Source organism: Pelecanus crispus, chromosome 4 (assembly GCF_030463565.1).
Source record: "Pelecanus crispus isolate bPelCri1 chromosome 4, bPelCri1.pri, whole genome shotgun sequence".
In the NCBI taxonomy this organism is placed as follows: domain Eukaryota; kingdom Metazoa; phylum Chordata; class Aves; order Pelecaniformes; family Pelecanidae; genus Pelecanus; species Pelecanus crispus.
The window spans coordinates 13,678,106-13,750,194 of NC_134646.1; the positions used below are offsets into that span (position 1 = coordinate 13,678,106).

Consider the following 72,089-nt stretch of genomic DNA (forward strand, 5'->3'; position numbering starts at 1 on the left):
ACATTTTAAGACATTTTACTGTATAACCTTGAAATGGTAGATATTCTGAATATATACAACACATATACAATACACAGTCTCCCTTTACTGTAGTGGTCTGGCTACTAGTTGTGCTTTTCTCCCAATTTAGGAAGTTTAATGTTACTTAGTTCCATAAAAAATTTCATGAAACATATGACTTGCTGATAGCAAACAGCTCAAAAAATAGTGCATTCAATATTTAAGCATTATATTCTTAACAGAGTGATAACAAACCTTAATCTTAAGGTTGAGTAGTCTTCAACTAACAATATAAAACTGAATTTCTAAGCATTAAAAAATTTCCTTATCTACAACTATTTTTAAAAAAGGGGCAAAACTTCAGCTCATATTTGAGCCAGATCTTAGCTCAAACATCATTCTGAAGATGAATTTTGTTTGATTTTATCCATTTTGATGGCCTTTCTCCATTTCTGCTGAGATAAAACCAGGAAGATGACATTGGCAGAGCACCTGTTCCTTGGTGTTTCAAAGCCCAGTTATCTGGAGTGTGCTTGAATGAAAAGCCCACACATTGGGCACATATCCTACTCAAATCAACAAACCTGTTGTAGCTTGCCTTATACCTTATTCATAAAATGGTATTGCGTTTATTGCCATGTCTATACAGTATTCCCACCAGTGACTATTAGTCATTTCTGCCCACCAACGATGATATAAAACTTTAAAATCAGGTTTGCCTGACTGATAACTGCAGGTCCATATGCTTCCAGATAGAAAATATTCATACAGCAATGGAGGTCGCATTCAAATATTTTGACTCATTTGAAGGTGATTACTCATTTGCTGTATTTCCTATACATATGTACAAAAAAGAATTGGTAAAAACAGTAATCCCTTCCAGACTGATAGAAACTTTAACATGTATGAAATTATTGCCTCCAGGCTAAAATCTTCCTGCCCCACTGGCAGAAATATTACTTCCCAGAAGGTGTTCCTGTCGGCTACCATATAACAACTCTGGAATGAAGAAACCTTGAACTTGCCACCACAAAGGCATGGAAATAGCTGTGCTTCTGCATCAGTGTGCTGGTGCTCCCAGTGAGCCAAAAGAAGTCAAGTCAGGCTGCCAAACGGAGTGACGGGAAGAACATTAGTAAGTGAAACTCAGCAGCTTTCTCTCACCCTTTCTCTGGTAAGAGTTGGGTTCTTCAGGGACAGCAAGCAGGATACATTCTTCACAGTACACCTGACTATTACTTATACATCACTTAAACCTATTTTCAGTGACAATGCAACCAAAATCCTAGTTTGATGAACCTACGGTTTGTTAAAATATGACACTGTAACAAAAGAAATAGTGAAGACATGAGTTCCCTCATAGCACAAGTTCTTGCTTTCTACATATAAACCAACCACATTAAAAAAAAATTTGCAACATTGTAAAATACAGTTCTGGTAACTGACTTGCTCAGTATCCATCTCAGCTGTGACTTGTTCCTCCAGTTTGCAGAACATTAGGTAGGGGGAGAAATCTCCCTACTCTCTTCCTCAGGTTGAAATGAAACACCAAGCCCAAAGCCGTACGTGAAGATCAGGATTTCTGGTCTTCCTCTGATGGGATGACTTCCAAGAGGATTTGCAATGTTACAGTTACCTTGTCTGCAAAGATAAAACCATACACATGTGAAATTTTGGTGGGGATGGAGGAGGCAGAAGCAGCCAGGAAAATTATCTTAGCTGCTATACAGCCTACTTGCACATACGGTTCACAGCAGTCGCATATACCAGGTGTATATACCATTTAAATGTCTGATTCAATTTTTTTTTTCTTTTTAACTATGTTTTTTTTGTCTCTGATCCAAGGCTAAGCATATACAATAATAATGGAAGGGTATGGAAGTATAAACTTGTTCAATAAAGGTCTGCATGCATTTAAAGGCTGTCTTAAAGCATGACTACTTTGCACAACTGCTTAGTTTTAACAAATTGCAATGTTGAAAGTCTGAAAGAGTTCAAACAGGTTAATTCAGCCATGCTGAGAGCTGCCTAAGCAAAAAAGAAAAAAAAAAAAAAAAAGAAATAAAAGGAAACAATGATTACAAAGCTTCACAGGTCTAAGAATGTCACACATTCAAAGCAACTTCACGCTGTATTTTTGTCAGTCTGGACACTTATTTCCTTCTGGTGTTTTTAGTGGTTTTCTTTTTAGGGTAATGATTCATAAATGGCAGAGTTAATTTACATATAGAGTAGTAAAAGAGCATTCTCTTACCACTCCTTTCACTTGTCACTTGTTTTTAGTAACCCATTTTAAACAAGCAGGAGTTGTTTTAAGAGAAAGTTCCGATTTTCCTTGTCTAGCACGACATGTCGGCATTTATACCAGTGTAAAGCGAGGAGGGTAAAACAGTGCAACTCACAGAAGATATGAAGCAAAACTACTTTCCTGCCTTGCTGTCTAAGGCAGACTCTACCGTCTTTTGCTCTTCTCTCTGGAGGTCACCAGTTCAGTGCAAAGCCAGGTTGCCCTTAGACTATAAACTGATGGGGTCAGAGAGGCTGAGAGTCAACAGGGATTGCATTTTCCTCCCGCCTCCCTCCCCTACCTGCAGTAGGGACTTCAGAGCTGGGCTGAGCATGGCCGGGGTGAAGGGCAGGAGGAAAGCCAGCAGCAGGAAGCCAGCAGGGCTTCGCCCCTGCCTTCCCAGCCCTTCCAGGTTTGAGGCTGAGCAAAAGAAGAAGAAATAAAACAGACTTTCTGTCAAGCTGAGCTATGGTGTAACAGCTCTTGGAAAAGGGCACGGCAGCAGAGGGAAAGCCTGGGCATTTTGAGAGCTGGCTGTGATTTTAATATCTTGTTTGACAAACTGGGCAGAGCCACCTGCAGCAAGACCTTGCCCTCGCTGTGGTGCAAGGAGGCTGCCACTCTTCCATTTCCAAGGCACAGTTTTGCTCTCTGCTGGGATGAAGCCATGGAGGAGCAATCAGACAAGTTGGGGGGGCTGGGGTGCTTGCTTGGTTTTTTTGGTTGCAATATGCTCAGGATAAGACAGTGTAAGGAGTGTTTCCCCCCAAAAAATGTTCTAACCTGTCTCTGGTCAGTATCTCTATATTGCCTGCTTTGAGCAGTACCTGGAGTTACAGGACTAGCTTCACGTTTGTAACAAGACAACTTAACATATCATGACAGCAAAGATGACTTTCCCACCACCACCATTTTAAACCCTAATTTTCCCTTTCAAGAGAGAATTCACTGTAAATAGGTTCTAGGGGACAACCTTTATTAAAAACCCAGACCTGGTATCTATATAAGCATCATAAAAAGCTTGGGCAAGGAAAGCAAGCAGTAATTTACTGCAAATGTATAAGACTGGACATGAAATCTGTGACAGCAAAATGCTGAGATGATTTCATGCAGATCCCAACATCACAAACTCAACAAAGAGAAGCAAGCTGAGCATGTAACTCTATGTCCTGAGTGAGCAAGTGTTATCCTCTGGTGTTTGTAAATAACCCTGAAAGAGACATTTTGTTACATAAAGAGATCTCTTTTCCAGCATGGGCTCAGGCTATGAAGAAAGCAGCTTTTAAGCTCCTCACAATTCAATCCAGTGTAAAGAAATAGATGTTTTAAATATGAGTCTCAGGTTGGGTTTTCAACTGAGGAAGCCCAAATGGAAGTGTTCTGGTGCTGGTGCCGCATGCTTTTACACACTGATCTGCTTTGTAGGATTTGCTAGGCTTGACTTTTTTCATTTTCACATTAGTTCTACAAAAAGCAAGAAAGCGGAGGTCAAATGAAGCCTCTACTAGCTGAAAATTATTTGTCCCAGCACCACATCTGGTGCTACAGCAAAATTTCTTTGGAAGAGGAGAGAACAAAATGTTATTCTCACTGCAAAATACCACCCAGACCCTATTAACCCCACAAACTGTGGAGTTACCTTTTGTTCAATACAGTAATTTGGTAAGGAGAATGGGCAACGTAAATGTCATTAAGGACAGTCAAAACACGCAGAACAAAGATGTTCAGCCTTGGAGAGGATTTCTTGGGTAATCTATTCAAGGGCTCCGCTACTATAACCAGCCTAGGACCCCTTTCACAAATGTACTCGTCTTCAGGCTGGGTCTTTTATCCCACTACTCATTCTGGCTGTTCAACATCCCTCTCCTCTGATCCTTACAAAACCTATTCTGAATATGCAGTCTAATCTCACGTGGGGCTGGTCTGTACCCATGTGTTTTTGCACTAGTGCCATCCCTTACGTAAATAGCACATGTTCCACGTAGGGTTTATGAGCAGCAGTCTTCTCTCATCTCCGAAGCACGTCTGGGTAGCTGAACAAGTCAAGTTCCCCAACAAGTGACTTTGCAAATGGATAAAGAGAGCCCCACACCACCCTGTTTCATGCGCTGGGGTGCGCAGATGAAGCAGCCTAGGAATAGTCTTGTTAGCACGATGCTGTGTTCAGACTAACAGGCTCTGACTCTCCCTGTGGTACTACACGAAATGCTTGGTTGAAGGCTAAGTAGACTGGCTCTATCACATTCTCCTTTATCTAGAAATGAGTTATCTTGTCAAAGAAAGTTGCCCAGTTAATCTGGCAAAAATCTACCTCTTAAATGACAATCACATTTTTTTCATGTTGTCCATTTATCTCTTGTCTGGAATTACTCTTTCATGCCTTTGTACACCTAATGCATATTGTCTCAAGGTTAGAATATCAAGCTTGCAGCTGCCCAATGACTTTACTTTTCTACATCTCACAGAGGTACCTTAAGTGAATTTATCCTCATTCAATGCCTTTGAAAAATGCTCTCACACTATACAATGGAGCTCCCTTAACACTCACAAAATAATGCCAGTTTAGTGACTCCACACAGAAGGTTTATTGCTTCTTCTGAGGAAGAAAAAAAAACCCAAACCTTTTTATTTAATAAGTAAATCTCCACTCTGCTCTACCACAAAACTGTCAGCATCAGTTTTCCGTCATTACCCTTGTTATTTTGGGAATAATAATTACAAAGTAACCAAGCTGTTTCACCCACTGACTGATGTCTGCTGCTTTCCCCTCCGAGACAGTCCATCCACAGGTGTTACACAGGCACCAGACCTTCTTTCTAGCAGTAGAATTTTGTGTTATCTGAAAAGCTAGAAGATTCACCTTCATTGTCACAGCTGGCAGAAAAAGCTTCACATCTAGCCAGTCTACCTTAAAGAAAATATTTTTTCTCTCACCCAAGTAATGTAGTTCAACACTGGCATCCTGTGGCCAGAGATTCAAGTAACTGTATTCCAAAACCTCTGAGACTTCACAGAAAATGCCAAAAATCTCCTGGGTTTGATAAGGGAAAATTTCCTAGTCCCTAAATGTCAAGGCTGAGAAATAATAAACAGACAAAAACTCAACTATTTAATAGAATGTCCTTTTGCATACAGCTGTTTTCATTTGCACTGGAGCTTTTTACCCATTCCCAGGACACTGCAAGTAATTTACAACTTTATGGATATAAAATTAAGACGACTAGAGCGTGCTAGCCTTAAACTAACACCTTTTTCTGTAAATACTTTCTGGCCTATTGTCTATGGACTTCCCAGCATGAATTGAGAGGGAAATTCATAGATCCTACAACAGATAGGATGTAACTATATAACCTATATTTATAAAGGGAAAATACATATAAAAGGTTATACTATAGTAACATACATATAAAACCCCCATTATTTTATTGTGAGCAGCTTACTTTAAATCATCCCTTAAGACTGAAGCACAGAAGACATTGTGCATTTTTGATTCAGCACCTATACAAATAAACTATTTTCAGCTGAAAACTTTCATGGGTTGAGTTTTTCTTTTGCAGCAGAAGAGATTTTTCTTTCAGCTTTGTTTAATAAATTATCCATCATTCCTCAAATATTTTGCCTATATTCTTGTTTCATGTTTTGAAAATTACCTCCATTTTGGAAACTTCCTATTGTGCTCAGTAACAAAAGAGAGAAGAATGGGGAGCTGTAATAAATGATACTGACTTCTTTCTAATTGAAATTCTCCAACCAACCCTTCTCCAACCTATCAGAACTCCCACAAATGCTTTCAAAAACTTTCAGAAATGGTATAAAAAGATTCTCAGTGTATTTCAGGTGTGAAATACTACAGCCAAGCCACTCGGAAGCAATTTTTCATGAAGCACAGAAACAATTTCCACAGAGGTGTGTTAGGCACGGTATGTTTTGCTATCGCTTTGTTGGGAGCCACCACTGAGGACAATATCCCCACACCAAGCCTGACAGAACCTGTCCCATTCCAAATACTGCACAGATGCGTGGCCTCGGCAGGGAGCACTGAGCCCATCCTGTCATCACAACTGTGAAGTTTAAGTTTCCAAATGGATTCTCCTAGGAGTGAAATACTTTCTCTGTTAGCGTAGGCCAACAGCCAGGGGAGGGAGATGGACGATTTAAAAGGAATCAGATGTTTGTAGGGGAGGGAGGGGAGAAGGGGGCGGGGGAGAGGCATCCAGTCATTTAAAGTCAATCACTAGCTGAAGAACAGGCTTGCTGTAAACTTACCTGGTTAGTTAACAGACATTGCTTGTAACTGGCAGAGCAATGCTATAGCACCCACTGAAAAGAAACTTGCATTGTCATCCCCAGCTCAGAGCAGCTGAGAGGACTGATCAGAAGGATTTCACAGCAAGGGGAGCTCTGAGAAATTCCCAGAGTCAGCACAAAGGAGAGGAATCCCACCAGGACTTACCTAGGAGCTTTCTGAACCACTTTGGCTTCTTGTCCCATACAATAAAGAGGTAGTAGGCAGGAACTCCAGTCAGGGTTATTGCAAATCCAATCCCTGTATTCACTGGATCAGAGTAAAGTGACAGTGCAACCATGAAGAGGCAGGTGAAGGAAAACAACGCTGGAATGAATAGAGGTACCTGAAACATAACCACACAAAGAACCATTACTTTACATTGACCTTGTTATTGAATGACTATGGCATTTAATGTTCCATGAAACATAAATTGGATAAAACCCAGCAATACAGCACAGTTCTGGAGAAATACGGGTATCTACAACATGCACACAAAATGTCAGTGATTGCATGAACTAAGCTACACAGAGTGCTATGCAGTAAGTGCCATAGAAGTCTTTTAATTACACACTAAAACACTACAGTGTTTTAGGTCCCTTAAAACATGAGGGCTGTAAATAAGTTACATTGTGAAAGTCCTTTCTCTAATCCTCCAGTAGATAAGTAAGCAGCACTAACTGCAGTAAAGATTTCCTCTTTGATAATCACCTATTAGAAAACATTTTAAAACACAACAAGGAGCTCAAGTCACCTTTTAAAACTATTAAGAACATATTGATTTTCTTCCTAAGGTAAAAATTAAAATCTGGCAGGAAGAGAGCAAATTAAACACCAATTTGACTGGTGATAAAGATACTTGATAGCATTATGCAACTGATAGCTACTGAAAAAGCACTTTCTGACTGTATGACTGATAGCATTATCAGTGTCACTGTTGAAAGTACAAAAAAATAACGATATCAACTTAATTCCCTCAATTTTCAAGAACACCACTACAATCAGTATGTTAGCACATCTCTGAAGGAAATGCCTACAGGCATGGCTTGTGAGATGTTCGGTGTAACAGAGAATTGGAGAATTCCTTGGAGATTATTCTCCTCCTTTCATGCCTTGAAGCATTACTGTTCCATTTTTGCGTACTGTCAAAGCATTTTTTTTTTTTTTAATCAAAGCAAAATAGATTGTGCTGTTCACCTTCTTATTTACAGATATACCTACAAGAATGCAACAGCACACATTCTTAGTTCTTCACAAAATAGGCTTCTTGGCAATATATAAATAGGGATAGATTCCTCCATTTTTTTCATGGTGGACATTATCTTTCTGGATACACAATGGGACAACTTACTTTGTAAGATGTTACTTAAAATAAGCAAGAAGAGTGGCAGAACCAAGGCCAAAACAGCTATTGTTCGATGGGACAGACTATTAGCATTTTCTATCTGGGTTCACAATAACTGTGTCTGCAAATCCACTGCAAGTCCCAAATATCATAATAATAGCACTACTAACTTACTTGCACATCAAATTGGCATATTCGATATTGGATAGGTAATGAAATAGATGTTTAATACTAATGCTTATGCCTGACATGAATTCTGGTGTAAAATTACCCAGGCCTTTATCAAAGGAGACATTAAGTAGAGGACTGGCTGAAAATCAAGTTCGCACATGTATCCCCAATATTTGCAGTATGAACCCTATGTCACTACACGGCACTAGAGGTATTTTCACACAGCTTACATGACACTGCCTCAACGTGACGGACAGGCAAAACTGAGTAAACACCTTCACTTTGGCACAGCAGCTCCAGTCGCTGCCCCCCAAGCACCAGGGAATAGGCAAGAATTATCTTTCAGCAGGGAACGCAGCTGGGGTAGCGCTGGGGAGCTTGGAGGAAAACACTTGGAGACCCTTCAGTGCAAAAGATTATTTTCTATTAACTCTGTTTTTCTCAAAAAAGAGGTTAGCTTTCAACATCAGAAAATGCTCCTTTACTGTCTGGCTACACAGTAGATAGGAGGCAGAAGGATTAATGTAAAACAGTAGAGAGCGGAGGTTACCTTGAAAGGACGAGGCATATCAGGATGTTTATATCTGAGATAAATCAACCCAGCAACTACTAGTCCAATAAAAAGCCACCTGGCAAAACTGAGGAAATTCAGAAGGCTGTAGAGATCCCCGCTGAATAACATTATCATTGTGAGAGGATGCTGCAAAAGAAATTCAGAGCATAAGAGGGGTTTAGTGGATTGATCTCTATTATTTTACAGCAGCGATGTCAAATTTTTCCACAGGGACAAGCAGCACAGCCTTTTGCAGAGACACCTGAGGGCCACAGACTTTGGTTCTGCCTTTCTCATGCCAATCAGGTGTGTGATCGATACCTAGCTGTCCCCCGAGACCACGTTCGATCAATACATATCTGTCCCCTGTGACCCAGCCAAATCCACAGGCACACAACACACTGCATCACCAAAATGCTTGAGCGTCCTGGGCATCATTCTCACGGGACCTGACAAATATATTAGCCCACTGCAGTATTATTCACTCATCACTGACGCAAATAGTAAGAACAGTTAAATTCTGGTCACATCTGATCATATGGAAAGCGGAGGTTTCTAGGTGTCTCGCAGAAGGAAAAAGTCTTATAGTCCCCCAGGCTGCAGCAGGGGAACCCAGCAAAGAGGGCATGGTAAGGCATAGCTACACACCACAGGATGCCAGCTGGGCACACCAGGTTGCCACCGGCTTGTGCTTGCAGTATGCCGTTCAGGCTTGCAGGGTGCAGACTGACTGCACATCAGAAATGCAAATATTTCTAAGCAGAGAGAAGCATTTAGCTGTCACTCAGGTGGCTACTGAACAGCAAGAAGGAGAGGGGACAAATAAATTTCCTCATTAAAAAGCTGTTCTGAGATACAAGGCTTCTGTGAGGCAGGCAAAAGCTTGTGTATAAACTAGAGTGTTGTGCCTTGGGTTAGATGGTTAGTGTAGGCTGCAGGGATCTATTTCAGGAGAATCTGAACAAAAGCAGAATATCTGTAGCTTGGATCAACTCTGCAGGGTAGTCTGCGCTTCCTGCATGAGACACCTTATGCCTGCAATGACAGAGTCCTTGCATTTGGGGATGAAGGAATGGGTCAACTTCACTGTAGCCCTTACTGTTCAGCAAGCGGGAAGATCCTGGCAGCGGCAGCCTCTCTAGGTTTATAACGAGGCAACAGGTGAAATCAACTGCAGATGCAGTAAAACACTGGGCTAAATCTTTAAGTGATGAAAACTAACTTGCATTAGTTATCTAGACTCACAGCCTCTCCCCCTCTCTCTCTTTATTTATTTTTTTTTTAAAAAAAAAAAAAAAGCAGAGAAGACAGCATGGATTTGAACCAGAAGGATCAATATTTCAAATACGGGTCTCTGGCTTCCAACCTCTAATGACTTACAAAGTGCTTGGTTCTTTACACACAGATATTAAGCAAACTCCTTCTCTGTAAAGGTCAAAGAAAATTTTACCACTGAATAGTATTGGGCAAGACTTCTTCTATACAGACACAACCCCTAAAAGTTTAAAATCTCAGTTATAAGCATGATAACACAAGAAAGGGCCATGGGCAGTGAAGGAGAGCTATGAAGAAAAAAAAAAAATAAAGCAGGGTTACAATCAGATTGCATGATTTCTTGGAGGTGCTACACACACATCTATCTAATAGCAGGACATACATACATAAACATATTTCTTAATTCCTAAAAATGCCTCAAACACTACAACATGCTTGTTTTCTCAGTTTCTCCTCAAGAGCTCTTTCCTTTCTTACAGTGTGTAGACCTTGGCAGGAGAAATAAAATAGGAAAATGCTAAAATGCAAATTATTGATGCAGTATATATCCTGCAACTACTCTTGTTACAATAAGGTAAGAGAAACAATTACAATCTCTGAAGGAAAGCTGTCTTCATATGAGAATCTGACTTTTTCAAAGGAAATCAATGCACTGGTATAACAGGGCCAGATGCAATAGCAGGAAATGTCTTTTAGAAAAAAAAAGAAAAATTAGTACATTTTGTGCATTTCATTCCATAGAAAACAGTCAATACAATTTACCCAAAAGGTATGACTACTTCAGCCCAAAGAAATCAAATGCAAAGTAAATGCTTATGTAAAATGAATTCCATTACAACTTTTCACCTAATCACATTGGCTAATTTTCAAAATTTGGATGCCTACAGTTGTATGTGCACATATAAAATTCAACATTTCAGCTTGCTCTTCAGAAGTGACCTTATAGGTATCTATAGCAAAAACTGATTTAAATTCTAGTACAAGCATCTGATCTTACTAGCGTACACTCATAGATGCACACATGTCTCCTGCTGCGGCTAGAGCTCCCCACAGATGCAGAGGTCTGTCCAGATACATTACAGTCATTGGTCCCAAAAGAGGTGCTGAACACCCATGGTTATGAAGACTGCGAGTTAAGTGGAAATCTTCTTGGCACTTTGCAAACTGAGGTTTGAGGTCGGTGTTTTGACATTTTGTCCTAACATTTTACCATACAAATTAGTCTGCAATGCAAACACATGGTCAACATTCAGCTCTGCCGCTATTTTAGAAGTCAGTAATAGGATTTCCACTATAATACTGGCGTTTTTCCTTAGACAATTCACAGGCTATTGCCCAGGCACACGTTCTCTCATTTTTTAATCACCGCTACACTGCACGGCTGAGGGTTCCCCTTCCATTATCTTAGTGCATAATTGTTTGTGTTTTTCACTATAAGGTGGTATAATGAGCCTTTAGGGTGCTCCCAGATGCTGGTGTTTAGCTGCACTTTCAGTTAAATGAATCCCTTTTTTGTTTGTTTGTTTGTTTGACTGGAATTTGTTTCTCTGAAAGGGAACTAGCTCATCACTAGCAGGTCCTTAGAAATAAAGGGCGATAAGATATGAATTAGGTTGCAGCAATATGCAGTCAAGTGCTCCCTACAAGACAGCAAGGAGATGATAGAATAAGAACAACTCCCAAATCTCATTCCTCTCTTTACTGTCCTCGGCCCTGCCCAAAGCCCATGTACACATTAATAAATGAGACTCAAGCAGTGCCCAAATTCTGTTCGAATCCTCCAGAGCAAGCCTGTAATACGAATTCTTGTGCAGGAACATTTGTTTGTATGATTTACCAAAACAATGACAGCTGGCAGAGGAGTGTGCTTGCGGACATGAATCATGGAGAGAATTTCCGGAAGGTGACCCTCGCGGGATGCAACGAAGAACATCCTGGTGGGAAATAAATGTGGACAGACTTTAAATATGCTCATTACTGTGACTAGGCAAAGCAGCTCATGAAAGTCACAGAGCACAGCGGCACTTCTTAGGCTTGTTTGAGGTATTCTGAATGAAAAGACTAGCAGGAGAAGCCCATACGCAGAAATCAAAGTCATCTCTGAACGTGTCCCCTCCTTACCTTACACTATGATCGCTGTTTGGAATTAGTTAATATTTTCCCTCCAATTTCCCTCCTCACATGAAACAAAGCAGCCATTAATTAAGTGCGATGCTCAGAGGCATACATTTCCAAACCATTCAAAGGGTTTTAACAATAAGATAGTAAATTCAATGGGAACAAAGTGAGAAAAAGCCCCACACCTGGTAAATATTATAGCAATTTTTCACTTCCCGCTAAAGGAACAAACCCTACTCTCCTTTCCCCTTGCGTCCTCACTTTTAGTGTATAGCCCATGTGCTTCACCTCCAGTAATATTAGCAATGCTCACCTGGAGACTGCAAAAATGCCACCATTCATAGATCCAAAGCAGGAGAGAGCAACAAATACTGGTACAGCTAAAGAAAAGTTTCCCATTAGTCGTTCGGCAAAGGTCTGTTAGGGGAGAGAGAAACATACATTGATTTTTCCATAAAATATGAAAGTAATTTTACTCTATTAACAAATTATTACTAAGTGTGGTAAGTTTTATTTCTACCCCTTTTTCTGCATCCCTCACTGAAAGTTGTGCTGTGCATTTGTTACCTCTTATTTTGTGACACCAAGGCTACAGCAGATGAGGTCTCCCACCCTTACTCCTGACTGTGCATGGAAGATCACCAGTTGAGGCAATACTGTGGAGGTGGAATCAGGCCCTGATTGACGTTAGTTTAGACCATATGACTCCAGAAAAGAAGACCCAGTCTGAATGGATCAAGGTCTGATCTGCATACCTAACTTTTTTTTTTTTTTCTACAGCCTTCATTTTACTTAGCTGATACTACCCAATGGTATAGTCCATCCATTCACACTTTATTGTTCCAGGTTACCAGAAGAGCCTTAACTGGAGTTTTGGGCACCACAGGAGACAGGCACAATTTTCTTCAGGTTTGCAAAATGTTTTGTTTCTAAATCTCCCATGAGCTACAGAATTTGGTTATTTTTTAAATGCCACATCAATTGTAATAGCTACAGGCAGCGTCACTACTGGAAAGTAAATGGAAATTTTCATTTCCTTATTGCGAGTCAGATACCATAAATAGAAAAATCAGTGTCATCACCACAATTCAGCAAGAACAATCAAAGCAGTATTTCCAAGCCAGGTTGCCTTGTAACTCCTTCCCAAATGAACTCCAGTATTCACAGCAACGCCCTTCCTAAGTGCTCAGGACACATGTTGTGCAGAGACAGCATTACCGCTTCTTGCTACAAAAAATAGTTCAGAGATCCCACTTCCACAAATATCTGTGTTTCCTACTTCCCAGGAGTTCGGCCTACAATTTAGCAAAGAATTTTTCAAGCATGTACTTGGCTATAAAATTTAAGTCCTATTGACTTTGTTATATCAGGTCAATAAATACGGTCTAACATTGCATTACAAATGCTATCGATGGCCTTAAGTGCAATCCCACTCATCAGTCAAAAATCAGACTAAGTTCACCGGGATGCTAATATGTGGTGTAAAAGAGGAGCCATAGAAAAGCTTGACTGGATGTGTCCCCCCGATTCTTTCCCCTGGAAATAAGAAAATATCAACAAACACAACTGCAGCAGGGATATAGCTTTGTATTTTTCTTCTGTAACTTACCACTGCTACAGCTTTTGAAAGCAGCAATTCCCCAGCACTGATTGTAGTGAAATAAGCCACGTTTGTTAACACATAGCCAACTGTGACGATAATCATTGAAATGCATATTGCGAGGGGTATGTTTCTGAAATACACAAGGTAGCTCATTATTTTGCAATCTGGTTGCTATTCCCTGAACATGAAACAAATAACATGAGAAGAAGCCACTAATGATGGTGAATGCACATTTGGTGATCCTGAAATATCATAATTAGAAACTACCAGTAAAAAATAACACATCTAAACAAAACCATCTAGACAAAGGAAAGAGCTTTATAATGAAGAGGTGAGAAACCATTTGAGGGAGGAGTCCTTTGGGGATGCCAAGAAGTTGTGACCCCCATGCTTCCCATGTGAGAAGTGTGGGCCATTTGAGCTGCCTACCCATATTGACTTTAAAGCTGAGCCCAATAGGAAGGCGGCAGGTATGAGTGCTTGAACCAGCAATAAGGCAGGTGACAGATGCAGGTGATTCAACTCTCTGCCTGCCAGGAGAGCAATCACAGTGGCATCTCCAACATACCTACTGGCACTCAATGACTGCCCACCTGGAGGCGGTTCAACATCTTCCCCTGGATGCCAAAATGTCTACCATGGGAAATTCTGCCCTCTCCTCCTCTGTGCAATTCTTCCCTCGCACACCTTACTGTATCCCAATTATCTCACTCACTATTCAGGGATACACGAGGGCAGAATATGACACAGAAATAGGTCCAGCACAAATCTGTACTCTTAGCACAGCACAAATAGTTCTGAACAGTACAAAACCCCTGACATCTTAGCTAAAAGACAGAACAATAACACACAAATAAATAATAATGCCAAGCTTTTATACAGCATGTCCTCCCGGTCAGCAAAGCAGAAAGGCAGAATTATTTCTATTTTAAAGAACAGGAACAGCGAATTTGTCCGAAGCCACCCTGCAGGCAGATGTTCCAACTAGGAACAAAACCCAGATGCTTCAAGTGTTACTCTAGTCTCTTTCCACTTGATATCATTGCTTGATATCATTGATACCTGTTTCACACCAAAGAGACTCAGATCTGAAACCAATACTTGGTCCTTTAATTCCAAGGCCAAGAGTTGAAATTGGAAAGATGCAGTATGTACGCTCCCTCTGAGGAGAGCTGAGAGCTCCTATGTCATGGCCGCTTCCCTCCAGCTGTCTCTATTAAGATTACCATTGAAGAGACGCAAAGGTTGCCACCTTTAGAGAACTTTGTTGTGAAGGTGTCGTGGTTTCAGCTTGGATAGAGTTAATTTTCTTCCTAGTAGCTGGCATAGTTCTGTGTTTTGGATTTAGTATGAGAATAATGTTGATAACACACTGATGTTTTAGTTAAGTAGTGTTTATCCTAGTCAAGGACTTTTCAGCTTCCCATGCTCTGCCAGGTGCACAAGAAGCTGGGAGAGGGCACAGCCAGGCCAGCTGACCCCAACTGGCCAGAGGGCTATTCCATACCATATGATGTCATGCTCAGTATAGGAACTGGGGGAAGTTGGCCAGGGGACAGCGATCGCTGCTCGGGCACGGGCTGGGTATCAGTCAGCGGATGGTGAGCAATTGTGCATCACTTGTTTTGTATATTATTATTATTTTCCCTTCCTTTTCTGTCCTATTAAACTGTCTTTATCTCAAACCATGAATTTTACTACTTTTTTTTTTTTTTTCTGATTCTCTCCCCCATCCCACTGGGGAGGGGGAGAGTGAGCGAACAGCTGTGTGGTGTTTAGCTGCCTGCCGGGTTAAACCACAACAGAAGGTCACTCCTTCAGTTGGGAGAAAGGAGAGACAGAATGAGGAATCCTGGTGTCCCAGAAGAGACCACAAGTGTAGACCTAAAGGACTATTGCAATTACCTCAAAGGAAAAAGGTGTTTTGAAAATCAACACAAAGATTCATCATTTTCTGTGGTGTGGGTTTTTTTTTTTTTCTTTTCTCAAAGAAACACAGCTGGTTCAGAATTTAAGGATCCTCTTCATAACTGGTCCTTATTTCTCAAATAAATCCTTGATACTGCTATGCCTGTATAGAGCTGAAAAGAAGGTCTAAACTGAGACTAAATAAATAAATAAAGCGGGGGAGTATTGCTGTTGCACATCTTGCCCACCTTGGAAACCATGGTGTCAAATACTGTCACTAACCCAGAACAGAGGTAGCTAAGAGGATCATGCCGCATTGCAGCACCAAATCTGGGTAGACACAATGGCACTGCATTAACCCACTGCTACCTCACGCACACGGTCTTAGGTGAAGAAGCTGGACTGCATGTTGATAATATGTCTGTGCAAAAAATATTTTTGAGGTCAGTTGCCGGATATTTTGCAACCAGTTCGTTTAAGCTTCTTACCTGACCTGGGTGTAAATTGAATTCAATCCACTTAGCGTCTGATTCAAGGTAGGGATATATGGTTTCAAAGCCTCTCAGAGCAGAGATTTTAATTATATCTTCTGCATCACAGATGAATGCTTCAACCACCAAGCTATTGGATAAATCAGCACTTTATTCCAACCTTGAAGAAATGTTTCCAGCCAAAGACAGCAAATTTGTACTATTTTCCACAAATACCATTTGAATGACTGAAACCACATTGTTAAAATTAACAAATTATCTTTGTCTACTCTAACTCTTACCAAACACCCACTTACTGTATTCACTTCTAATTTACATCCCAGTCTAATTTCCTTTAAAAATGGCAGTTCAAAACTAAGGGGAAAAAAAAGTCATGCTTCCAAACACAACCGTTTTCTTAGCACTGTGGGTCCTGCCTTATTATGCTGAAGAGCACTAACCCCCTTGGATAGTAATACCAACAACAACAACAACAAAAACCTCAGGAGAAGAATAAAATGCAAAAAAACAAGCCAGAACTAGTCAGCAAGCACTATTCATTAAAAAGCCAGCAGATCATAACTCACGCCTGGAGCAGCACAAGGGATGATGTGACTTCTAAATTCCTGAGTCGTCATCATCTAAGCGAAGCGAGCGCTCAGGTTGCACCTCCTTTTGTCTCCCGGCAGGAGCAGGCCTTCAGAGGGCTGCCATACATTCACACACAGCCCCTCCGAGTGCTGCTTATTAGGCACTGCTTTCAGTGACAGATTTAGACAAAAATGAAAAGCCGGTTTCAAGATTTCAGGAATAAGTAATACAGTATGGTTCATTCTGACAGCTCAGTTCAGATTTATGCTTGGTCCTCAAATCACCTGAAAGCACAGACAGGTACGAACCACATGTAAAACCACTAAGTGAGAGCTTTAATCATGTCTTTTCTATCCATCCAATTTAAAAGGCAGTTCCCAATTTGCAACAGGATACCATTATCAAACTCTCTGCTATGAACTACAGTTGCTGCACTGGAATAAAAACTGTAATGCCATTAGCATTAAAGATTACCTCCTTTCCTTGGAGGATCGCTGTACCAATCTTCTTGTATTTTAGATATTCTCCTAGACTTCCAAATCTTCTCTGCAAATCAGGAAAAATCATACCTAAGTTCTATTCTCTGTTAAATTGCCTCTATTGATGCAGATTTCACCTTTTCACTTCTGCATCCTATGAATCAAACACAACACAGTGCGTTAGCACGCCAATAAGCCATGCTTCTGATATAATGCAAATTCACAACTGTCACACGGCTAGCTGAGAGTTTTGGACTAGAGGGAGTGAGAAAACTCAAGAAAAAAAATATTTTTCACTTTAAGCCTTTGATTCACTGAAGGTAAAACTTCTGACAGGAAACTTGACCATTTCAGTATGATATTTCTTAGAAAAAAAGAAATCTCAGAACCAGACAGAAATCTTGTCCAACTGGTAAAGACCTCAGAATGGCCAATGGCTTAAAAACCATAGCATTGTGTGTGCTCAGACACAATATTTTATTTGCTTAAAGCAGGCCCAGGACTTGAACTTGCATTGAAGTGGCTACTGGTTACTGTAGTGCAGTGCTTTTCTTTTGCATTTTGTCTCAGAGTGAAATCTCAACAGATTTCAAAATCAAGAAAAACTATTTTCAAATCAGCTGTTTTGCTGAGTAGACCTTCAGGTACTGACATTAGCCCCAAACCTATATGATGATATGGAAGTGTCTTGTACATTACTGCCAAGACAATATTCAAGCAGGCTGCTCCTTGGGTAGAAGGGGAAGCTGCTGCCAGCAAAGTCATTTGCAATATTAATCCATTCTCCCAGAACTTTGAAGAAAAACAGTATCAAAAGGGAAAAAAAAACCCAGCACCTGAGGAAACATGAATCAGGAAAATATTGACAATATAATTAAAAAGTCTTTACAAAATCAGGTGAGAGACAATTAGGGTAGCTTCTAAGCATCCGAATGTTGATGAAAATAGAATTGAATCTCCACGCATTTTAAGATTTACCCATCCCTAGCTACTATTTGAAGCCAAATCTTCCCCTTCTGCCCTATATACAAAGAAATTGTAATGAAGAAGCACAACAGCTTAAACAAAGAGCACATCTACCTTACACTTCCCAGAAAAAAGTCACCAAGGAGTCTACCATCACAGAGAAATTCAGCATAATAAAGCATAGTACAGCTAGTCCACCCTGTGGCTATACAGGGCTGAAATACATTGCCAAGCTATGCTGTATACAGCTTAGAAGCAAATTTCCTCCTTCTAGAGCCTGTAAAGGGCCCCGGAGCCAGGGCACAGGGTTCAGTTAATCAGGATATCCACTGGGCTTTGGATTTGACCTTCGGTGTTGCAGAATCATAGATCTTCTGATAATCTGCTCTGGTACTGCACTACCTCCTACAAACATTTCTGAGAGAAAAAACACAGAGCAGACTTGGGGGGGTGGGGAGGAGGAAAAAAGGGAAAAAGAAAGCCAGAGTAAGAACCTGGGGATAAGAAGAACAATGTCAATAAATCAGCCAAAGAACATTCCCAGAAGTCTACAGCTCATATCCCAGCTTAATGACAACTTTTATAACAACAAACAGTGAGCACTGAGAGCTGTGACCATTGTGGGCTGTTCTTTCTATGAAACAACAAGCACAGAGTCAAATATGCCCCACCGAGTCAGCTGAGTTCACATTGTACTTTGTTTTTTAGAGGCTGTGCCAAAGTCATTTGTGTCCATTTCAAAGCCAGGTTTTGCAAATGCTCAGTCTGAGTTGACTGTCCTGGAAAAAGCTGCGCCAGTGGGACCCAGCTGGGAAACATAAATAAGAAGATCTAAACAAATCAATTAATTACTGGTAAAGTTAGGTGAGATAAACCACATCTTTACTGTGCTATGGAAACTGTGAAAGATACTTTCTGTTACATTTAAATTAAAAAAAAAAAAAAAAATAGGAAAGAGGAAAAGTCCTAATTCCTTCACGTGTATTCCAGGCAAGGATTTGCTTACTTTTCGTGACCATGATCCTATATATGCTATATTTCTTTAGTTGAAAATTTACCACCGCAGGAATTTCAAGATCCTTTTCAAAAGTTCCCTTGTGTAATAATTGATTCACCATTTGCAAGCTGTTAAGCAATTTTCCAAATGAACTGTTTCCAGATTTTGGCACTCTTAAAAAAATCTAATCATCCATTGCACTGTCCATAGGGCCAAAGCTTGGCAGAAGTAGTCACGAGTGCAAATTTATCCAAATAACCTGACACTGGAAAAAATAACGAAATACAATACAGAAAGCAGCAAGAGAGCCTTTGTGATTTAATATTCCCAGGACTTCAGTGCAAGACCAGAAGACATATAGGCTTGGCTTAGTAAGTGCCGCATTCCAGAGCCCAGCCCCATATCGCTCACCATTTGCGGGTAGTCATGCTGTGAGCTGTGGCAATCCCGAACCCTGGACAGCAAAGCAGTATGTTTTGATATAAACTTACTTATCTCTGATACATGTTTTTCACACGAAAAGCAGCCTACAAGACAGCCTGTTGCACTGAAGGGATCAAATGGTTCTCACCATGTCAACATGTGAAAAAATTACAATCTCACCCATCTGTTAGGAGAAAAAAGGGGATGCAAAGCTTAAAAGGAGGCCACCTCCCAGGACAGAATCAAAGCCAGGAATAGAGATACAAAAGGGATGGGAATCATCACAGCACCTCTTGAATCCACATATTTGCAAATGCTAATACAGGTCTCAGCAATGACTGACTTTAGCAACAAGCTATTATTATTTTGTTTATTGTAGCGAAGGTTCTCCTCAGCAGATCACTGCTTCTCCCCCCTTCACTGCCTCCCAATATGTTCCAGCCTTATGTTCCAGACCGGAGCTGCTGTTTGTGGGCTTGCAGCTCAGACGTTATTAAACTATGTGACTTCTCTTCATCTTCTTTTGATTGTGATTTTCCAGGGGAGAAATGAAAAAAAGGAAAGACTAGCTATTAAGCTGCGCCCTCATTTACGCCACCACATGCTCCACGGATGTTACTGCTGGAGCGAGCGTTAAAGGACTCCCTTCTCCATTTTGATGCCTTGGTTCTGTACCTCTGACATCTGCAGAAACACAACAGCATGACACTGGGATAATAGAGTGAAGAATCAGGCCACAGTCTGCATTTAAAAACCTTTTGCTTTCTATCACCTAGCAAGAGAAGAAAAGAGCTTCTGCTGCACCTAATTACTTGCTTTCTTCCTGGTGTTTGACTTCACTGGTTTGGATTATAATTGGTTACAGTTCATAAAAGGGGTCTTCTATGACCAACTGCCTTTGAAGGGTCAAACTGCGTTACAAGCGTGCTGGGAAGGGCAGTAGATTTTATTAACTTCTCAGATGTTTTCAATACCCTTTCCAGCAGGCTTTCCTAAAAAGTGAATTAACATAAATACTCTCTTGGCTAAAACTTACGACCTAGAAAGGTACTAATTGCACAGGGTAACACCGCTCTCCATAACAACTCCTTCTAGGCAAACCCTCCCAGCTAATGTCCCAAGGAGAGGCAGATCTGTCAACAGCTCTGGAGAGACTGAGGATAATTGTTACACTTGCGAGGCAATTTGCTTTATTTTAATAGATATTTGAACCTCGCTGTGGTCACGCCGTGTACCGACTCAGTTTGGCAAGCCAGATCTCACCAGAGTGCCGTATTCATTTACATCACGGCCCAAGCCCTAACTTGTCAAGCCAATGCCTTTTGTGAAACACCTTTCCTTGAAGAGCAGAATGGATTCCTCTGAAACCTGGACTACCAGCTAGAGAGACCTCTCATGTTCAAGCAGGATTCTGAATCTTTTTGCATAGAGTGGATAGCATTCCTGGCACTCCCAAAGAAAACTAAGCCCACACAGCAGATATTAAAGATGACAGTGAAATCCGCAAAGGACTTTTGAGGTTACAACTCTAAATATTCGTCACACTGTCTCTGCTTAGCCATGCATGTTTCTTGTACAGCAAGCACATGAGCACTGTTAGGAGCCAGAAAGCAAGCACAAAAGGCTGCACACAGAGCTGCTGAAATAATATGAAATGCAAGTAAAAATGGAGGCTTACATTTTAAAAAAATCTCTTTAAATAAGAAATTGAACCCACTCTTGAAGCATAAGATATAAATCATCCCCTGTGACTTCTCAGTCAACTCTTTGATAAACCATTTCCCTATGTCTATCAAGGGCCAGTATCCAACATCTTCACATTACCCCATATGCAAACTTATTGCACGAAGTTTATGACTCTTTCCGAGAGGCGTATGTATGATCAGACCTGGCTTTTGTTTTGCACTGTAACTTGACCCCAAGTCACATCCCCCCTGAGGACCTAAAGGTCCCAAGTACCTAAGCCGGCTTTTCTTTCCCGTTGTAATAGTCAGGCCTACCCACCCCTGCATGGAGCTGGGCTTGCCTGGAAACTCAGGCATGCTTGTCCTCAGAGAGCCTGGGAGGCCTAACTGGAGAAGAGTCAGGTGCCTGGAAATGTGGGCAGCAGCTGAGCAGGGTCTCTAGCAAAGGATCTGCAATTAGCATTTCAGAACCTAAAATGACAGTGAAGACGCTTAGATGAAGATGCTCACTTATCTAGGGTATTGCAATTAAGGTGTGGTTTAGGTTGGACCTGTAATTAAAAGTGTCTGCCACTCTCTTTCACAAAAGCTTGCCTTTTAAAAAGCAGCATAGTCTAAATTTAGAGGATTCAAATACAAATATATCGTCACTCCTATGTTTGATGAATGACTTCCATGCTTCTACCTCACCACCATTTTGACATCCTCCCTTTATTTCATTTATGGGAAACATTCACGTACTCTAGGAAGTTTGTGACCTTTTCCACCAGAGACACAAAAACTCAGATTTGACTTTTATTGCCTAGCTCCTGCTCAACCAGGAGATGAAGAGAGCACCTCTGCTCTTTCACAAGCTCCAGCATTTTATTTTCTTCTGAGGCCTATTTGCTGGAAGTGCTTACAGCACTGCCAGTAGCATAGATTATGGCGAGAAGCAATAGTAAATCACCGTGCTTCCTTGGAGGCAAGGAAGCTATAACCACAAACCTGACATGGGGTTGTAAAAACAAAACACCTGCCTGCCCCAAGCTCATGTATGGAAATGAAGGGGAGAGGGGCAGAGGTGCAATTCAAAGCACTTCCTCTGAGTTGCCTTATCTAGCATGGGACTGCGGGTCTAATTTCCTCTTAGCTGCTCCACACAGACAAATGCCTCGCTGCCAGACTTCAAGTAAATGTAAAAAAGAAGGGTGTGATGTAATTGCATATTAAAAGTAGTTTTATTTATTACAGGAGGCTCTCCTGGGAATTTGAAATTATTAATTCCCTGAACACCTGATTTATGAACAGGGACTACTTTCCCCAGGCAGAGTCACTTTTGGTAGGAAAGACGGAGTCTCCTGAAGTTCCCTGCAGACTTACGAGCAGGCAGAGCTGCCATCCTGCACGGCCGCTTTCCCACGAAGCACAAAGACAGCAGTCGGCAGAGCACTGGCAGTAGTTGGGGGGAGTATTTAGCAGTATCGACAAGGGAACCTGAGGTGGGAAATGAGCACATCAGGCCTCATAGCTAGGAAACCTAAGCCAGCAGACAGCAACTACCACATAACAATAATGTCATGGCCAGGGAAAGAGATTACAGCGGTTACAAAAGGAATCCCACTAAAAACCGTGCTGTCAGTCACAGCACCCTTCCCATATTACCGCAGGTACCTGAGCATTTGCAGGCAGCAGGGTAGGGGTGGAAGCAGAGCTCTGCCTTGATCTGTATGTATTTCTACTGTCTATACTGAGGACATATTTTTCTGATTTATGGCATGGCAAATGGCAAAGCGACACTTTGAGTAATGCAAGGGAGCAGGCTGGCGAGGCTACTATCATTCCCAAAATGAGCTGCTCAAGTTCAGAGCCTGGGAACAAACAGCCTGAATACAAAACACCTCGCTTGGCTCTGGCGGAGGGTACAGGAAGGAACGCCGCCCCCTCGGCCCTGCAGCTGAACTTTTTAGGAAGCATCGCTGGTAGCATATTAATGACTCCTTATGGTAACAAGGGAAGACAAATGCTTAGGTGCATAGAGGGATGGAGGGAGGAGCGTGTCTCTGTGTGTGTGTGTGCATAAAAGGAGCCAGATTTTTCCCACTTGTTAAATTTCTTGACATTTAATTTTGAGCAGGAGAGTTTCCACAATGCCAAGGATCATAAAGGAACAATTTGCTGCTGTATGTTACCATTGATGTTTCGGCATGAATGAAAATTACACCATTCGGTGATGAAAAGAGCAGCTACTTGTAATAAGAAACACCATGGAAACTGAAATATCATTTACCAAAAGAGGCCCTTCTTCTGAAGGAATTCAAAATGAGAAAAATGGTAACTGCGGGTATCTCGAAGCATTAGCATTTTAAAAGATATGAAAGGGTTTAAATGAAATTAAAAGGAGATGTCTTAACAATACTGCACTGCCATGAAGAGGGCTGTCTGGCAGATAAATAGTTTTCTCTGCAGAAAGCAAGGAAATGAGACTCTTGCTAAGGACAGCCTAGCAGACTGGCTACAGATGTGGGACAGCCCATATAGCACACTGAAATAACTCCATAAGAAATTACTAAGTTCTGACACAGAAGAGAAATCGAGAAAACTCCAAGTGTGAGCTGAAATATGCTTTTGTAGTATGCAGTAACTGGAGGTGCTTGAATGGAGTTCAAATAGGAATATCAACTTTTTCTATTTTATTACCTTCAGTGCTTTGAGAAAGGAAATATGAGTAAGCTGAAATCCTCTCTTGCTAAAACTTCGTAATACTTGAACTACAATCATAGGCATAGGAGAAGAACTTTTTTTTTAAAAAAAGAAGTGATGAACTGATGTCATGAAGAGAAATATACAAAATTTTCAAAATAACCAGTAAGGCTGAATTTTCCCTTTTCTATGTCCAAGATGAGAAATCTTAAACATAACCCTTAGAGAGCTAGTACTGAAACCCTTCTACAAATCAAGTTCCTTCCAGTTTGGATAGTGGCATGAAATAGCCAGAATTATTAATCTTTTTCAATGATCTTGGACAGTACAGTCAATGAGACTTAGGATTTTAAGGCTGACTCGTCTTTGTAATTGCACGCTGTTCAGTGTACCCTCTGTCAATGATGCGCTCCTCTTCCACGCTAAAATCTTAAAATGAAAGTGATAATGATGGCTTATACCAAGCTTACTGCACTGGCTCTTATTCTGACTCAAAATCAACCTATTAAAAACCATGTACTTGTGCCATCAAAAAGCTCTACACATTCTGGCATTCCATAGCACACTGTCCAGTACCAGCTCCCTGACATCTGCACCTCAAAGTAAGCCTAGAGAAAACACCAGCTCTGTGGAACAGCACAAATTTATGTGTTAGTTTAGCAAAAGTGCTTGCAAGGCTTGTTTCAGTAACCAAAATAAGCACAAAGCAGATGGCAGGATTTGGGCCACTGTGGGGGAAATTATTTTCTTAGGAGCAGAGAAAATAAGTAATTCATTATGCTCCACAGTAGTTCCTCTAGGAGAGCATCCTGACTCTGACAACAGTCAACATGCCCAGATGGCCTGCAACTAAGAAAAAGACTCTCCTCATGGCCTTCGCAAGCACCAAGCAGGCATCCTAAAGTGATTCTGCTTCTTCTTCACCTTTATAGAAATATTTTGTCCTCAGACCCACAAGAAGCTCATCTTCTAATGAAGTGTTGCCCAAGGAAAAGGAATTTCATGGTCTTCTATGCTCTTTGCAAATAAATCTTTACTTTTATCTGGTTTGGCTTAGCAGCTGTTTTTTTCCTGTAATAAACAAATATGAAAAAATAGAAGTGCCTGTCATTCCTTCACTGTAAGACGAATCTAATTCTTCTTTTCTCTAAAATAACCCCCCACAGAAGTTAAACCTCTTGTCAGACTAGACTGCTCCTATCGTCTATCCATTCTCATGATCTATGGAGGAGGTCTCTCCATTGCTGTTAGAACTTTTCAAATGATGATATCAAAACTACTCTTCTAAGGGACATTTCATTCCATCATACTTCAAAAAATTAAATACTGTTATTATATAGTCCATTTTTTTTGCAATGAACAAAACATAATGACAAGGTGAAGATGCAAATAACAGTACTTGCTCAACAACAAGTGTTACGAGTGAATGAGAACTGACATAATAGACCACAGCAGTGCAACTTGTAAAACGCAGATTATTCACTTCACAGCTCCTCTGGAGCCATTATAATCTTATATAAATCCTCGTAGTTTACAGTTCATGGATATAGGCTGCACTGTAATTTAAATGACTGAAAACCCTTATGGGTTGTTAGTTAACAACATTATTTTCTTAAATAAAATATCACTGTCACTGTGTATTTAAAATTCCAATGCACTCACAGCCAAATATCAAAGTATAAGGTACAAAGTGAGTGACCTGCTTCCAGAACATCAGTAAACCCATAAGCACACCCATAAAACAGCTACTGTGTAGGGAAGGGGTGTTCGGGGGACTAGGAATCTGAACACTCACTGGCTAGGAAGAACCTACAGCCTCCTCTGATGGAAATTCTGCAATCACACAGAAAGGGATATGCTTATCTACAGGAAAGGTTCGCAAAGCCAAATTGTCATGATATGACTATTACATATCTTAAATACAAGTCAGTAATTTCACTACTTGTTAAAGCTGAACAATCAAATAAGACAACCCCATTGAATGTCTCATCCAAAAAGACTGTGTCAGAGTAAGTTATTCTGCTAGGTGAACCAAGTAGTGAATCTTTTCTTGTGCCCATTGTTATTGATATTTTGACCATGCTGTCCTAAAGGATAAGTACTTTTGATGACATGGCACGTGTTAATAACTGTGCAGTTGTAAAACTCTGATCTGGTGTACATGAGTACAATAAAGAACATACTGCCCTTTAAATTTTAGTAGTCCATTCCTTTATTTGTGTTTTATTCTCCCATTTTGTATTTTATACCAGTAAAAAATGCTATTTCACTTTCTCTGTCAGTTAGTTGCCAACATCAGCCTATAGAAGTTTTGGATGGTGCTCTAATAAAAGGTTACTGTTAGTGGCAGGCAAGATGTTGCTACAGCTTCTGGTATAACACCGTGCTCACCTAACACTGGCTTAACACTCTGCACTTCGTCATTTCTGAGGCTCAGCATTAAAGGGAAAAGGAAACAAAAGGGGCACAAAGAGGCTCATCCTCTTCTGCAGCCAGGAAAGGATGCACCGCAGTACAGATCAGAACATCACACTGTGAATTTAACTAGCAGTCTCTGCCATATGTAACTACCCCTAGGTAGCGGGTGTGGGAATTTCTTTTACAGTGGGATTTCAGTGCTATCTGAAACTCAGATTTAAATCTCAGACCAAAACATTAAGGCAAGTGCTCAGAAGCGCCAACCCCCCACCCAGCTAATGCCATTGGTAAATAAGGAAATAAAAGCACCGGCGTCAGAGGAAACCATGCTCCTGTTTTAAAGTGGAAAGGGGAAAACCCGAGAGAGGTTTGCCTACACTGCAGAGCAGCATCAACGCCACAAGTTGTATAAACCATGTGTGCTTTCTTTCCCAAAGAGTACAGGCCCCACAGGGCCCCCGGTGGTCGACGTGGAGGCGGTGGGGGAGCTGCAGTGACTGTGCTCTGCATCCAAAGGCAGGCTCTGAACCACCTCTCACTTCGTCACCTTGCCCAGCTGTTAGCCCAAAGCACAGTCTGAGAGCCGTCATCAGCCAAGTGCAATCAGGGGTTCTGGGCATTGCGTCAGCATACAAAGAGGCAATACATCATACTTAAATGAAAAACTGCTTCTCAAGCCAGTATTTCTTACATAGACAAAATGTTTGCTGGTTTGGCCCGGTATGTTTGGCACGAAGGACTCAGTGAAGTGGCTGACGTTGTAAGTGTATAACTACAGCTTTATCTGATCCCTACTTGGGCAATTTTTTTTTTTTTTTTCTTCCTCCCCTCATCTGGTTATACCTGATCTGGTGAGTTTACTCACTTTTCTATCTACCACTACTGCCCTGCTGTCTCTCCTCTTTTCCAGTAAATTCAGTCAGGCCACCTGCTTATGAACACTGAAAAAGAATTAAAATGTCTGAGAGCCTGGGACCTTCACGGTGGCCAAGAGCTAGCTCAGCCCTGAGAGACCCATGATCTCCCCAGTAAAATACAGTACGTTTTACAGCTCTGGACCTTCAGCAGTACATCAGTCATGCAAGAGATTTTTAGTCCTGCAATGAATATTCTGCTGAGCAGCTCGGGGTTCCCATAAAAAGGATAACGTCACCCTTCCGTACAGGTACTGCTATGTCCCTCACTGCAAGAAAAATAGATGTTAAAATAGTCTCGCATGTATTTCAGGTGGTGAAAATGAAGGAAAATGCCAAGTCAGTGGAAACTTCGAAGGTTACATTGTTTTGTGGTTACATTGTTTTGTTGTTACATTGCGTGAGCCTGCTGGTAAAGCAGATTAGGATTTTGCCAACTACCTGGGGAGACTGTGAATAAATGTTTGTTTTACTTCCTTAGCAGGGCTGATTCATAGTAACAATGATTCATATAAACAAACAAAAAAAAGGGGGAAAAAAAAAATCAAGGAAAGCAAACACACCTTGCACTCAGCAGATTGCCACATCAGCAAGCACACGGAGCCACACGGGCTGGAACGGAGCGACCCGCTCCGCAGCAATGTGACGCCGCGCAAGGCAAACGAAATGGCCGCCGCAGAGACAGCCGGGGTGGCCACCACCCCCAGCTGAAGCCAGCACATAGGCTTATTGCACCCGTACGCCTCAGAGCCACCAAAGCTCTGTGAAACTGAGTGCCAGGGGTGCTGCCAGACTCTCCCTGACAGCCAGCCAGCTCCCACAAACCTGCAGGGTGCTCGGCACCCCGGGGAGACACCGCCGCCGCTGTGGAGGAGGAGAGAGGGCAAGAAGCTCCAGCTGAGTTCCCTGAAATTTATTTCCTCAAAAGAGGTGCCATGGGCTTGGCAAAGGATGAGAATCCTGGCCGAGGGTTTGCCTCTTAAGCGTCCGCTTCCGTGTAGGTGTTTGCCTCTTCTGTGTACGCTCCACCGCAATAGCTTCACCTGTACCCACACACGACACCTTACATCATCAGCATTAAATTGACAAAGGCAGCCACTTGTAAAAAGCAAAATGTTGAAATATTCTCATCCCCTGCAGAAGAGATTAGCCCGGAGGCCCTTTCTCCACTACTCTTGGATCAGAAAAAACAAGGCTATGCATCACGACAGCCCACGCACCTGCTCGCCCACTCATCCCACCAGTCATCCCGCAGGAACCTCTCCCCTCCAGCAGACACCTCGCCTTCAGCGGGAGCCTGCCCGACGGATGCATTTTCAGAACTACAAGACATCTTCAAGAAGTTTTGAGCGTTTCCAGAATTCTGAGAGATTTTGTTCAGTCATTTTCATTTCAAGTTGGGCCTTTTATCTTAAACCAGAGTACCCGTAAACAGAAACAAACATATCAAAGCAATGGCTTCTGAAGTATTGCCTTAATGTAGATGCTGTCTTAGCGGGGACACCATCAGGCAGGCAGCCTGCTCCCCCACCCTGCCTCACCCTCCTCCCTCCTAACAGCACGCACAGCAACAGAACCACTACTAACCCCATGTCCTGGCATGTATCAGGGTGGTATTACGGCCTCTGCCTTTGCAATTTATCTTTTCCCCTCTCTTTTTCCTCCCATCCTCCAGCTATGTTTGCTGAATATCTTTGATTTTTCAGGTAGCTGACTACCTTCCTGATTTCTGTGTTAACATCTTTATTACATTCTTGAGACATAAAAGGAATTGGAATCAGATCCTATATCAGACAATTAGGAGGAAAGAGTAGTGGGAGCACTATTAATTTCAACACACGTTTCCACAGCTAAAAAACAGCACAGCAACACTGATCTAACCTTGCATCTACAGCATTCATTTTTGTTGTTCTATTTTTCTGTTCACTCTTCCTTAAACACCCATGCCAGGCATATGCTATAAGTTAACTTTGACTGTATGAAATAATAAATCATACTACAAAAATCAAACAGAACAAATAGATAGAAAAGGACAGCTACACTTTTTTTTTTTCTCAGTATTCCCTCAAAGTTTAGGTAGGAAATCTGCCTTTCCTAGTCCTAAATATTTCCATGGCCACCAGCTTGACTTTTGTGTGAGTGGGAGCATTTTATACAAGGAATGTAAATGTTGGAACAGGTAATTATACAAGTGACCTTGCTTTTCTTCATTCGATAGTGAATTATTAGTCTCCTCAGCTGTAATTTTATGAGTCATCCTTATTGTCTTAATTAATGATCAAGGTACATCTTTGAAACCTTTACAGACACTATAGATTACATCAGTCTCTTTTCTAATTTACACATATTGACTGGCATATCAGTTTAAACCCTGTGACAGGTAGCTCTTCAGTACAGTCAATTTCTAAACAGAACATCACTTTTTTTTTTTTCTTACATTAAAATAGATAATAAAGTGGAAGTAGTAGGCAGAAAGAGTGGAAGTCAGCTGAACCAATTCAAATGCTAAATTGGTGTTTAGAAAGCAGCTGCCAATGACAAAGATACTGGTGCCTGAAAACTGCACCCGATGATCATCTGTCTTGTGCTGTGGAATTGCACTACAGGACTCGGCACTGATATAAGCACCAAAAAACTTGGGGTGGTGGGGGGGAAAAAAGAAACTGCACAAGAGAAAGGGAAAAAGAAGTAACAACGTATGTTGAATGTGTGTCACGTACACACTCCTGAGCATCATAGATTGCGATAGTATCCATTAGGTTGGTCCCTAACTAAATGCGTAAGGAAAATATGCAAGCTCTGGAAAGCAGCACGCACACGCAGCAGCTACCTCCGACTGTCTGCAGAGGTAAGGAAGAGGAGCGGTGCCCAAAGAAATCTGCAACCTTTTTGTTATCCCTGCTGCTGAAGCCTTTGCTCTCTGTGATCCCTATCCCAGATGACAGGTGAATTCATGCAGTGAGTCATCTTCCCAACCCCTCTGCTGTCTGCATATATTGCTCTGGTGAATTCAAAGCACTGCTCAGACACAAAGTGTGTGTGTCAAAGACAAGGCAGGGGACTCGGGTTTGCAGAGTGTCTTTCTCCGTACATCTGGATCACTCCAGGCTCAAACTGCATGGCATACCATGTTTTCCAGCTGTGCTCTCTGTTTCCTCTCTCTCATGACACAGCACTGCTGTTGAGGAGGACCCGCTGCACCTGTGGGGCAAGGGACACTCAGGGTGGTAGGAGGAATTTGTGTTCAACAGCCTAGAATGGGGAAAATGAGAACCAAAGGACTGAATCTGCATCCTCAATTAATTATGAGATATCATATATGGTAGCTAGTGTGCTGGAACTCTCGAAAATTGCAGGCCCAAAGAAAGTGTGCTGTAAGACCATGGGGTAATCCACAGTATCAAATCCAAAAAATCTAGTTCAACGTAATTGAATTTAAAAAAAAAAAAAAAAAAAAAAACAAACCACCAAACCACAAACCCAACTACTTGGATTTTAATTTGGGTTACCAATTTCAATTCCATCCTGACCTTTCCCCTGTTTTAACTCAAGCTGCTAACATGGTTCGAATCACAGTTTCCCTTGTTCATTCCAGCTGGTTGGAAATATTTTGTGGATTCAGTGACCCTCACCAAATCCTACCACAGCCAGGCCCCAAGTATGGCACACAACCAAGTTCCAGCCCTTGAAAGATTTGCACGTCTCACATGTGGCTTGCTTAATTGCACCCATCCTCTGCAGAACCAACAGATTGTCAAGGTTATGGCACTCACAGCGCGTCTCCTGGGGTGTGGGATGGAGAGGGGAGAGAGAAGAAGCTGCAGCCAGAACTCAGCTGAACCTGCCACAGCATCTGCTGCTCCAGCATGGACTTTTCCTTCAAGATCCTTTTACTTGTGACTCTAAAAGTTCCACTCACTGACATGCAGGACAGTCCAGCAGCAAAAGCAGTATGTCCTGAAGGAAGTCTGATGGCATTTTATAAAAGCTTATTATTCCTTATTGATTTACTTGCATCCCTATTAGGAATTAAGAAGCACTGCAAGAAAATCTGACTGCAATACTACTATGTCTAAGCTGAGATCATAGCTGGCCAAAGAGTATTGCATTTTCAATACTTCTCCCTGCCCCCCCCCACCCCGGCTTTGTAATTCGTTTCAAATGCAAGCTGCCTCAAACTATCACCAAAAATTAGCTGAGATCAGGTGCAAAATTAAGTAATAATTACTCCTTCCTACTGGCAAGTTGTATTTATGAAGCATATCATGTCACAGCTAATACCTGCATTGCCTCCCACATAATATTTTGTCAAGCAATTCTCAGCCTGGTCTTGCACCCATGGTCTTCAAGTGACACAGTTAGGGAAACCTCTGTGCACCAAACTATAGGACAATTAAAGTCTCCCAAACTAGGAGCTTTAGTGAAAAAAAAGATTATCAATAAGAGCAAAGCAACTCAGAATATTTGGATCCCACTCATAAAAGAATTTCCAGCCTGCAGCAAGAGAAGCAGCAGCATCCTTTAATTAAAAAAAAAAAAAAAAAAAAATTCTTGAAGTGCAAAAAGTTAGTGCCTATACTGAGATTTCAGACACCTGAACCCGTCACAAATATGCATCCAAGGCTGAAATACTTAGTTTCGAAAATGAATTACCAGTCATTTATAAAAAAACTATAATGAATGTGTTGATGATGTGAGGCATACAAGCAGTAAGTAGTTAATAAGGTTAGTGAGAGAGCAAAAGTAAAGGAAAGCTTGTTTTATCAAGAACAGTTTCATGCTGGTGAGCCAGCATTCCCATGGGCTAGTAATTGCATTTGAAAGGGAGAAAAACACACACAAATACTACTGAATTACATTCTCAACTAAATGCTTTTTTCAAACAAGTTACAAATAGCAAAACCCATGCTTGGTTTTGTTTAAGTATATTTGATCTAGTAAATTAATTTGTTTTCTTTATTTGGCAGATTCAGCTCCCCATTAAAGGATTTTATAGTTCTGAAGACATGATTGTGAATCTATCATTTTATCCCTCACACAGGGCACAGTTAAACTGTGGAAAGTGATGTTGGATTCACCAGTGTTTGGACACCTCATCTTCCGAAATGCTTAGCAGCTAACTGAGGGAATTTAGGTAGCCTGTTATACTGTTAGATACAGTAAAATTTAGAAAGAATAAGATTTCTATTGAAGTGACACATAAAAATAGCTGGGGGGAGGATAATTAGAACATCCTCATTCTATGACAGAGACTAGGTATTCAAATAGAAAAATAACCCAAGACACAAATACTATATTGAAGAAACAATGCAAATGTTCACTTAACTGACCTGACTTTCCCTTTAAGGTAATCTGATGAATTCACATGAACAAATGGGCTTCGCAAAATATTTGAAAGATTAGCATTTGTCTCTTTTGATTATCTTCCGATAAAATATCACAATGTAATCCTATAATTACTGTACTGAATGTTTGGCACTGCAGCCTGACATGAAGAAAAAGAATTGGAGTTTAATGTATCTTTTATGAGTAAGTGGAACACAATAACGCAAGAAAGATTTCAAATTCCAGGTACCAAAGCTATTCTGCTTATATATAGGGAGGATACCTGCATCCAGTGTCAGACTTAAAAGGAAGGAACTATTCTTATGCCCAGCTACTTTGTGAGAAAGGTTTGTCCAAAGTTTATTTAAAAATAAGGTTGCAGCCCCATGGGGAACACCCCCAGGTACTAGTTACTCACATAGCGACCTACACAGGCTTCCTTGTTCTACTGATACCATATGAGCATTTATGGGACTGGGACCCACAGAAGCCACACCCAGGGTTTAATACATCTGCTAAAGCCTTCAGTTCAAGTAGGCACTTAGATTTTTAAATCCAAATAAACTTTTTTTGGTTCCCTGTAGCCCATGGCTTACTCTAGACCTTGCAAGGACATAAATACTCCAAAAATCAAGCCAGGAGGTGACACCTCCCACTCCATAAGGAGGATAGAGAAAAGAAGGCGAGAAGAGAAATGAGGGAAATAGGAGAAGAAAAGGACAAGTAACCCACCCTCCATTTTCACAGCAAGTTTGTGCCTGAGCCAGTTCTCCTGAGTCCCAGTTCAGTGCTTCAACTACATTGCCTGTCTTTCCTGAATAAAAAGCAGAGATGAGGTGCGTCTGAAATGATAGACAGCATAGCTGCAGGGAGATAAACTTCTGACTTAATTCATTTTCTGGTGCCTAAGATAATCAATATCAATACTAATATTCCTCTTCAGAGTAGAGCTTGTCATTAAATTATAAAAATAACAAAAATGAACAAAGAAGCAGAGAGGCAGAAATGGCAAAAGCTTGCATCCTCTGAATTAACATTAAAAATATACTTCATTGGTACAATTACTAGGAATAACTAGTCAGGGCCTAGGCTGGTAGCGAGCAACAGTGCAATTCAAGTTTCCGGTTGATTTTTGGAAGTAGGGGGTGGGGGGTGCATCCTAACATGAAGTGTCAAAATCAGATGGCTACAAAAAAACGGGGAGCTGGAAAAGTTTTAGTGTATTAGCCACCATTCCCCTCCCATCTATCTGCAACTCTATGATGCTTAGACACCCTGAAAAAAACCTCTAATACCACATTTCCCTCACTCAGTCCTCATAGATGCACAGTGTGACTTTAAACATTAATTAATATAAATGGGTGGTACATATTACATTAATTAGACATGACACTCGCATTATTTAAACCCAATATAAAAACAGATTATATCAAACATTTTGATATCCTGATTTTACAAAATGTCTGATGACATCAAGCCTTGGTGACTTGCTATACATCTACTGCTTCTCTGTTCCTTAGAAAAGAAGGAATAAATGAAGTGAGAAGAACACTGGAAAAATCTAATAGACAAACTGACTAATCTCAGACCCCAAGGTCATAGCAAAGCAATTCATTTCTTGGCTTTTCAACAGCACAAGACATGATTTATCAATCTGAGACCAGGCTTATAAACACTATACATCTCAATAATATGTTCTTTGCACAGTGTAACTTTTTAAACAATGATAGATTGCCTGGCTGGACCAATGTTATTTTACAAACAGAAATGGAATATTTGCAAATGAAATGGCCCAATAAGGGAAGTTAAAAAAAAAAAAAAAGGAAGAAAGGATTATGCCAAATAGCAGCTATACTTAACTGCAACTGCAACAGAATCTAACTTTTTGCCGTAAAATATTTTCAGTATCCACGTCCTTTAAAAATCTCCTATTATTTTATACAAATGAAATTGAATGCCACTAAAGGAAAAATATTTCCTAAGTTCTGCAATGCTAACAAAACCTTACACTGCCAAAGAAATACTATGATTTTGAGTTAAAGGAGGACTGTGAATCACTACTTCTAGTTGCCCACTTGATCACAGACTTCCTTGAAGTCATTAAGGAGTTCAAGTCTTAGTTGCCCTTCCCTTACAGTGAAATAATATTTTTTTTTTCCTTCCAACAAGAGCCTAATCTTTGTAACGTGAAGCATTCGGACTCATCATCTGCTTATACTGAGGACGTAGACCATCATTTTTTTTCCAGCAGGAATCTCTTTGGCCAGCATCTGACACAATCTGGCCTTGACGTTGATGAGGCTCTGAAGACATTGCTGTAATGTAAAAACACTCCTGTGTTATTTTCTCATCTGGAGTCCGTCAAAATTCCTAACAAACTAGAGTGCTGATCCCGGACTCTGCTCTGCCTGGGAAGGGAGGAGGCAAGTGCCGTTCAGGCACAAGCTGCTTTTAGGGTCTTGATTGAAAAAGCTCGGTCTGTTTCTTGAGAGTACAGAGTGGATGCTCAAGAATACAGATGAGCTCAAAGACTATGTATAAGAAATGAGTTTGAAAGTTCAACATGCTTGATTTCCAGTCCTCTAAATTTACTGCTCCAGGCAACACGGCTCCTGTCAATTTTCAGGTGACAAATTCTCTCTCAGAGACCCGGCTGTTCCTCCATTCACTTATTATTTAGACAATACATTATGACCTCAGTTTGAGTAGGGTTGATCCTTATAATGTAAGAAAATCAAAAAGATCAAAGCTGCACATGACGTGGCTGCATGAGGTTATTTTAGTGAAACTCTGCTTCAAGGATTATTCAGATATTTCATTTCAAACAGCAATCGCTATTGACCCAGCACACGTATGCAAAGCGTAATTTTCAAAAGTAAAAGAAATTTACTGTTACACTTCAGCGTTGTTCCACATATTCTTGATAATAAAATTATTGCAGGCTCTTTTAAAAAAAAATTGTACGTTAAAGCAGCTGAACACCACAACCACGGCTCCTTGTAAAACAAACATCAACTTCATGTTGCTTCAGGTCCTACTAATGCTGCATGAGGGAAGCACTTTAACAAAGAAGAATAAAGAAATGAGTCCAGGCTTAAAAATGAGACATCAAAAGAGGGTTTAGCAGGAGACAGAAACAGCTACTTTTACATTTTACGATAACTGGGGTTATAATAATGTCCTTTTTCTTACACAAAAGAAGGGACTGTGACATTTCCAAAGTGAGAATTCAGCACTACTTCCAAAAATCTGTTCAAAAAGTAATGGCATTCTCTTTCAGATTTTTTCTTCCTCTTTCCATTTTTCCTCCTGTAGTTTAAAGGGCGCTTCCTCTCCACTTGGCTCATTTCCACTGTCTCTGTGTCAGCTCTCTCCATCTAGGATTTCATATTGCCTAGGTATCTCAGTGCCTCAGGCCCATAGTATTTATCCTCTTTATAGACCTAAATCTGCAATTTATTGCGCCTGGGCAGACTGCTGCACCTACACAGACTCCCACAGCCTTCAGGAGCCCTCTTCTGCCTGTACAAACAGCCACTCCGCCGGAGCACAAAGGCAGCTTTCAGCTGGGCAAGGTCACAAGCATTCCCCCTTCCCCTGCCTCTCTCCTACATTTCCAGTGCCACTTGCTGTACTCCAGCAAGCTTTCCTGGTGCCGCACACACAGCACACAAAGCAACCCCTATCTGGAAAACTTTAATGTCTAAAAGCAGATGTTTCCACCCGCCTGTGCATTTCAGGATATATTCTAGGGCCCTGCCCCATCTCTCTCTCTCACACTCCACAATACCACAAGAGCAGGGAGGGAGTCCAGGACTCACCACATAAAAAGGAGCTTAAAGCCAGGTCTCCACAAACATGGGCCCTTGGCGGCTCCGCTGCAAGTCCTCTCTCTGATAGAGCATTTGTGCACTCCCCCTGCTGTAGCTGTGCTATCCTCTCCCACAACTCTCTCGCTACACTTCACCGCGAGTTTGCGGCAGGCTGGTTGATGCGGGGACGGTGCTGATCATTCATCTCAGCACCAGCTGTCAGTTACTTTAAGAGCTGCCGCACACCTGGAAATACGCAACTGTGACTGATTCTCGGACAAACATTTACCTTGGCATGCACAGTGCAGAAGGCATCACTGTGCTCACCTCTGTCGCTGTAAGTAATTTGCATCCCTAACCATGGACAAACATTACAAATTGCACACCTGGAGCTCTTACAGACTCTAAGCAGTTTAAGCCTATACTTCTCTCTTCCCTTTTAAAAACAGCAACATAATACCATAACGCCTCCACAGCACTATGTGCAACCGTTAATATAAGGCATACAACAAGAATGAAAGGAAAGACAGTATTTTAGGTTAAAAAAAAAAGAAAAAGACAGTTGAGTTCTATTAAATGCCTACAACAGCAGCACGATTAGCGGCTCACCTAACACCTGCACTGAGTTTGGTGGGAACTGGGACAGTTGCCCCTGGGATGAATCCGCACCATTCCCTTGCCCTGTATCTTTGGGAACGGTGGTGGAGCAGGCCCCTGATCAGCAGAACATCTTTCCAACAGAGCCATTCACCAGTGGCAACTGGATAAAAAAAAAAAAAAATATTCCAACCGTTTCACTTAATTGCTTGTTTCGGGTTAACTGAGTCCAAAATCCCCATTTACAGGTGGTGCAGAGGCCTCCATCAGCACAGCAGGTAGCAATCCACTTGCCCTGCCATCACCTGCCACTTATTTAGCAGTGTTTAAAATCCCAGTCTCTTCTGCTGTATATTTGCACCTGTGTGTGGAGATTGTGATCCCAGGCACCCCGCTGTAAACACTGAGCATCTTCCCTTCTCATCTTCTCAAAGTGCAACCCCAAAAAGAAGAGCGACGAGGGGAAGCTTTAGCAGCTTTGCAACAACACTGCACATATAGCACTGAGCTGGTTTTTCCAGAGGCATCCTAGAATACACCAAACCAACCAGGCTATGTGGCTTGCCCCCCGTTCTGCATCCCCGCGAGCAGCACAATTAATGTCAGCTGCTCTTCAAGGGTAACCTGGAGAACAGAGAAGCTCTCCCGAGATGGGGGCAGAAAAGAGTGTCTCCCTGCCTCACATCCCAACTGCAATGAAGAAAACCCCCAAATCTAACCCACAGCGCTTTTCTTAGCTGTGATATAACATGCTTCAGTGGGTGTGGGTGTTTAAAAAGAAGAAGAAAAGAGGAACTATGCCTTTCTGTCCTAGGCAGCAGAGGGCAACATGTTCAAAAATATGCACTCCTCTAAGATAACAAGAAAAAAAGTCAACATAAACCAAAATAGCTGTGATGAAAATTACCAATAATTTCAGTTAATCACCATACAGTTAAGAGAACTGCAGATGCACATAAGTGTATGAAAAGTCCCAAAGGGTGGTAGGCATGTGCGTGTTTAAAGACATCACACAGTATTGATGGTAACCACATGATAATTTACAAATTATATGGCTTCTAGCAAATGCTTTTGATCACATCACCAAGACTCTGGCTCCTAACCCATCTCCCCAGAATTTCCTGAAGCAGTCAAAGTCTTGGACCAGAATTATTTCGCTCCTTTATTTACTATCGGCATTTCTTTTCAAGTCAGTCTGCCATGCAACAATTTTTCAAAAGTAAAAAAATATTTTTTTAAATATCTGCCTCCCCTGACTTCATACAGCACACAGCTCCTTGGTATTTAAACCTAGATTTGCTACTAGATCATCTAGCCTGAGTTCCTGTGTGTCCCAGGCCTGGAAAGCATTAACCAGTGGCTCTCCACCGAGCCAAATGACTTGTGTTTTATTAACGCATGGCTTCTAAAAAGGTATTCTGTCTGAACTGAAGACTACTAATGAAAAACCCGATTTTACGTAGGTATCTGTGCTAATGATTAGTCAAGCACCTTGTTAAATATTAATGCTGTATTTTCTACTTGCATTTGTCTGGTTTCAGCTTCCAGTCATACATTCCTCAGTATACATATCCTGATCACATTAAGGAGCCCATTAACACCCAAGACCTCTCAAAGGCACTGAAACAATGGACATCTGCCAGTCTTTCTGCCATCCTCATACTTTATCATCAATTTCTTTATAATTGTTTTCTGAACAGCACCAGGTTTGGTTCAGACTTTGAAGAAACCAGCTAAAAACCTTCTGCATGCTCCCCACCGATGGCTGTTTAGGGGTTTGGGGTTTTTTTTTTTCTTTTTTTATGTGTCTCAGATATGTAGCTTTTTATTCTCTGAGTGTACAGTGCTAGGGGTCTTTTTAAACAGTAAATTATTTGGTACCCAGCCAGGTATCTTATTTTAAAAACCTAAGAAAATTATATCTATTCATTAGTTCTGATCAAGTGAATTGTTAATTTCCTCAAAGAACATAATTTGATTTGACAAGACAACTTTATTTAATTTTTAGGAAAGGTCAATATTGTTTCATTACTGGTTGCATGTACCAAAACATATCTACCAAAATACATCTGCCAAATCAAACTCTCCATAACAGGACAGCTTTTCTTTCCATATTTTACAGACAGACGCTGTGAGAGGATTCGTCTCTGGTTTGAAACAGACTCCCACCAATATCCCCTGTTAGGCTTAATTGGATCGGATGCTGTGCTATGTGTATTCAAGATCCTGCAACTCTGAGACATCTAAAACAAGTAGAACTAAGTATTTGATTAATATTTAAACATAGCAAAACTGCCAAATATTGCAGCAGATAAGTTTCTTGAGCAAGATTTCCCTGACAGAATACCAGTAACTTCCACTGAAAGGAGCCACTGGTAGTTACTTGTATCCTGAGGGGGAGAATCAGAACCCTGGAGATCTACTTAGTTTTCTGCTTTCTGTGCACATAAAAGCAGAATACATAACAAGGTCACGACAGGCCAAAAATAGCAAATCTTCAAGCAGTTGCAATTCAAATAGATACCAGATCTGCTGGAAAGCAAGCAACTTGACCAGCATGCAGAATTTCTGAAGATCACTACTTTTACAGCATTTTAAATTTTACGACCATTTTTCAAAAGTCAAGAAAAACATTAGGTACATACTTTTCAGGGTTTTCCACTTCTTCAGTAACAAAATTGAGGTAAAACCTAGGAAAGAGTTATAAAACATAAGGGCTTGGTAAATTTTGATTCTGTATTTCTTCCCCAAAGAATCAAGAAGATGCTTTTAGTTAAGCACTGTTGTTAATTATAGTGGACATTACAGACACACATTTGGGTTAAGGAAAGTGTGAGATTTAACCTTCCCTCATCTCCACGCTCCAGAAGGGAATTCTCGGAAGAGACAGCAAAGCTGAAAAAGGACAAAAGCTACATAACGTCTGTGTGGAATGAAATGATTTTTTTTCCCCCCCGGCATACTAGGCAAATTATGGCTTCCCTAATCTTACACAAATGCACATGCACCCTCAAACCTCATTTTCCATTTGTAGCTGTAGCCTTTTACAATTTCAGGTTATATTGGCAAAAATTCTCATCAGGGTACTCAGCAAGGACTTCTTAACAATAAAAATGAACAAAGCCTCAAAAAACCTCCTAAAACCAGGATTTTGACACTAGTGTGTCGTATACAATCACAAACCCAGGCTGCTAAACCTGTGTGCTCTTGCACAACCTCCACCTCCAGTACAGATTGCACTCTGGTCGCATTCCAGCAGCATGCAAGAGACAGCTACGTCTCATAGGAACTACTCACTGGGCACAGCCCTGCATACGAAGCAACCGTAAGCCTCAAGGTCACTGAACCCTCTGTCCTGCATTTATTAGCACTAAGTCTGTGCATCACTGGATCACACAGATGTGCCTGGCTCAGGTACGGGCACAAAGTCACATCCTGGCTAAACAAAGCAGTCAATACAGGGCTTATGCTGGCTTTCTACTTTTAGGACAGATACAGGAAGATAAATTATATCTGACCCAACAGTGCTACAGTGAATAAACAAATGGCACCTGATCCGATGGAAAGTCTGGGAACTTTTCTCCATCACAAGTTTTGGACCGGATCTGGGTTAGCACAACGAGTTAGCGCTGGCTCACGGTTTTAAAAACTGTGATTTTGTGACTGAGCTTGAAATACTGCAGAAACTAGATTTGCCATCTTATACAACAACCTCAGTACTTGTTTCTAAACTTGCTAGTGCACAAAGCACAAAAGAAGGGGTTGGGATAGTTCAAAAGAGAGATGGCTTCTGATGAGTAAGACGTTCAGTTGCTTCTTTCTGGTCTTAGTCCTGCTTCTAGACAGAAGTAATTTGACAGCCCTGCATCAGTCCTTTTACTGATGCAAAGACATTTTTCCTTGCATTCTTTTCTCTACTTGTCCTTTTTCACCCAGCATTTTATATACCCAATAGTCTACACCTGCTCTTTGCAGGATGAACCCACACATATAAGCAATACTACCTTTGTTTTGTTCTTTAAAGCTGTATCATTAAAACTTAATAGTCTCATAGGCTATGCACAAAATTCTGCCTGCATCGTGGGACACAACACCAACACTTGCAACACTCCTTCACATTCAGCTTCTTTGATTGATTTAGCCCCAAGAAACTGATAGTGCAAGGGTATTGACACTCCACTTAATGGTCTGCTCTTCTGTGCTCTGAGGCAATCAATTTGAGCTGGTGACAAAGATAAATAGGCAGCTGGGAAGAACCACTAGCCAAATTAGGTCTTTTCCTGCTAATTTCTTTTATAAGTGGCAAATAAGGACCTTGAAATAAAAGTCAGAAGGTATAAAGGCAAAACAGAGATGATTTTTATTGTAGGGGTTTGGAACATTAGGTGGAAAATGGAAAGAAATTGGAAAGAAGCAACAGAATAACAGTATTTTTGATGTAGCATTTTACAGTAAACAAACCCTGCCTCAGTGATGAATAATATTAAAGAGCTTTTAAAATTGCCTTCATACAAAAACATACAGTTAGGTTAATATTTTAAAGGTAAGAAGCCATCACATGTATAGATATGAGAGACAGAGGCGGTTATATGAGAGAGAAGGAGGAAGGTAGAGGCTGTCTGCATAATGAGTTCAATTTCTTTGAGGCTTCAAAATGCCAGGCTCTTTTCTTATATATCTATCACAGATAAAGGCTTTGGACTCTCTTGGGTCCCCCCCCCCCCCCCCCCCCCTTTAATATAAAAGTTCTGTTCAGTACTTCAGTGTGCATGTTTATAATGCTCCTGCAACCAGGGAGTTACAGACAGGCAGAGAGCTCAAATGCTCGACCTATTGTCCCTCCGAATTAAATAAATAAAACCCTTATCTCTCAGCCCTCGCCTTTTGTGCAAGGTAAAGAACTTGGCTGCCTGTGAGGCTATGGAAAGGAAAGGGAAGACCTGCAGACAAAGCTATCTCAAAATAAGCCCACTCTGTGCATTGTAGTCTTTTTTTTCCCCCTCTACACTGCTGCTGCAAAAGCACATTGGCACTGTGCAATGTGGAGCCCTCCCTAAGCATGAATAAATCGTAAGGCAGATTCGAAGAGTGGCAGCACCTTTCAAACCAGCCGCTGTGTACTTTGGTAGGGGAGAAGGAAAGAACTTGAAAGAAAGTTCTGAGCAGGATACTTGAAGGCAGATTCTCATACCTTTGCTCACAGTCAATGAGCTCACAGCTCTTGACTTCTGTGGAAGCCAGTTGCACTTCTTGTTAAGCGAGGTCCAGTTCTCTCAGAGCAAGAGGTGTAAGAATCTAGGTTTTTTACCTTGTTTTGTGGTCTATACTGATGTTATCGTGGTTTGCTTCTTATTCTTCAAATATTGCTTTTACAAAGCAAAGGCTGAGGTCCACACAAGTGGGATGGATATCCACCACTTTATAACAGTTCATAGATTTTTTTTTTCTTGTAATTACTGACTTGTTCAACAAAAATTAAAGCTTCGTTTTTCCTTTTATCCTTTTATCAAAATACCTAATGAAAATTTAAGAACATTCCTTTCTTGTTGCCTTTATTTCTAGTCTTAAGAACAGAAATCAAAGTCTGATTTTTTTAGTGTTCAGTGTGTGTTTGCCTATTGTACACTGGAGGAGAAAAATCTTTCATTTGTAGAGCTGCTTGCAGAATAACTACTGAGCATATGGACCAGTGGTGAGGTCTACCCTTACTACATGATACAGTTTAGCAAAAGATGTAGAATGTGCTACCCATGTCTTCATATAAATAAATGTCTTTGTTAGAGCATATTAGTGTCTGTTTTCAGCACAAATACTTATAGGTTTCAACAACTTACCAGCCTGAATAGGCATACATTCCCGAATAGAAAGCAAGTGGTAATCCCATAACACTGGCATCATTCCCTGCAAAGGCATTTTTAAAGTGCTGTGTTTCTCCTGCAACATGAACAAAAACAATATTGAAAAATAAGCTCTTTGGTCACCTACTACTTTAAAGCAAATAAATATATCACGCCATGGAACATTTAATCACCCAACAGTTTACTGACTTCAAGTTCTGCCCTTGACCTTAATTTCTGACCCAACCCTTGCAGCTGTAGGCTGCCAGCAATTGTAAAAGGTTTTGTGGTGTCCCTAGTCATGCAATAGCAGAATTTGACCTATTAGTCTTTTTCAAAGCATTCTGAGCTTGATGACACTCACTGCACTGTCATCTCCAGCAGTGACTTACGTCAACATGAAAGAGCAGAATGAGCTCTGTAAGTTTTTTTGCTGTGGAAAATTTCACTTGTTTAACATTTTGATCAGAAGGAACATTGCTAGCATTTCACTCACAAAAAACATTTTTAAGGTAAACAAACCCAATATCTTAAACATTTCTACCACTGAAAAATTTAGTAACTCCCTATCACATTATAGTCAGTACTGTATTAATATTACACTAAGTAAGAATTACATAGCTGTAAATGCAAACACATAAGAGTTATGTTATGCTCTTATTCATTTACAAGGTGCTCTGTGGTATGTAAGACCTCCCTACAATATACCAAATTTCCTGAGAAGCAATGATCCTCCACAGAAAAGGAGTAGGAAGAAGCAGAATTAATTCAGACTTAAATTAGCAAGAGGACAAATCCTCTACCCTTTATTTGGTTTTTACTGAGCCCTCAGTCAGAATTCCCACTGAGGTGGAGGCTTTTTAGGTAAGGGAAGAGCTGCGGCCAGAGGAAGATCCCAGTGGGGAATCAGGGACTCTATCTCAGCTACTTAAGGGCAGCAAAACCCATCCAAAGCTGGGTCTGGCCTGCCCCAAAGGTCTAGGAAAAATGGGGCAGATGGGAACAGAGAGAAATTTTGCACATGAAAGGAGATGAGAAAAGACGAATTGCAACAGCCAGAAAGGAAGTGAAAAACATGAAAACAGAAATAGTGAATCAGCAGAGTGCTACGCAGGAAAACTTTTATTTCAGAGTCTATTGCTAACCACAGAGAACTGCCTGTCCCAGAGAAACTGAGCTCACCCGCAGAGCCTAATGCTGTGCTGTTGGCTCAGATGGGAGGCTTTGTGAAGCATCATAAAAGAGCATCCCCAGGGACAGAGCCAACAACTGCGATAATTTTTGTTAGATAAAATCTGCCACCAATTCATTAAAAAGTGCTCCCAGTTCTGACCCTCTGTGCTGAATGGCTCCTTGTGCTTTGTGTAGTTATTGTAACGAGAGTGAGCTGGGGCTTGTCACCATCTCACACCCACTGCTGATAGGGCTGCAATGGAAAAGCCTCTTCAGGTAGCTGAGTGTATGTCAGTGAAAAGAGTTTCTCTGCCAGCATGGCTTTACCCACACGACTTCCAGAAAGCCAAGGAAAGGCCTGTGCGGTCATGTCCATGCTGGGTGCCGCTGGGGAGAGCAAAGGCGTGTTTTCACGCTCCTTGCTTATGCAGCAACATTGATAAAGTCTGTAGAGTAATTCTGGCCCTCCAAACACTTCTGCTTTCCTTTCCTATGCTTGGGTTAGCCCCAGACTATTGCCTTTAGCTGTATGCTTTAGTTTTTCACTTGGAAGTAAAGCATGCGTGCAGCATGAACAATCAGTACTTGCAGGCGGGAAGCCCATGAAAGCAACAGCTAACTACAGCTTCTCTTGCCGGCACAGCACCTTTAACTTCACAATTTACATCACCAAAGTGGTAGAACAGCATCCATGGTACCGTTTCTTTCTTATATTCCCCAATTCTGAGCCCCTTCCACCACCACATACCCAATACCAAACAGGACTAGGCACTAGCCCGGTTAAAGGAGACATATTCTGCCTGGACTAGGTGTGTGCTTTGGGGAGGGGTATGCCCATCTGCCATTAAAACCCATTCTGCCCCTTTCACAAAGTTCATGCCAAAGGCAAATTACAAAGAGCAATCCTGTCGCTCATTCGAAAACCGAGTCTAATCTGAATAGACTCATTGGCATGCTGGAGGAAATACCAGTTCATCCCAGTGTAGTTCCACTTCTAATCAATTACATGACAGTACAGAGCTTCAGTTAAACAAGCATAGACTAATTAAGAGATTTTGCTGCTATAAGCATTATTTGGTGGAGGCAGATGGGAAAAGACTGGGGAGGGTAAAGATAAAAGCACTTTAAAAGCATTTACTTTTCATTTCATACCTTTAATTAGCTGGATAACTCCAGGGACTATAATTATCAGAATTGCTACAAGCTTGCAAAAGGTAAGGAAAATCTGAATGCGGGCACTCCAGCTGACACTCGTGCTATTCAGGACCATCACCAGCGCTGCAAGGGGAAAAAGAAAAGTCAGAAAGAAATACTCATGCCGCTGAAATCACCACAAAACTCTTTGCCAGCAGAGAGGCCACACACACAATAGATCCTGATGCATTAAAGGAAGTACACCCCGATAGCCTTCTCCAGCTGCTGCCCTCCCACTTCTCACATTCCCCTTGCAGACACCACAGGAAACTCTTGAGCTGAGCCCCTCTGTCTGACCCACTGCATGGCCCATCCGTCTCTCTGTTTTCTGCCTGCCTCCCTCTGCACCAAATTACAGTTTTATTTACCCAAAATCGTTAGCTGTTGCTAGATAATGGGCTGGCAGGACCCTACCTTGGATGAAAGAAATTAATTGCCCAACCCTTGTCACTCCAGATTTCTGTATCAGTGCTGGTTTGAGTAGAGATTTGCATTTTCAGAAAACAGTAACAATTAATAATAATATTAAACTTTCTCACCCCCATTTAGGTCCCGCAAGAATTTGTCTGTCACTACCTTATTTAACCCAGCTCCTCTTTTCTACTCTTTCTCCTCCTTTATTGCCATACCACCAGAGACACGGGAGGGCCAGAGTCAAGTAATGTGCCCATCCTTGTTGGGAATTGGTGAAGAAAAAGAGACCTTTTACTCTTGAAAACAAAGCCCAGGTCTGCACCTCACGAACACATAGAGAGGTAAGTGAGAAGGGATTTTATGTCCTGCCGACTCAGCTTGCATCTCCTTCTGGGTCAGGGAGAGCATCTTCTGGCCTTTACTACAGCACTGACTGACAGGAGAACAGTAGGTCTTATCATTTGAGTGCCAGTTATTCTAGCTTATTTAAACATTTACCCTGGCAAAACAGAAACAATAAAGGAGTTTAGCTATTAAAAAATATATGTATTTACCTAAATGTGAAAACGTGAGTCATTTCACTAGATAAAAAGTGCCTTTCCCCCTCTGCTGCAGGGAAAGGCAGATGTAGTCAAACCAGCCTGCTCACTCATCTTCTCTTTCTTGCCATCATATGGAGCTAATGAATTAGCTCCTCATCAGTCCTCCTGTACTTTAAGCTCTCTCAAGAGCACTGGTTTGTCTGTATCATCAGCCATATCACACATCTTGGGACGCATAAAACCACAAGTTGCTATCTCCTGCCAGAGTCTGGGAGCTAGTTTGTATGAGCTGGCATTGTAAACCTGGCACGGTACAAGCTTTCTGGCAGCAAAACCCACTGATTTATCCCAAATCTTTTATACAGATTCTGTTCACCAGCAAGACCAAAAAAATATATCATAAAAAATTCTTCTCAGTTTAAACCAAAAGTAGGTTTTGGATTAATGGAAAAGGGAGAAAATTCCAAGTAATCTGGATGCCAATGTATTTTTTAGAGATTTTTAATAAAATAAAAATTCCAGAAAAAATATAAAGAGTATTTGGGAAAGAGAGGCCCCCACTCTCAAGTGAATAATTTACCAAAGTCACCATAAACTTGCAACATCAATTAATGACAATTTTTCACCAAAAAAAGATCTTAAAGATCAAAACATTTTTCCAGTTCTGTATTTCACCACATTTCAGAACTGAGTTGTTCTTTTCTAAGTCACACAGAAATCACTTAGACTTCTGCAAAGTATCACTTGAGATCCAAATACTTATTTGTTGCTTTATTACTTCCATGTATACCTGTACGTGGCAGGAAACAGAAAATCCCAGGGGCCTGATTCATTACTCTATTGTCCCAATGCTACCCTGACATATCTTCACTTATTTAAATATTGAAAGATTCCTTTAGGTTGCTGCTGAATATTAGCACCGATTGAGGCTCTTCCTCTTTTCCTAGGGCTTGATTACCAGGAAGGTTGACAACTGTCATTTAAGCAAAATATATTTAAAATATTCACTTGACCAACAGTGTTTAAGTTATAAAGAAAATCCAGTGCCATAAACAAGCACTGGTTTATTTCAAATTTCCGAGAAAGTTCAGGATATCGTACTTTTCTTTCCCAGAAGACAAAGCCCAGGCAGGGACCAGGCCACAAGAAAATGTCAAGGAAGTGTTTTATGTGTAAGAAAGTGCCTGCAGGATCTGGCGTCCAGCTTATTCAGAGTTCAGGCTGACTGCAGCAATCTGTCTATTACCTTACACAGGTCAGAACAGGTAACGTGAGCATCCTCCCTGCAGAGAGCCCTCCTCAAGGTTTTCTAATACATCGGTTTCATCTTCCTGATACACATATGAGGATGTCACTGGATGGCAAACCAGTATGAACGCTAATGTCAACTCACACAGAAACTCATAACCTTCCTTTCTTGCTGGCCAGCCACACACAAATGACAAGACCCAAATCTGTATGAGAGCTACACTAGCTTGAAAGAAAAAAAATGCAGGCTGGTATTTTCATGAAGACAGCCTGCTCACAAGAGAGTGTTAAAACCTTCTCCATCCCCAACTGTGAGTTCAAGCCAGCCAAATGCTTCATCTGAGGCTTTCTAATCAAATAACGAAAGCAAAACGGACTCTGTAAGGACCTTCAACTTAATCGGAAAGCTGAAGGGACGCTACAGTCAATCCAGTGCACGTGTCGTTGGTTTTGATGATCCTCTATAAGAGTAAGTCCCTTGCAGAGTCGGACAACTGCATAAATACAGTAGTTCAGGTTGCAGGGCTGAGACTTAAGTACTTAGAAGATTTGAGACCAGTTTGGTATTTTTCGGAATTTCATTTTCTTGGACTTAATAGGCTATAAGAATTTACAGTCATCTTATAATACTCAGTCTTAGCAGTTCTACGTGCATAACATAGAAGGATGCGGGGCTTATACTGCTACCGTGTATCAGCACCATACTGGTTGTGTTTGCAACTGGATAGTGAAAGGCAATGGAGGAGTCATGAAGAAAGCTGCTAAAGAGCAGGAAAAGAATATGACACCTGTGCCAGGATTCAAGAAGGAAATTCTATCTTGGGACTATGGTCGTTATTCAACACCTCTCTTCTACGAATAGGGCCTTATGGAGGTACTTCAAGAAACTGATTGCAGATACTTTGATACAGAATCACACCAAAGATCAGAAGGAAACAGCAACGCCCCAGAAAAAAAGGACACTGAAAAGAGAACTCATCTCTAACTTTGCTAACTGAAAGTCAGGCATCAAGTGTGGCTGCGTCCTCAATGAAGAGACAGTTACCTCCAGAGGATGAATAATAACACCTCTTTCAGATGCCTATCTCTGATGAGATGAGTTGCCTTCAGGAAGTGTCTCTCTCCCTCTTTCTCCACTAACTCTATGGGGAGCATAGACAATTGCCTTAAACTAAACACCTAACTAAAAAGTGAGATGAATCCTAACCAAGAGGAGTATGGAGGGAGAACAAAATGGGGTTCATGAACAATCAAACACAATGGTAACACCGATCATGTCGCTTTTCACAATCTCTTTCCCTCACACAGCCACAGCTATAGATGGATAATGAAATCTAATAGGAGAAGCAGCAGTAAACATTACATCCTGGCCTACTTTTCAAGAACATATGTACCATTGCCTCAGCAGGAAACCAAGGAAACTGCCCTCCCCTAACTTGTCAGGCTTTTAGGGTCAAGGCATTCACACAAAGCAAAAAATACCCGCAATTTGCAGATCCTTAATGCGTCAATTAAAATGAAGTCACAGGAGGCACAAAAGCACCCATCAGAGCATCTTTTGCTATCCCTGCAAGCCAAGAGATGTCTTAATTTAAACTGCTTGTCTGAAAACTGTCAGCGGTAGAGAGCAATGTCTGTAATATCTGCCATGACAGAGGAAAAACAAAAAAGCAACTAACTATAGACACATACACACCAAATTTATCCAAGTAAAGTTTTGGGCTGGAGTATTTGCCAGCAAGCACTGAAAGATCTGTACAGCTGACCTTGGTTTTCAAGCATAATATTGCCTCTAACAGCCATATTTTGGGGTATTTATGTTTTTCTGGCAGACCTCAAAAAAGCAGGGGAAAATTATACATTATTGCAAATTAAAATGCTCAAAATATGCATGAATGAATATAAAAACTGCAAAAACATGTGCTAGTTGGTAACCTGCTTTCAGTCTCACAGTTTTTAACAGCTGAGACCTGTTTATCTGCTTTGTGATATGGAGGCTAGGTGAGAAGATTAGAACAGGCTCAGTTAAGATTGCGTATCTATTCAGGTTACATATTGATAGTACAGTTCAATACCTCTGGCACAGTATAATTTATACCTTATTGTTAGCAACATATTTAAGCTTACTATTAGGAGAAGAATTAAAAGATACAAATAAAGCAATATATGAATATAGGGGTTTTTTACATTGTCTATCACCATGCTTTGCAATTTCATTGGAAGAAACAATAAATATGGAGTCTACCAGCTTGCACTTAAAGAGAAAAATTAATTTTTAACTCTTTCTCCTAAAAAGACCATGTTCAGCATCAGAACAAATGCAGAGAGCATCCCTTCTGCTTTGTGTCCTGGGGTTGTAGTGTCCAACTCAAAACTGGGCATTTAGAAGTCCTCATCTCCTGTTTGCATTTTCTTCAGCTGCCCTTCCCTATGCTGAGGCACATCCAGGTTCTCACTCCTCTACCTGGCTGCTTATTTTCATAAAAATTGTAGTAATTAGATATCTTTGAGATGTCTGCTTTTCTCTCAGGTACAGTTAAATTGACTGAGTTTAGAAAAAGTTTATGGCAGATGGACAGATAGACTGATATATGCATATCCAGTATTTGCCTAGGTTTTTCTTCTCATGGAGACTCACTTGAGAAATACCAAGTGAATTAAACTGATTTCTAAGTTTGAAAAGAACAGGCAGCCTTTGCATCAGAGTTTCAGAAAGCTGGGGTATCTGAAGAGAACCTCCACACAAGCATCCTTCTCTCTACTGAGCCATTGAAATGTTTGGACTTTTTGGTTCACTGTTTTTTGTTTTTAAAAAAAAAATAAAATATGAAAGCACCATATTGTGGAACAGAAAATTTGCTTCTACAGATTGTTCAAAATAGCTCAGAACAGATGTGATTTCGAGGGGAATTTTGTGCCCAGCACATGCTTTTTTCCTATGAATAATAAACTAAGAATGAGGGCTTTTTTAAAGGTCACCATCTCCAGTAGTTCCATTTTAGCTCTCATCTGATCTACATCTTCTCTGCAGCACTGTTTTTCCGTTTTTTACCACAGAGGCACTAAGGTGGAATGGTGTGGATCAAAATGGGCTCCAGCCCCTCTACAAGAAGTACTTGTTTGCATTTGGTAAAGGATCAACAGTATTTGCCACTCCCCATCATAATCCTGGTTGCATCCATCTCAGGCAATCTTTTACTAATAGGTTTAACTGGCAGAAAATTAGGTTTAGGTTAAAAAAAAAAAAAAGAGAGAGAGAGAGAAAAGCTGTCTTGTGACAAGGATAGCAAAAAAATGAGCTACAGTATTAAGTGAGGCTTTAGAAACTCCCCTACTGGAGGTTTTAAGACCAGTTTAGACAAACATGTGTCAGAAATTGTTTAGATACGCTGATTGTGTTGGGGGCAGAGGATCACCTGGAGATTTTTCAAAATCTTTTCCTGCCTTTTCTAGTATGATCAGAAATGACAAGATAAAACTACAGAACAAAGTGTCACCCAAGGACAGAGTTTAATGGTGCTTCCCGCTACCTTTCCCCCCATGCAATACAGACAGATACACAGTGAGCACTCTGTCATCAGGCACAGGAGGGAGAAGGGACCAGGAGTGGATAAGAAGACAAAAGGCACACCAGCTCACTTTCTGATGAACTTAAAATTTTCAGTGAAGCAAACACTACCTTTGGCATCATTAAGTTGGATTATAAGATCTTCAGGGCTCCAATGTGTCTGTTCAGCTCAACAACGCCTTAATCTTACCTATCACTCTGCCTAGAAACACCTTAATCTTACCTGTCACCCTGCCTACACACACAATACAAAACGTTCATAACAATTACCACCACAACAGCTAATTCTTACTATACAAGAATAACAGTCATACACTCTGGCATCCCTGAGCTTAAGTGTAGCGTATGATCAAAAACTACTACAAATGAAACCCCACTGTAGACCATACTGCAAGGAATAAAGGTAAAGCCTCAGTCTGTTTCCCTCAGCATTGTCCTATTCACCATTACAAACTTTGTACAAGAATCCCTTCTTTTGATGAAATGACAGCTCAGCCTACCTGCGCTGTACAGACCCACGCTCACCATCAGAGCAGTCTGCTGTGAACTCCACTCTCCCTTTAGGCTGTAATTATTTCAGCATAACTCCACCCCCCCTGCAATGCTACTTCTTTGTTTAATTACTTTGCGAAGCCCTGGCTTATCACACAGATTTTCAATTAAATTAAAAGCAATTAAAACCTATGTCAAATTGTTCACTTATTGTGCTTGAATCACAGGCACTTAACAAAACACTTTGATGGAATCCTCACTTAACATTCCTTCTGTCTCAGTGACCTTGAAGTTACTGAACATCTGTTTCACCCTTATCTCGCACTGAAATATTTTAGACAGATGTAGCTATAAAAAGTCATTGACCTCAAAATTCAAGCCCTTAATTCAATTATTCCTATGAAACCTATAGTTTGTGCATAATTAAGTTAGAAAGAAATGCAGTCACGTACTGATTTTTTTTAACATTCCTGGCAGAAGGGAACTCTTATCAAGAGGGCTCCTACAAAAAGCCATAGTAACCTGGAGACTGGAAATTCAGTGTCAATTGAACTCCCTACCGCAAAGAAAGAAAAAGTCATCTGAACCTATTATTCTGCAAAACTGAAGGGGTCTCCTGTGTGCCTTTGATCATCTTGCATGTCTTAATTCCTTTTTCCGGTCCTTTTGTTTCTGATATGTGCACTGACCAAATTGAAAGGAACAATCTGTTACTAATTACTCAGGTCTACTCTGCACTCTCCTCCCAGCACAGCTGAATGTGAATGTGTGCACACGTGTGCAAGGAGCATCATCCCCAGTGACCAGACAGAACTGGAAACAAGCCTCCAGCGCTACAAGCACAGGGCTCCAGAGTCCCACTCGCATCGCGGTTTGTGCCTTCCCATTTCATGCAGCCTCCCACGCCAGCCCAGGTACACTGTAAAGCTCCTGGGCTTAGGGTAGCCTCCCTCCTTCCACTGGCAATCATTCGTTCTCTGTAGCCCTAAATGGTCCCTTTTACACTAATTGCAAAATTAGCAAGAGTCGGACGAGCTGCTGGTAACAGAGGTGCATTTTCACCAGGCTGTACACCCTGCTCCCAAAGTCATCAGTTGGGTTCCTGCTTCCTGAACCACAAGTGCCTCAGTAAGTTTTGTTGCTGTGAAGGACAGAGTGGGACTAGGCAAGATGATCTCATGTTGCCTGTGCTCCACTCAAGACAACTACATTTCTTCATGGCATCATACTTGGCACTCTATTGCCTTCTAAAACAGAGGTAGAGCAAAGCACTTAAAATCAGGTAATCATTCTTCCATATCTCTGGCAGTGGCTCACCATCTCTTAGGGACTGAAATTGCTTCCACAAAAGTAATGAGTTCCGCCATTAATTCAAGTGGCAACAGAATCAGCCTTGGCAATAGATTCTCCCTGCCATTAATAAAGTCTGCTATTCTTTTTACTACTGCGTATGTTCACAAACACACAAACCCAGGCAAAAAGTCACGCTGATGCCCTTGGCATTGGATACACAGTCATTTTGTAATGATTCATATCAAACAACTACCTGTTCAGCATGCGATTATTTTTTTTTTCTTTTTCCAATTTGCATCATCTTTACCCTTCCTTGAAACCTAAAATTGGATACTTACTGATGCCAACAGCTGTAATAAGTTTAATCGCAAGTTCTGGGATTTCACACTGCATAAAGAAAGGTTCCAAAATGTAACGTCCAAATGCCAACGATATCACTGCTGTGGCAGCAGGGCTAGAGTAAAAACAACAACAACAAATCACAAAATTAATCTGCAAGAGTACATAGATAATAGCCTTATGGGATCATGCTGTAACTTTACTACCACAGAACTGTGAACGGTACTTAATTTTGGTGCCTGCTTGTAACTACGCTGCCATGTACCAGGATTTCTGAATGTGGCAGGAAACCACAAGCAGTTTAGCTTTGCTGAGTGGTTCTGATCTTTGTAGCAACACTTCTTACCAGGACTGCTGTTACAACTTCCGTGTTGTGAAGCAGCCGTAAACAGAAAGGAAGGGTATTAATAGAAACCTTCATTCACTCACTTGAAGAGAACATGGCCAGAATTAGATTACATGGGCAAAACCCTGAGTAAAAGCTGTTGAGGGATGAATTTTAGTGGCCGGGTACATCTCACCCCTCAGAGACACAAGCAAATCAATTTCAATCAAGCTGAGAATTCTGCTTTACTAAGTATCCAAAACCAACCCAAGTCTGTTATTAAAATCTAAGACAAGGCAAAAAATGAATGAAAATGGGATTTCCTAAAACGCAAACAGAACTTGTTCCTTTTATTGACTAACAACTTCCTAGCATTGCAAGTGAGAGCAAAAATCCTCGAAGTACAGAAAGCAGCTACCATGAAATAGAGAAATGTGAAGAAAGGCAGGCATGCAGTTGTTGCATTTACAGATTTGAAATATAGTATTCATACAGCCTTTCTCTTTGAGACAAGCTAAATGTTTGCCAGAAGCCTTAGCACTGGCACATATTAACAGCAAACTACCCTGTGTCTTGGATCAGACACTGTCTGCATGTTACAGTTCCAGCGGTCTGTTCACGTTTGGTTTGGGAGGACAATTGCACCTGTCTTAGGACAGCTGGTGGCATCTGTGCTTCGTCACACACTCACACACAATAAGGACAAAAGGGCATATGATTCGGCCTCAAAGGATTTTTTAGTTAAGCAAGAGTCCATGCAAATTTCTTGTGAAAAACTCTACAGCATTTAATAACGCAATGCCTCACCTTACAGAATTTTAGTAAAAATATAGGTGCTAAAAATGCTACAGACAGTGTAAAAATTCTGCAGAGAAGTTACTATTCTCCATCGAACGATAAAGGAATTTTCCACACAAGAGTTTCGCCATTAAAACAAAACCCACTTTCTAAACATTATGACTCAACCAAAATGTCACACATTGTGTTGAACCAAACTGCAGAGGAGGACAGAACAGAAGCATCTTCCTCAGAAAGTTTCTGCGTGGGCAAGAGAGGGCTGCTGCTCATGCATCCCCCACGCACACAGACTGTTCCTTTCACTGGCCAACAATTGGCTTTGCAACTTTTGCCTTCATTCAAGGACCAAATATCCTCTGTGCTGGATTTACACATATATTTACTGATTTCACCTTGGTGCGATATATCTAATTTATGTAAGAAGATCACCAGGCTTCTGGCTTTTAAATACTGCAGCCTGCCAGAAGTAGTTTGAAGAGTCCTGGATCAGATGAAAGATAAGATCTTTGGAGTTTTCCCAGACTTTTTTTTCTCAGTCCCAGCTCCTTTTTCCAGAACTTGGACCTTTCCCTCCCATTTTAAGAAAGGCCTTTTTAAAGAGGCAGTCGCTGCTATCCACGCCATGTTTTTAAAAAACATAGCTGCTAAATTATGCCTTTAATAAATAGCTGTCTCTCTCTTAGTCCCACATTTGCAAGGGCAGATGTTGCTGGCAGTGTAGTCGATCAATGGAGGTGGAAGTTGAAGGAATGGGGCATTTTTCCTTTTGACCGCAATCCTAAAGATAGGCTGGCAGCCCCCTAACAGCTGTGTGCTCAGGGGCGGACAGAAAGTGCATTAGCAGCTTTCATTGAAGGGCATGGGGCACAAAAAGCCACCAAGAAAGGAGCAGGTATAGCGCACACGCCACACGCGTGACTCGCTCACTTGGCAGCACGCTCCCACCCAGCCCGTGTTCAGCAGCCACCGTAGTTAAGCGCTACAGACAATGCATTCACATGGTTGTCTTCACTTGTTTGAAAACTAGCTTTTTTGGGTTTGGGGTTGTTGTTTTTTTTTTTATAAAGGTATGTAACATACCCACAACTTGACTTTTGGAGAGAAGAAAATGTCCTACTTGTACTGGATGAGGAACAGCGCAGTGTAAGGCACTTCTAAACAGCAGGTGATGCTGGCATAGTTTAATCAGTATGTGGGCAGAGTTTAAGTATGTCCTACACTGGAAAATAGTGGCTGAAAAGATACATGAGAGCAGGAAATGTTTATTTTGGTTGCAGCTGCTCCACCAGCCTGTGGGTGTGATAAACCTGCAATCTTTTGGAGGAAAAAATGGCTTAGCTGAGAAGTGTGTGTGCAACATCATCTACTGACAAAAACTTAGATACCTATTAGGTCTCAACTTCTTTGATAGCAGCAGCCAATTAGCTTACTGATGCAGGAGACAGATATAAAACTCTACACAGAGTTTCAGCAGCACTGCTCTGATCATGACAAGTTATAACAAGTACGCCTCCCTCGCTGCCTCTCAGATTTGATGATTAACGAATCCACTGATGTTTCTTCCCATGCAAGATGATTATTTTCTGGGTGTGGGGCAGATCACGATGACTAAGAGTGTTTTCATGGCACTCCTGGGGCACTGTCATAGGTAAAAAAATAATAATTTTGCGAGGGAAGACATTTATGAAGCCTGGTTTCTGGTGGGTATTTGTACCTAGGTTAATAAGGTCCCCCCTGCCTAGTAAGGTACAGGTTAAGAGGGAGATTTCTAGCACTGCTCTCTTCTGTTGATTCTGTGATGTGCAATGATATAGCTACATTCACAGCACTGTGCTTCTCACAGCAAAAACGTAGGTCTGTGTCCTCTGATTTTCCTTTTTGCCAAAAAGTTCATATGGTTAAGACATCTGCTTTTTCACATTTGATGGAAATTATGCAGTTAATTCAAAGGTTACATATGGGTGGGGAGGATGTAAGGGGCCATCCTGACATACACAATGATTTCCACCGGAAACAAGATAAGGATTTATGGATTCATAATGACTCAGCACTGTCAGTGCTGTTAAACTCAACAGTCTATGCTAGAACTTGTCAATATTATGTAAACATAGTTGTGATTTGAAATGAGGCTTGCGCTTGTGTGACTAATTTGCTGATTGCGGAAGAGAGGGGAAAGGAGTGCTACCTAGCCTGAGGCAGGAACAGAGCATTGCTGCAGTCATTTTGCATAAGTGAGTTGCCCTGTTCTACATGTAACAAGCTCTCCAGCCTCCGCAATACTGTAAAAAAAAAAAAAAAAAAAAAAAAAAAAAAAAATATTCAAAGGGCCACATTTAAATTTGATACAAAGATCCATTTACATTATTATTATTATTTACATTTACATTATTGATATGATTCCATGATTTGGCCTCTTTATATTGTAATTCACCTACACAATAGCAAGGGCTGCAAGAGCCACAGGCTTACACACCAAAACAATTCTTTGGACGTTTTAGATATGTAAGGACTTAATGTTGGTTTACTTAGCCAGTCAGTGCTTTTCATAGTAATCAAGAGTTAAGTTCTCCAGCACCCCACAAAAACAAAATACGGCGACCTGAATTAACACATAAAGAACACATGGGGCCCCCAAATCTGAAAATGACTGCGCAATAGCTTCACCAGGAGTTAGTATCCCTGTATCCACAGACAACAGCAACCACTCCAAAAGCTAGAACCAAGACTGAGAAAAATGTAAAGGTGACATACCTCTTCCACTATACTATATATAGGCATGGGTATTAGCATTATTAGTGACATTAATGGATATAGTAAGCTTAGCAAAATTAAAGCAAGTAGCTGAATTTGTGTGGCAGGCGGTTGTCTTACAATGTTTTTTCCCCCCATACATGCACATATGTCTTTTTGAATGTTTCAATACCGATGAGCAAAATAGCTTTGTTAAATTCTCTGAAGCAACCACACTAAAAGAACACAGCTCATTGATCAAGATATATTTGATTTGTTTTGCACATCGCGTATTGGAGATTTTTCTTTATGACGGAAAAGCATATTGCCATCAGAAAAGAAACAAAGAAAAGCCACGATACACTTACCGAATGACGAGTAATTCAACCCAGACTCTCACAAAAGCAGGTAATGGGCCAAAGGCCTCCAGGATATAGGTGTAGTGACCACCAGATTTCTTAATGCATGTTCCCAGTTCAGCGTAGCAGAGAGCACCTGTGAGAATTAAACCATGGCTTCACGAGAGATATCCAAAAATACCTTTCAAAACATTTGTAAGCTAAACAATGGAGCTGCTGTGGTATCACAGCTACTTTTGATATATTTTAATCATTTTTTCCAAGCAATTTTTAAAGTTTTAGTTCATTCAGCTAGACCTGCAGTTAACCTAACCATACATATATCCAGTTACAGTTATGCGTAAGCCACTGAACAAACTATTTGCTACCAACACATTTCATTACTCATCCATATCTTGTGAAGAGGGACAACAAAACGCTGTGTCACGCCAGCTACCCCGGCTCCCCAGCCAGTCTGACTGCACCGCCAAGTGAAAGCCTTCTGACACATTTGCTTGTTATCAAGTGATGATCACCTCCCTTCAGCCTCAGAGACACCTGGCTCAGCCTCTGAAAACTGTACTCTGAAAAGCCTGAAAACTGTACTCAGCCACGGGTGAAGCAATCAACTGGCCAAAAATAAGGAAGCAGGCATTGCAGGTTAAGAATTTTCCTCAGTAGTACCTCCCAATATCTTATATACAAAATCTGGGGGATGGTTTAGCCCTGGCTTTTCCACACTGGTGCAGTGTTGTGTACTACTAATACATGCAAGCTCAGTTCACTTCTGCATTGCCTTAAATACAGACCACTTCACATTTTCATAGCAGGAGGCTCATTTCATCCTTTGGTGCATTTACACTGATTAAAATAAAGCCCGAATCATCATCACATTGCTGCATTAGTTCATGCAGAAGTGGTTCAGGCCCCTTTGGAGCCAGCGCTAGTAGCATTCCTAGCAAGCGGCAGCTCTCGGAGAGCTCCCCGAGGCTGCTGCCGACACAACACGCGGCCTCTGCCATTACGGAGCAGGCAACAGCACAGTGCAACTATGAGGACCTGCACGAAGCCTTCTTCACCCATGCACCATCTGCTACTGTTGCTTAATGAGCCATCGCCCAGCCACAAAGCCAGTGGATTCTCAGCTCCACAGGCGGCCCGCATCAGTAGGGAAGTGTACCACGTCCGATAAATGTAGGCGGCCTTTCTAGAAGAGTCTGAGAAGCCAGATGAAAACAGTGATAAAGTTTGTAAACACCGCATCACACAGAGTTAAGATCAGCAACATACATGAACTAATTCGGCTCTGTTCCCTGCATGCTTTTATGCTGCAGCACTTTAAGATGAAAACTACAGTTGTCAAAACCGCATAACATGTACAAGCCCATTAAAGCCGTACCATGTTATGACAAATTCCATCCTTGTTCATTTGCTTTGTTTGGGGCTTTGCAAAAATGTACCAGCTTTTGTCTGTATTCTTCAGCTTACCTGAAAAGGTACTTAAAGGAATTCTTACAGCCACGTTAAAAAAAAAAAGCTATTGGTAGGTTTTCTCTTGCTAGCCTCTTCTGTTGAGGTTCAGGATAAAATGAAATTGTGTTTCGAAACACGTTATACACACAGCCTCAGCAAGAACTTAAGTGATCTTTGCATGTGATTTTACTATAATTAAGTCATGCAGGGAATTAAAAAGACCGATGGCCTAAAAAATATGAAAAATGTAACTATAACAGGTCCATTAAGAGAAAGAGGGAGTATCTTTTGCTGGGCCAAATTACACAGTTCTTCATATCTTAAGATCTGGAAAATGACCTAGAAAATCTGTCTAATAAAAGAGATTGGGTTTGTTTGTACAGACTTTATTTCACAGCCAGAAAATTACTACTATTAAAGTTAAAGCCAAAAATGCAATGCTTAAGCAAATTCTGCTTTGACTAAATCTAAAGACCGAGGTTACAAATTGTATCGGAGGTCTGTCTTTATAGAAGAACTTCGGTTACAGGCAGGACTTCCACATTTGTACGACAGATTATGCTGCACATTGTACCAATACATTCAACATTTGACCAAAACGGGTCCTAACTTGCTTGCACTGTCTGTTTGGCTTGGGTGGGCTTAGCCTGTAAACAGTCCATGTTTCTTTTAAGCTCAGAGCCAATTTACACAGGGCGGCATTTGCATGTTCCACCTATTAAGCAGACACGTGTTAGTCTGTGTTTGTCCTCTTTACCTCCTGCCAGAAAACAAGTCGTTTCTGTTTTAAATAAAGCCAATATTCATGTTAGTTCTTCAGCTTCTTGGAGATTAACTCATTAAGTAGGTCAATGGACCCTCTGTCCCACAGAGGCCAGGGTGGGGTTTTCCACTCTGAATGGGGGCTTTGTGTACAGAACAAATAAACTGGCATTCTTCAGAATTTAATAGTCTTCAAAAATACACAAAATTAGTAAAAGCTGTCACGATAAGCAGGCCAGCAATAAAACGCGCATTACGAATTTGTTTCCATCACACTGTCTTTTGCAGCGCAATCTTTCAAGGCAATATCGTGAGCGAGGAAAAAAGTAAAGAGCAGTAATACAAGACTGGGGAGAGGGGTTATTAGTGTTATTATTTTGCTCCCTTTCATGCCAATACAGCTTGCGTCCAGTGGGAATTATTCCTCTCAGACCTTGCTGTAGCCTCTAGGGAACTAAGTCGAGCTGTCTAAGCATTTCACCGATGTTCGAGCAGAGTGACCCGCATTCCCGGCTGCCGGGGGCCTTACAAGCGAACCGTAAACTACCTCTTACAGCCAGAAGAAAAACATTACACGTACAGCACGTTGTATGGCATAAAATGGACATTTACCTTTCCTGTTCCTTTAGGGACCCATAAGAAACAATAATTTATGCTTCCAATCTTTACCAACCAGGCACTGGGGGGACAGCGGTTGCATACCTCTGTGCCCTCCACACAACCTATCACACAGCAAAAGCCTTCTGTAGCCCTATTGGCCCTCAAGCTCCACGCTGTGCCTTGCTATCCAATGGCAAAATTAGACAAATAGCAGCAACAATCCACCGGCCGCCCCTCTGGACCAATTAGAAACTTTTAAGGGACTTACCGAAGAGCGAGAGGATACCACACACTGTCCAGACAGTCAAGGACATGCCCACGCTGCCTGTGTTCTTCAGGATGCCTTTGGGAGAGATGAAGATGCCAGCTCCAATGATAGTGCCAATTATGATGGATATCCCCCTCAAAAGTGTCACTTTCTTCTTCAGCACAACTTTCCCCTCCTGGGCTGGCTGTCCGCTGTCCATAGAGGGCAACCTGCCATTAGCTTGCCCCTGCAAGTAGCTTCCATTAGAGACCGTGGTTACAGCAGCTTTCCTAAACATGCTACAGTGCCACCAGCACACTGGCAGCAAGCACAGGCGGAAAAGTTCGCAGCACAAACTCAAGGTTTTTTTCCCTCTCTGTGTAGCCAACTACTTAGTCTCTTCCTCTGCCCTTCTCTTATCTTTCCAGCCGCTCCTACACACAGGTAGCAAGCTCCTAAAGTGTATTTGAGCCTTTACTGCGATCTGAGCACTGCTCAGGAGCACCTGCGCTTTCACACTGCGAGCTGGTACTGCCCTATCATTGGAAACCAGCTCAGCTTCCGCGTGGACTTGTATTTAAGCTCTTGTCATACCAAGTTACTCCAGCTGAATGATGATGCAAATTCTCCAGGTTTGCATCAGCCATTTGAGAAACCTCTGGCATTACTCAGCATTTTCTTTTTTTTTTTTTTTCTTCCCTTTTCAAACGGTAGGGGCATGTTGCACAACTGACCTGAGGGTGGTGGGAAGAACAAAGCACTCACAAGCAAACTGAGCCAATCAAGCTAAGCACATCACCCGAGACACACTCCCGAATTTTTTTTTTTTTTTAAAGCAACTCAGAGCCAGAAACAAAAGCCTGCCTAAACACAAAGCTCGTCAGAGCGCAAAGGGAAAAGAAATCAAACAGGATACGTCATCCCTGGGTCTAATCCAATTTCTTTCTCGAAAAACTCCTCTTAATGAAAGTTAAGTTTGCGGGGCTTAACTTCTTGTGTCGCGGTTGATCAGCCTCTCTTACGTCTATGTTACTTACCTGGAAATCTCTATAGGGACCTGTACCTGCCTAAAGAATACATACAACCCCCTTCTTACCCCAGTTGCCTAGCAACACACCCAAATCAGCCTAATGAAAACCCGGGGTGATTTCCACAGTACAGTAATTTTCATACACACAGTGTGTTTCTAGGATGTCAGTAAGCACTGCCACAACACCACTTCCCCTTAAGAAATACTATTAACGATCACAGCCACCTCATGTGTGCGATCTGGTAGGAGGAGGGCAACACCCCAGAGCGCGGGATCTCCAGCTGCTCAGGAATCAGAAAGGGGGTTTTGTGTTATCGGAGAGCTTCCCTGGCCAGATAAGCAGGTAATCAGATGCATAAATACTTTTGTTCCACGACCTGATCATTCAAATTCAAACCTGAGAAATTAAACTGTTAAAAAGAAGAGCATTCTCATAAAACAGAGCAAAAATCAATAGCCTTCAAGCACTTGTAACCTAATCGAGGGACAGCCTGTGCAATATATGCCAAAGGGGAAAAATCCTTCGTAGCGTAACTATTGCAGCTGCTCGTGGCTTCAGATTAGATCAGTGCAAAGAGAAATGATTACTGCAGTTACTGCTCTTACTGCTTAATTAGGACCTAGTATTGAGGGGGGAAAAAAGATACCAGTTAAAACATTTTATCATTTGAAAAGCAGGCACTGAGCTCAGAGCTCTACTGTGCTTTCAAATTTATGTGAGAAAGAGGAGATCCTGGAGTATCAACACACTGCAGCTGTAAAACTTCTGTGTTTTTAAAACATCATATTTTCAGTTATAACTCACCTGTAATAATTTGCACTGAGATTAAAAAAAGGCATAAAAAAAGCTTATCTGGTTTGAACGCACACAGGTAAAAACCAAAGTGATTGTAGTTTTTGACTGCATATTGGTAGTGCTTGCCTATTTCCCGAACACATCTTACTTCTCCCTCCATCTGCTGATGTGCGCAGCAGCTGACCCCTCACTTCTCTGTAAAGCTCACATTCCCGTTGTCACTGCACCGTGTGCCTGACCTTTTGGGGAAGCGATTGCCCCTCCAGTGCGTGCCGTCGGCGACTGCACAGCCCAGCTGTGGGCAGGGCAGGACCTCCTCTGGTCACTGCAGAGTCCAAACCAAGCCGATTTTCACGGCACCAGTTACATGCAAAGCCACGAGTGGGTGGTGTGCTATGCAGAATTGTTTTCCCCAATGTACATTTCGTAGGCTGCCCCCCAATAAGATTATAAATGCCTGAAGTAACTAACTAGATCAAATCAATCCAGGAAAGAGCATTAACCACAGAGCTGGGTTGGGCTGACGACCTTTATTTTAATTTTCAAAGGCTGTTTAACGAAGAAACACATGACATCTGAAAGCATCTAATACTTGAAGGTAATCGTTCTTAACTAATGCTTACCCTTTATTTACACAGAAAGATGGTTCCAAGATCAAACCAAAAACTCAGTAACCTCCCAGATGATCCCGAGGCAGCTCCCAGCAATCCAGCTGTCTGCATCAGCTATTCACTAAAAATACTGGACAGTATAATGGCTTTCAAATTTCATTTGACCACTAGCCAGAAGAATGCATGTTTGCCCATTGGACATAGCTATTAATGCTCTCCCACACAGGGAAAAGGATGCCTACTTCTTCCATGGCATAGGGATAACATGCGTACAAAGCTTAGGACCATATGAAATTCCCAGTGAAATTTTTAAGGTGGGAACTAAGGAAGGCTAGATGCAGAAAACTCTTTTTCCTAAATACTAGCAGCTTACTAGTGATCATGCTATTCGTAGCCTTCCCAGTGAGTACTGTTGTGTACACTGCTTCTCAATGCTATCCACTAAAAATAAACAAAAACTAAACAAACAAACAAAAAAACTTTTTCTCCTTTGAGTTCAATCTTTCCAATTATCAGTTCCACCCAGGATAGGGAATACTTATTTAGCGTTAGGAGATTATTTGTTATATTCTGGAAATTTCATGAGAATTCTCCATCACCTGAGCCCAGTCCTGATGAAGGCATGAAGCTGGAAAAGGCCCATTACTGTCTGTTATACAGTATACTCACAGAATCTGTTCTGATTATTTGTAGCCCACCAGCCACTTTCATTTGAATTATTCATCACAGAGCAAGGACGGTGGTATCACTGTGCAACCACAACACACAACGCTCAGTGTCTTTTCAGAGACCTCTTCTGAAAGCACAGGGCTTAACCTGTCCAACGCTCAGAACAGCCCTTTCTTCCATAAAAATCCACTCTGAAAGCAGAACAAAAAGGTATAAGGTGCAATTTTCTTTAGACCAATGAAAGTATTTGAAGAAATGTTTCTAAAAATGATGCTCTGAAAATAAACCTTCAACCTCTAATGGCAGCTGGCATTGTGCACAGGCTTTCATTGTTTCTCTCTAATTGTTTTTTTTTTTCCCTCAATTCATAGACATTTTCTCCTGAACAAACATTTTAAAGCATAACTGAAATCATCCCTGTGAAATGGTTTCCTTTTGAACCTCACCATCAGCCCTGAACTACCTATCCACTGTCTGTTTCAAACAGAAATCCTTATCGGCCGAGCCCACGAGTCCTGCTAAAGCTACACCTTGCAAAGAGCTAAAGCACTAGCCAAAGGAGCCAGCTCCCAGTCCTGGTTGCCTGCCACCATCGGTGGGCTCTGCTAACCAGGACCAGCTGCGCTGCTGGGACCTTTCACGGTGTGTATAACACAACATTTCTGTCAGCTGCACCGCACTACTCCAGCAAATTAAATAATCCAGCATCACAGGGAATAATGATACTACAGTGTTTCATGGGCTGAACATGCCTGATACGGGGCAGCCCCGTTTTTCACACTAGTAGAGCTTGTACCAAATACCTGGACACAGCTGTGTATCTGATTCCAAAGAAGCTACAATTTTGATATTTCCCCTGGGGAATGCTGTGAAACACACGCACACACAGAGCATTCCCCTTAATGGGAACACTTCAACACACACAGAGCAAAGTGAAGGACCTAAAATTCAAGCCTGGACTTGAGTTTCCACTTCTCAAACCCACAAAAACTCCTTAATTTCTAGGTTTAGTTTAGACAATCCTTCTGGGCATTTGTATATCAGCTTATTGCATCAAGCAAATCCAAAGAGTCACAAGCCAAGCCTCCAGGCATATTGACTGGAGGCACAGGAATAAAAAAGAAAGTGTATCAAGACTGAAGATGCAAGGAAAGCCCCAAACTCTTTTGTGTGGGTGGCATGGCATGAAAAAGTTGTTTAGAAGACTAAGCTGAATCTTCTCTGCTGAGCTGTTTGTGAACCTCAGAAAGCAGCCCTATAGGAAGGCGGTAGTCTGGTTTCAAATGTCAAAGGAGGGCAAAATACCTAAAAGTATTTGTTGCATGTAGATAATCTAGCATTGAAAAATTTTGACTGGGGATTTTCTGCTCCTTTTGTAGTGTTGAGAAATAGTTTAACTAGCATTGGGGGGAAATAATCTGTAAGCAATTTAAGTAAGGTGTCTTGGGGAATTAAGAGAGAGAGTATCATCATGAAGTATACAAAAATCTCAGTAGACTGAGACAGGTTTTTAAGTTCTAATGCAAACCTAGGACTGGGAGAAGACTGAAAATTTGTTACTGTCTCTACTAGAGGTCAAAGCGTTAGTTAAAAATGAAATTACTGAGAATGTTGGGGGGAGTGTTATTTTGTAGTCAGACACTCACAAATTACTCGCTTAACTATTTTGCATTCCACTTTGTACTGGATACAAAGAAGATATTCAGAAGAAAAACAAAAAATGAGAACGAATGAAATACACATCCAGCTCAGAGGTTTTAAAAATAAGAAAAAATCCTATAAGAAATCCAAAAGCAATTCAAATGTTATTTCTTGTATTTTCAGTAAAAAGCTTCCAACAAAATGCCTATGCAGTCAGCAAATAGAAATCTTGTTCCAAGAAGACTGCAGACAACGATAGCAGTTCAGAAGGCAAATACTTCTGAAAGTTCCCCCATCTCCAATTTGCTGATAGCTGCCAGTCAATTTTCAGCTGAAAAAGGAGGGGGGAGGGGGGGCATATTTCAGAAATCCCTCCTATTTTTCTCACTATTAAAGCTTTATTTCAAAAGGCATGATGATTTCAGCTGAACAGTTTGACATTTTAATGTTTTTGTTTTTTTTTTTTTAAGCAGACAAGAATCATTAGCGCCTGGTACCAAGCAAGAAAGTTCCACATGAGAGAAAGCCAATTCTAACTGAAGGCCTGTGTATGTAAAAACATGACTGTGTTTTATACCATCTCATTTTCCATATTCAGGATATATGCAATTATAATCTAAGCAATGCTGTACATAAATATTATTCTTGAGTTTTCTGTGTTTGTATTTCTCATCAGCAGAATGAGAAAACAATGTTCAGGTCACTATGTTATTGTCCTCAGCTTTTGGATGCAAACATTGAGATACCCCATGGTTTTCAAGAAATCAAGACCTCAGGGTAAATTTCCATCAAAACTACATGTGCCAGATACCTGGCACAATGGCAAGATTGCTGTTGGCTTCAGGGAGTCAGGATTTTACTTGAGCTGTCTCAGGCTAGGCTGGGCATGTGAACAGAATTAATCAGCACTTTGGAAAAAAATTAAGATTTCTAAAAAAATTAAGATAGAGAAATAGCACTGAGAATGTTTTCTTTCCTAGCTCATTTCTCCATTTTCCTGATGAGAATTCTTCACACTAGATAAAGAGCTTATAATGTGAAGAAATCATACAACAGCTGCCTAGATTATCAAATTTAGGCTTGACTGTTTAATTACTCACTATTTATTTTTATTGTATTTTTCATACAATTTATACAGCATTGTGTATACAAGAAACAGGATCCTAGGGCATTTGCCTTACTCCTGTCTTTGGCCAGGGGCTGTACTTTAGGTGAATCATATTTTTCCACTATAAGTGAAATCTTTCCTTTTTTAACAGGGTTAATGATACTTATCCCAATTCACAGTATGACAGACAGATTCAGCCACCGAATTCTGTTACCAAAATAATCTATCCAAAATCTTGGAAAGGGGAATTTCAAGAACTTAAGCAAAGTTTTAATTTACTGACCACTCTATAGGGAAATCTTTCAGATCACCTGTCTTAATCTGAACTCCAGTTTATTATTCTCACACTTAACAGAAGGTCACCCTTCTTTCCTGTCAGGTTTAGCGAGCTCATTCCTCTTCTGTTGCATACTTCTTAGACTAGATGGACCATACATTCAAAGTTATTTGATTTTTCTGAAACAGAATACGACACTCTCACCCAAGAATAATTGTAATGCAATTTTTTAGTTCCCTTCTCATTCCTCTCAATTGCCAGATGCAGCAATAGTTGCATCTATAGATTTCTCTTTCAGTTCATTTAATGTAGCTTTTTGTCTGGAGACCAAACAAGTCTTGGTTGTGGCCTCTTACAAGTCACGAACACAATAAGGTCAGGCTCCAGTCAATAAACTGCCAGGTGGTTAGGGCTTCTTTAGCATCAGCAGCAATGGCACATTTGCATTGAGAGAGATGGACAGAAGCATCTCAATTAAGGGTTGAAGCGGTGACAGAGTTTACCACAAGAAGGGATTAAACTGCAGAAAAGCAAAAGCACATGCGTGCAGAAATGCTTCAGTGGTGATTGGTGGTCAATCATTCACACTGTCATCGTAATTTAGCATTGAAATGTAGCCTATGGATCCTACAGGGAATCATTTTATTGGCATCTAAATGCACACACTATGTCTTCTTGAAGTATTAAAAACTCCATCAGAAAGGGCACTCGTTTGGAGCGCCGCCAAGGCATTTCAGCAGTTTGTACTAGTGCAGCTCCATATATTATTCCCACATTTCAATAGAGAGGAGCATCTTAGTGCTGAGGTCAGCCTCTGTTTCTCCTTTGAAAGCAAAGTTCCTCTTTTCCACATTCACAGTACATTCATTCTTCAGAGACACTGTCTATTCAAGCATAGTAATTTTATGTTTTGTGACATTTACTATGAAGATTGCGAAGCCAATGTACAGCAGACGCATGCAGTGGGTGGGCATGATGAGGGTATCTCTGTCTTGTCCACTTTAGACTTTAGAATTTTGTGCAAAACAGCTACCACGTCAGAAATCTGCCCTCTTCCCCCTCACCACATTTGCAGGGAGGTACAGGTTATCCAGAGCCTCAGAAGTCAACTCTCCAGGACAACAAAAAGTAGTGACATGGGTTTCTAAGTACATTTTAAATTCATGTTTCACATATAAGCTTACAAATAGCCAGCAGTTCAACCCCCTCTGTGTATAATGCACCAATTATAGCCTTTTTCCAGCCCTCCCACATTTAATCTAGTCCAAAGATTAAGAGAGAAATCTCCTCTACCGAATGCCTCCACTTTTATCATAGGCTCTTTCACAACAAAACGGACACTAACTAGAGTGTTTTATTCTTTGTTAGTATGCTGCTTGCACTTCAAGGAGGTAAGTTGAGAGGACTCTCTAAGAGCACACTTTGAGGTCTCCTGCCTTAAAATAAATTGATATAAACAGTATTGCTCACACTTTTCCAGAGGGTCCAGGTCCCTCACTGTAGGGAGGGTGGCAGAGAGGAGCTCAACAGGACGAAAGACTCCTCTCTCACAGACACACTGCTGAAATTGAAGCCAATACCTAGAGTAGAAAATTTATATAGTCAGCTGTCTCTATAGCAAAAGCAAATCCTGCCCACTGCATAACCTGTCACACACAGAAGGGACCTTCCCCTTAAGTGTACAACCCTGAGTATATAGATATCTCCATTACAGGGTACCCCATTAGCTTTGTGAGTCAAAGTACAAATTGTACTTGAGTAAAAACAGTACATGAAGTTAACTATGGTCATTTTCAAGTAGCACAATAGCTCCCTGTAAAAGGTACTCCTTCTGCATACAGAAGGCTCGAAGAGGGAGTACAGAAAGAAGCTGCACTGTAAATCATGTGAACACTTACCGGAGAATAGGTCAAAGTACCACAGAAATTTAACCTGAGGGAAACTTGACTTGCTCCTGTACCAATTTCTATTCAGGTTAATAGAATACGGAAAGTCACAATGCAGGCTTTTATTTATTCTTAATTTAAACAAAAAATTGGAATAAATGTTTATTTGGACAGGAGTGTAGTCTAAGCAGAAAGATCATGCTAATCATCTGAGTATATTTTTTTATTAATAATTAATTCACTTCAATTTATTAAACCCTTTCAGAGAAACTAGGGAAAATATCCCAGTTCAGTTTTCTGAAAACAATATAGATTTAAAGGCACCTCCTCAGGCACAACAGTAAAGAGTTTGGAACATGAGGGATATCTTGCCATTAGTTGTTGCTTCATTTTCGTTTTTCATCTTTATTTCTCATCTTTTCTCCCAGTTAAAGCACACTCTCTAAATTCTGAGCTAAAGTAGGAGTCATTCAGAATTTCCTCTTATTTTTCTGTATTTTTCCATGGCCCTTTCCAGGGGGCACTGAATGCCCAAACCTCAGTGAATCTCCATGAATAATGTAGAAATAACTCTTTGATCCCGGTACCCATCATTATCCCAGGTAGCTCAGGTAAGCCTGCACCAAGCAAAGCATTTTAATCCAAGGCTTTTTATTGTCCTGCCTGCCCCTCAGGCTACGCCAGCCTTGCACACTGGAGGAGGACTTGAGCAGCCAGCTGAGCCAGCCTTGTGTGCTCACATTACTGCACAACCAAGCAGAAACCTCCGTGAGGAAACAGCAGTGACCAGATTGCCTTTTGGCATCTTTGCCATTTCTTAAGCCAGACTGGAGGCTGCCGCATCAGCTTCCCTCCAGTGCAGAGTCAACTCGACTCAGGGTACAAAGACAGGAATTTCTGTTTTTCTCTAGACAATGCAACAAGAACAAGCAATATCGTTAAAATAGGAACTACTCTATTACAGGTAATTTGGGAGTAATTCCGCTGATTCTCCCCTTCCACATGGGAAAGGCTTCATTGCTCCTTTATCATCAAGGAAGAACAGACTGACACTAACAGTCAAAATACCAAAAAGTGCCAACAGATCCTGTAGCCAGAGTAGAGAGTTTTTTTGATCGGCTCTCCTCTTCATATGGACAGCCTTGCTAATCTTCACAGAATGGAGGATATCACCATGAAGCACAGTGCAAAGGACTGAAAGGTCAAAGTAGTAAAGAATTTTATTTTATAGAATGTATTTCGCATTATATTTCTAATATTGCTTCTCCTGACAAAAGCTATTCTGAACACACTGGGCGACAAAATAGAAATTCAACCTCCTGACAATTACTCTGTCAGGGAACTGGAAATGAGAAACGATGCTCCGAGCCACTGTCCGTCTTCCTAACTCTCCCTTCAGCTCCCCGTGAAGGGTACAAAGCCCAGTTTTCCTGGAAGAGTTCCCTTTCCTCTTGTCTTCTTCATGGCATGCACATGCAGCCATGTATTTGGGAACCTGTGCACCAACACAGTGGAGCCACAGTGACAGACGAGTCTCTCCAAGGCTTGGGAGAGTTTTTTTACATGCCCTGTTTTAATTTTATCTTGTGAGCCTACCCCAGCCTTATCTATCCAGATATACAAAATACACCTATATAAGCTTCAGGATCTTCTTCTAAGTGAATTTATCTTGCTCAATCTGAAAATGAAGTAATCTTCCCACCCCAAACAGTCCAATGTATCATCTGCTTAGTCAGTACATTTTCTTTTGATTTAAACAAACAAAATAAATGCAATTTTTCAATCACTTAGGCTAAAGACTGAAAATAAAACTCCTCGCTTCACATATACCAGGGGCAGAACTTCTTCCATCACCTGTAATGCTATGCTGAGCATAATACACTCAGATGACACGAAATCACAACATGTCTTGTCAGAAGGAAAGCTGCAGCTCCTTGGCATAAAACACCCGTACATTTTTATTTCCTCTCGCATGGCCTTGCATTTACTTCCCCTTCTCCGCTTCTGATAATTACTGACTTGGGAGGGTGGAGAGCAGAGAGAAAGGTGGGGAGAAAAGCCAGGAATTGTGCCAACCTCTGGCTTGAAAAAGTTGTTTTCTTCTCTATTTTAGCAGTAAATTTTTTTATTAGTTTTCTTGCATTCTGTAACTGTAGCTATCACCAACTCAGTTTATAAGGGGAAATTGTCAGAGTACGCAAAAGTAATTCCAAAGCTAAAAAGCAGGAATGCTTCAGCCTCTATATTTTGGATTTTCATATGTTGGCAGTTTCTGTAATTGAAGCAGCAGATTCAAAACTCAGCACCACAAAATATATAATGAGGTGTAACAGTACAAAAGTTTACTGGGTTAAAAGGAAACCTGCAACTATTTTGTTCAGCAAATAAAGCCTGAAAGTAAAAAAAAAAAAAAAAAAAAACAAAAACTTCTGGGAACAAACCCAAATGTGCATCAGTTTGTTTTTTCTTTGGAAATAAATGTCCAGGTGCTTAGCTATCACCTAGGGAGTGAACATTTCGGCACACTGGGGAGTATGCAAGCGTGAATGAAGGGACTTTTGGCTCCTTTCTCTGCAACCAGTTGACAGGCTACTTCTGTGTATTTTAACAGAGCCTAGGGATTATATGCCCTTGTCCCTGTTCAGATATGAAAAGGGCCAGCCATACTTGAGGTATTGCTATAAGGACTGCAAGACAGAAACTGCAATCAAAATGACAGGCAGGCACCAGCACCACTCCAGCATGACCAGTAAAGAAGTTTTTAAAAAAAAAAAAAAAAAAAAAAGGGGGGGGGGGGTGGGAACCAAACAAACCTCTGTTTCAGTGATCACTTTGTAGTGTAGCCTATCAACTTCGGGTTCAGAATCCGCCTCTGCATAAACAGTGACATATTAACAATATCTATCCCGTTGAGAAAGGGACACTTCTTTCCTCCAGACAAGTCAGATGTGCAGTTTTTAAACCTCTCGGTTGCTGAAATCTCCTTCCTAGCTAGCTGCCAGCTAAACTAGTCAGCTTTGCATGATAACCTGGTAGCATGAAGTGCAGTACAACATCTCTGATATTTAAAATTATGATGCTGTTTACAGTTATGCTCAGTACTTAACTTGATCTGCATGGCTTTTCTGCTTCCATATCCTCTTCCGATTTGAAATTACAGAAATTTATTTGCATTCAGGGCTCCTCAATACATTTTTTGGTTCTTTTTCTGTTCATCAGAAAGATATTTTCATCTTCTGGAGTCTGACAACATCCTGAAGAGCAAAACATTATAAACAGATTACAAGCAGTGTGCATTCAAATAAATTACATGTTTAAATGCGTCAGTTAAATTATAATGCTCAATTAGACAGCTAATTATGTTGAAATGCAGTTGTGTGCATAAACTGATGGCCACTCCCCCAGCCTGCCTGGCTGCTTGTGTTGATACATTGTCCCCTTATAAGTTTTATCTTTCAAATATCACCTGGCAGAAGGTTTATCTAAGTGCAGTCATACACTGCTTTACTGTTACTTCATTTAAAAAAAAAAAAAAATCATTTCAAATACAATTCAACATCCGCACTGAGTTTTACTACCTGCCATCAGAATTTTAGTGGCAGTAGGATTTGTGGACCGGGTTCCCAGACTTTTCAGGGTCACATTCCAAAAGGGCTTTCCCTCTGTTTATGATGTCTCACTTGCCAGGATGCTTTTTAATCACTCTCACTGCATCATTTTACAAGAAATTTTTTTTTTTTAAATTTACATGCACATGTGAGTTTTATAGATGACCTTCTGAGTTAACAAAGAAG

General features: G+C 41.1%; 1 protein-coding gene across 1 annotated transcript; it reads right to left on the bottom strand.

Annotated features, from left to right (window-relative positions):
• Positions 1-1,573: 1,573 nt before the first annotated feature.
• On the bottom strand, positions 1,574-60,575 carry SLC7A11 (solute carrier family 7 member 11). The gene is made up of 12 exons (XM_009482928.1): positions 60,299-60,575; positions 57,226-57,352; positions 53,004-53,119; positions 45,067-45,192; positions 42,739-42,838; positions 39,550-39,594; positions 13,644-13,767; positions 12,348-12,451; positions 11,754-11,850; positions 8,639-8,788; positions 6,741-6,918; positions 1,574-1,641 (listed from the first exon to the last, which is right to left on the bottom strand). The coding sequence occupies exons 1-12, from the start codon at positions 60,573-60,575 to the stop codon at positions 1,574-1,576; spliced, it is 1,512 nt and encodes a 503-aa protein (XP_009481203.1).
• Between the last annotated feature and the right edge of the window lie 11,514 nt (positions 60,576-72,089).

Coding starts and splice junctions, on each gene's coding strand:
- SLC7A11 (XM_009482928.1), bottom strand. CDS start 60,575: ATGTTTAGGAAAGCTGCTGTAACCACGGTCTCTAATGGAAGCTACTTG. Junction 11,851..12,347: donor GGCATTTTTGCAGTCTCCAG/GTGAGCATTGCT, acceptor ATTTCCCACCAG/GATGTTCTTCGTTGCATCCC. Junction 1,642..6,740: donor GTGGTTCAGAAAGCTCCTAG/GTAAGTCCTGGT, acceptor TTATCTTTGCAG/ACAAGGTAACTGTAACATTG.